The sequence below is a fragment of the Bos mutus genome, chromosome 28 (genome assembly GCF_027580195.1).
Source record: "Bos mutus isolate GX-2022 chromosome 28, NWIPB_WYAK_1.1, whole genome shotgun sequence".
In the NCBI taxonomy this organism is placed as follows: domain Eukaryota; kingdom Metazoa; phylum Chordata; class Mammalia; order Artiodactyla; family Bovidae; genus Bos; species Bos mutus.
Window position 1 is genome coordinate 25,697,982 of NC_091644.1, and position 72,089 is coordinate 25,770,070.

Sequence of the window (72,089 nt, forward strand, 5' to 3'; positions counted from 1 at the left end):
TTGGTGTTATCAAACATTTAGAAAGTTCATTTCAGCTGGTGGTTGGAGAACACACATACTCTCTAAAGGCAGTCACTGGAAGCAAAACAAACCCTCCTCCTAGAGAGCATCCAGCCACTCTAAGAAAGGACACTTCGTGAAGCAAATTCTGTAGCTGGAAACTCACATGGAGATCTTGAAGGTCACAGGGAAAATCCTAAAAAAGTTGTTAATCATCTTGCCTATCATATCAATCTACATCATTATCTTTCTGAATACTAATTTTTTTTTCAATCTCCTCAAAGACCCATTACTAAAAAGGCATCCATTGCCTTTTTTTTCCTTTTGACTGTGCCACATGGCTTGTGGGATCTTAGTTCCTGGACCAGGGAACAAACATATGCCCCCTGCAGTGGAAGTGCAGAATCCTAACCACTGAACCGCCAGGTAAGTTTCCATCTATGCCTTTACATTAGAGAAAGAGCAGTGGGAGAAGGTGGGCTGTGAGCTGGGACAGATATAACAGGTGGATATGGCTTTAGTGGTGATGGGGATCAAGTAACAATTCAAGGTCAGTATAGGCTATAGGTTATTATAGAGAGTGAGACAACTCTGCATGTCTGCACCTTAAGGGAGAAGCCAGAATTAGGAAGGTGAAGGCACTTCGGGTCTCATAATTGGTGAGTAGAGGTCTTGAAGTGCTTCCCATTCACAATGATGCCCTTGAATCACGTATGAAAGTGACGGTCAAAAAAGGGCCAGAGGCATAGAGGAAGTTCTTACTCCTTACTGAGACAAAATCTGCTGTTAAATCACATTAGTTATCTGTGATAGACAGAATGTATAATCTCCTCCCCTTCACTGTAGACATAAATATAATAGGACTTTACTCCCATGATTAAGCTACATTACATGGCAAATGTCTCCCACTCTAATGAAAATGTCTTACAAGATTTTCTGTTTCACTTTAATTCCTACAACTTCCGACCTCAAATCACAAGCCACTTTGGGGATTTCATCATTGACTAAACTACCTAAGAACTGATGAGTGTGTATTCTCTCAGCACCTTCCTCCAGGAAGCTGTCTCTCTTTTTCTCTGAGCTTGGGTCAAGCACTCAACTATACAAAATACACAGCATGTATTCATTTATTTCCCTTATGTGTGTGTTTGTGTGATCAGTCATATCCAACTCTGTGATCTAATGGATTATAGCCCACCAAGTTCCTCTGTCCATGGAATTTTCCAGGCAAGAATACTGGAGTGGGTTGCCATTTCCTTCTCCAGGGGATCTTCCTGACCCAGGGATCAAACCCACATCCCTTGTGTCTCTTGCACTGGTAAGCAGATTCTTTACCACTGCGCCACCAGGGAAGCCCTTACCTTGACTTCACCCTATTCTAAAAGTGCATAACATATCTTTCAAAAGTATTACAGGATTTTTTAATGAATAAGTGAGGAATCTAAAGGAGGGAAAAATAAATTAAGGAAAAGGAAACTCAGAGTACAGGTCAACAGACAAAGCACCTGCCACAAAATCTTTCTAGAAGTGAACCACAAAATCAGGCTCTCAGCTTGCCAGCTATCAGAGCAAAGAGAGAGACACTATCAACTAAGTATTAATAAATCATAGTGGCTATACGTCTGGTTGCTTGCTTTTAAAAACATCTATTCCTGGGAATTTCTTGGTGGTTTAGTGATTGGGACTCTGCTTCCACTGCAGAGGTCCCGGGTTAGATCCCTGGTGGGAAAACTAAGATCGCACATACCACAAGGCTTAGACCAAAGGAAAAAAGAAAAAGGCAGGAATAAAGAGAACTATTTAGAAAACACACACACCTATTCCTGATAATGTCATCTGAGGAATTTTTCCCTCTGGTCGTCACTGAAACAAGCCATGCAGGCTTTAATCGGTAGCTTAGAGGGAAGGATCTGGTTTAAACATTGGCAAAATGTTTACCTGTTTACTTCATTTACTAGCACAACAGGTTCATGGTTTAGGGTTGAAGAAACTGAGAGTGGAGACCAGAGAACATCAGATAGAAAAAGAATCACTCATACAGAAACGGTCAGTGAGGCCAAGTAATTGGAACCCACAAAGGTAGAAAGAAAGAGCAACAGCTGGCAGTAAAGTCCCTAACCTTGGAGAAAGAGAAGACTGTGGAAAGGGCAGAGAAGTTCTTCAAGCCATAGGCAGACATTAAGAAGAAAAAGATACAGTGCCAGGAAACAAAACACAGAAATATTCCCACTAGAGGAGGCCTCAGGGATGTCAAATTCCTCATGACACCAGCCTCCTGTAAAGATAAGGGAACTCAGATCCAGACAGCGTGTCTGCCCCTGAAGCCACCACACAGCTGATACAAAGCTGACACCCTATGACTCTGTTTAACATTTGGTAATGGGAAATGGACAGGCAGGAAGGCCTTCCTGAAACTATGAAACTACTTAATGGCTGACTTGAGTCTAGAGCCAGAAATACAAGGTGGATGAGGAAGAAAAGTTACTTAGATAAAGTCATGCTACTTCACCATTTATTTGGACCTCAACAAGTACTGTGACATATCTGACATATACCATATATAGGAGAGTTACTGGAAGTATGGGACTGCTTACTATGTACCAGACAGTCCACTAAACACCCTCCTTGCAAAATCCCATTGAATCCCTGCCAACAATCCTAGTGGGTAAAATCTGTTATTTACATTTCAGTCTAGAAAACAGGCTCAGCAAGGTTAAACAGTTTCCTCACTGTCACACAGCTAGTGATTGGTGGACACAAGATTTGAACACAATTTGACTCCAAATTGTGTGCTCATTCTCTAGCCTAGAAAAATATTTCACCTTGCATTGAGCAAAGAGGATGTGTGTGTGTATTCTAAGCACCAGAATTGAGTCATTTGGCTCAGGACCTCCCCGTGGAATGGAAAAGGCTTAACCAGCCTGCGTGAGACAAAGGATCCAAAAGCAAATACATTCAGGGTCATGCCTAATGATTCAAGTTCATGGTGCTCTATAATAGAGGAATATATCCATCTATGTACATACAGTAAAATAAAGAGGCATACTCATGAAATCTGACCCCTTCCTGGGATCCTGTCCATGGCACGAGGTCACTTTTGTGAAGCTGCCCAGACCTCTGAACCAGTGCTCTGTGTCCTGAGTGAAATCAGCTCGAGTGGTAAATGCCCTTGTCTTGGGCCAGTGTCTTGCTATAGTTTCTCTGCTGAATGCTTTGGCTCTGCCCTGAGGGCAGTTCTTATTGGACCCTGATGCAGTTTCTATCTCACAAATCAGAGTTTAAACCTTCACAACAGAGTATTGATTCGTGCTGTCAAAGCAGCGAGATTCCAGAGCTGGGAAGGTGAGGAAGTCTGCCCCCTTTAATCAATATTTTCGTATTCATTAAAGCAGATGTCTGATTCAAATTTTGATTTTAAGCCAAACTCAGAAACTGAGAATCAGTGTTCTGATGGTTCAGTCTTGGCTTGTCAACAAAAATGTGCCCCGTGTTTCAGCATCCCTGGATCTCTCTCTCCCTCTCCCTCTCTTCTTCTGTCTTTCCCAAACTTGATGTTTAGATTCAAGCCCAGCTGACACCTATTTTTGGCCACTGTTCCTTCAGAGAGATCCACAAGGCAACCTTCAACCCAGGGCCAGGGCTAGACAACTGCCAGCGTTCTACTGCTCTGGGAATGAATGCATCATCCCAGCAGATACTTTCTGCCTTAATAGTCTGCTCTGTTCATCCTATTCCAACTGGAGCCTCTTAAGATCTAAACATCTGAGCAGCTAAAGAACAGCAAAGAGGCTCAACAAACTTGTCAAAGAATAATTCATAAAAGTCACAGCCCAAAAGCTCTCCTGGAAATGATTTTAATCCAACACTCCTCTTAGACCTCCTACAGCCCTGCCTGGTGCAAAGGGCACAGGATTTACAGATTTTCAGACCTCATTTGGATATCCAGTTCAGCTCTCTCATTAGAAGGGAGACTTTGGTGAAAAACTGAGCTCTGGGCTCATTTTCCTCATTTGTAAAACACTGAATGTGACCACTATTTCATAAAGTTGATACAGAAATTAGACAGCATATAGTGCTTCTCAGAATCACATAATCATAATCTCATACTCACAATCTCATCATCATTGGCACATAATAGGTTCTCAATAAATGTTCATTTCTCCATCTTTCTCTCAAACCCATTTCTCTCTCCCAGCAACCCCACTCGGTCTTTTCCTTCCCATTTCTCCATTTTCTGCCTTCTTTCCATTGATCTACTTTATGCTCTTCTCCTTCTTGCCACGCCCTTTAATTGAACCCCAAACCATAAACTCTCAGCACCAGGAGGATCTAAAGGAGTGTTGTCAATCTGAGATGAGTCACAGCTACTCACCAGCATGGCCATGGGCAGCAATCAACACTTCTGTCCCCCACGGTCTCTCCTAGCCTCTCTCTCTCTTTCAGAGTTGATATTATTGAAAGTGGCAGATTCTTGGCAATTTCAGGAAATTTTCCAGAGAACGACTTGAAAGAACTGCAAAAAAAAGAAATTACAAGGATATGTCTGAAAAAAAAAACAAAAACTTGTTTCACTGGTAAAAGAAGAAAAATAACATGTTTCTCACTTACAGCTCTGATATAATGGCATACTCATTTCAGGTAAGCGGTTTCAAATCTGATGCATATTTTCGTAAATCTGAGCCATGGGGTGTCTCTCCCATCAACGGTTACTGGTGTGTGAAAGTCCATCCATGCTGCTCCTGGAAGCCAATTTTAGCCCCTCTTTCCAATTCTGCATTCAGTGATACCAAAAGGTAAGTTGAAATTGAAATGGTGGGAGTGCCAATACCACAGACATTGGCAACCACTACAAACAGTACCATGGTCGGTTCTAACTGTTGGTCAAGAAGCAACAGTTAGAATTGGACATGGAACAATGGGCTGGTTCCAAATTGGGAAAGTAGTACATCAAGGCTATATATTGTCACCCTGCTTATTTAACTTATATGCAGAGTATATCATGTAAAATGCCAGACTGTATGAAGCACAAGCTGGAATTAAGATTGCTGGGAGAAATATCAATAACCTCAGACATGCACATGACACCACCCTTATGGGAGAAAGTGAAGAAGAACTAAAGAGCCTCTTGATGATAGTGAAAGAGGAGAGTGAAAAAGTTGGCTTAAAGCTCAACATTCAGAAAACGAAGATCATGGCATCTGGTGCCATCACTTCATGGGAAATAGATGGGGAAACAATGGAAACACTGACACCGTGAAATTAAAAGATGCTTCCTCCTGGGAAGAAAAGCTATGACAAACCAAGACAGCATATTAAAAAGCAGAGACATTACTTTGCCAACAAAGGTCTGTCTAGTCAAGGCTATGGTTTTTCCAGTAGTCATGTATGGATGTGAGAGTTGGACTATAAAGCTGAGTGCCAAAGAATTGATGCTTTTGAATTGTGGTGTTCCAGAAGACTCTTAAGAGTCCCTTGGACTACAAGGAGATCCAACCAGTCCATCCTAAAGGAAATCAGTCCTGAATATTTCATTGGAAGGACTGATGCTGAAGCTGAAGCTCCAATACTTTGGCCACCTGATGTGAAGAACTGACTCAATGGAAAAGACCCTGATGTTGGGAAAGATTGAAGACAGGAGGAGAAGGGGACAACAGAGGATGAGATGGTTGGATGGCATCGCCAACTTGATGGACGTGACTTTGAGCAAGCTCGGGGTGTTGGTGATGGACAGGGAAGTCTGGCGTGCTGTAGTCCATGGAGTGGCAAAGAGTGGACACAACTGAGCAAGTGAACTGAACCAAAAATAGATTATTTTTTTCAGAGAAAAAATTGTTAAATATTTACCAGCACAAGATTGGATATGTTCTCATGACTTTGGCATTGATTCCTAGGCAGCCCCCTTCTGCTTGAAGGATCTTTTTAGTTTATTTTTGCAACAATGATTTCCTACAGGAATTCTACAAGCTTCCCTCATCATAATGAGTTTGCTACTGCTGCTGCTAAGTTGTTTAAGTCGTGTCCGATTCTGTGCAACCCCATAGATGGCAGCCCACCAGGCTCCCCCATACCTGGGATTCTCCAGGCAAGAACACTGGAGTGGGTTGTCATTTCCTTCTCTAATGTATTAAAGTGAAAAGTGAAAATGAACTCACTCAGTCGTGTCCGACTCTTAGCGACCCCATGGACTGAAGCCTACCAGGCTCTTCTGTCCATGGGAGTCTCCAGGCAAGAGTACTGGAGTGGGGTGCCATTGCCTTCTCCTATAATGAGTTTAGGCCTACAGAAACCTCTGTTTCTTTAAAACACAGATACTTCAGTTTATCTGTTGGTCATAACAGAGGCTCTGCTGCTGCTGCTAAGTCACTTCAGTCATGTCCGACTCTGTGCAACCCCAGAGACAGCAGCCCACGAGGCTCTGCCGTCCCTGGGATTCTCCAGGCAAGAACACTGGAGTGGGTTGCCATTTCCTTCTCCAATGCATGAAAGTGAAAAGTGAAAGTGAAGTCGCTCAGTCGTGTCCGACTCTTAGCAACCCCACGGACTGCAGCCTACCAGGCTCCTCCATCCATGGGATTTTCCAGGCAAGAGTACTGGAGTGAAGTGCCACTGCCTTCTCCGAACAGAGGCTCTACTAGTACTCAATCATGCAAATTCACTCTGCCTTAGCTCTGTAAGGATGAAGGTGCCTGCTGGGCCACTGGTACATCTGTGTTCATTTTGTCCTATGTATTTAAATAGAGAATGTGAGATCATGAGGATTTCACTCCTTGAAAACCTCTGTGAGCTGCTATTGGCATCATTGAGCATTTCATTGCTCATACCCATATTCAAATAGAGTTCATTTTCTCCAAATATTATCCTGTGCTACTAACCAAGAGGCTACACAATGGGCTCTGGAGCCAGACTGCCTGGGGTTGAATCCCAGCTCCCCGACTTTCCAGCAAGTTCCTTCACCTCAGTGGGCTTTAGTTGTAAAATGAGGGTAATAAGAGGACCCACCTCCATAAGTTGTTATGAGGATTGAGTGAGTAATACATAGCAAATGCTTAGAGCAGTAACTGGCATACAGTAAGTGCTAAAAAAAAATGCTAACAATTAGGAAAAAGTAGAAATAGAATGTTTAATGAAAGGCAGGAAGTTCGAGCACCAGGTTTTAGCTGGGGAACTGAGGATGAGACTGGGAAAGCCCTTAGAGGAAAGGTTTAGAATATTGCTGCTAGAAGCCTACATTAGTTATGGAAGACATCCCAGAAACTGTGTGCAGAGGCTCCCCTGTCCTCACTGTAAAAGTAAGAGACCTTCTAAACGGCAGCATCTGGAGAGAACAACTGAGTCTCATCTCCTTATTCAAGGCAAGAGTTCACCACCTCGGACCTCAGGGTGACACAAAGGGCGATGTTCATATACAGACGCCACAGTGGGCTGTGGGCTGTAGGGTAGGGACAATTCCTGACTGTAAGGCTCACCTCCCCACTCCTACGACCCTTACAGAATGCAAAGGAGGGAGATTCACGGTAGTAGGGATCAACCTCTATGATAACCATCGGCCTATTCCCCAAAAGTCTAATTCTTCTCCTTCTAAGCACATGGTGGGCTTATACTTCCCTTCTGTCTTCTAGTTAAGCAAGTCTATATGTTTTACTTGGAGCAATAAAACGTAAACAGAAGTAATATGTGTCTCCTCCAAACTTCAAGGGCCAGTGAGGGATTTGCCCACCTCCTTCCTGCCTGCCACACTGACTAGAACACTCCATATGATAAGTTTTCATCAGTTTTCATCCTTGAATGTGAATATTCTAGAGCAAAATGTAAAGATTACCCACAATAGACACACAGTAAAAACAAAAGGAAACTTCATTGTTTTAAGCAAATGAGACTTTGGGATTATTTGTTACTGCACAAAACCTATCCTGTACTGACCAATACAACCTTAATTCCACTCTAATGTATATTTTAAAATATGAATAAAGTCTTTTAAAACATCTTGTCTGTATTACTGGTAGCAAATTACTTGTCACAGCTGATCTCATAAAATAACTAATAAAGTTTAAAACCACAAATTTACAGAAATGTAATTTATTACATACAAAGTTCATGTTAAAGTTTTTCTATAAATTCCATTCATTTAGCAAGTTCATTTGTCTTTGTTTTCTTTATCCTTTATAGGACAAGGTGATCCATTTAATCTTAAAATTTCTATATTTTGATCCCATTAAAGATTTGTGCCTGAAAGAAATCAAACAAAAATCCTACAAAGGCTAAACAAAGTAGACTTCTAGAAAGGAAATTCAGTGGCAGAATTGTTGTCACCTTCTGCCTAAAATTTTCCCTCCCCTTGCATTACCCTAATTTCTTAAAGATTTTTTTATGTGGCCCATTTTTAAAATCTTTATTGAATTTGTTATAATATTGTTTCTGTTTTCCGTTTTTGTTTTTTGACTGCAAACCATGTGGGAGCTTAGCTCCCTGGTCATCACAGTCATGCTCAGTCGCTCAGTCATGTCCGACTCTTTGTGACCCCGTGGACTGCAGCCCACCAGGCTCCTCGGCCCATGGGATTCTCCAGGCAAGAATACTGGTGTAGGCTGTCATTTCCTTCAGGGGATCTTCTCGACCCAGGGATCAAACCGTGTCTTCTGAGACTCCTGCAATGGCAGGTGGATTCTTTACCACCAAACCACCTAGGAAGCCCTTAGCTTCCTGACCAGGGATCAAGCCCACACCCCTGCATTGGAAGGTGAAGCATTAACCACTCAACCACCAGGGAAATTCTGCAGTACCGTCATTTTTATCCCAATAAAAACACTCCAGTCCCTAAGGGATCTGCTGCTGCTGCTACTAAGTTGCTTCAGTTGTGTCCAACTCTGTGTGGCCCCATAGACGGCAGCCCACCAGGCTCCCCCATCCATGGGACTTTCCAGGCAAGAGTACTGGAGTGGGTTGCCATTTCCTTCTCCAATGCATGAAAGTGAAAAGTGAAAGTGAAGTCGCTCAGTCATGTCTGACTCTTAGCGACCCCATGGACTGCAGCCCACCAGGCTCCTGCATCCATGGGATTTTCCAGGCAAGAGTACTGGAGTCGGGTGCCATTGCCTTCTCCGCCCTAAGGGATCAATCCTTCCCAAATGGGTTCTTCTTTGGCCCAAACTTTCATTCTCACTGGAACTACTACAAATTGACATTTTCAAAAATAATTTTTATTCAAGGAAGACAGAAAAAGTAAGTGAAAATAAACAGTATAATATAAAAAGAATATAATTAACTCAGGTTTTTCAAAAGCTGATCAAAGGGGCATCATCATGATTAGCTTTGTCTCTAATTTGGCTGGTAGTGTTCACAGGCACCTTGCCTGAACTTCTTCACTTCTACATTCTGGTCTTCACATACTGGGACCACCTTGTCTCTTACCACATGCTGCTGCTGCTGCTAAGTCGCTTCAGTCGTGTCCGACTCTGTGCAACCCCATAGATGGCAGCCCATCAGGCTCCACGATCCCAGGGATTCTCCAGGCAAGAACACTGGAATGGGTTGCCACTTCCTTTTCCAATGCATGAAAGTGAAAAGTGAAAGTGAAGTCACTCAGTCGTGTCCGACTCTTCACGACCCCCTGGACTGCAGCCTACCAGGCTCCTCCATCCATGGGATTTTCCAGGCAAGAGTACTGGAGTGGGGTGCCATTGCCTTCTCCATCTTACCACATGACCAAAGTCTAACTAAATATCTTCCTACCATCAACAACAAATGCCAGAACCACTTTAGGTGAATCTGATGTTCCCCCCCCACCACAACAGTCTCCCCTTCAGACTTGATTTTTCTGATTCAGAGATATCACATTTATAATCCATTCTCATAATAGTAGGAAGAGGCATCCTTAGTCCCCACTGATGGGTCTTATCCTTCCCAACTCAGGTTAATAGCTTTGCATATTTCTATAACTTTGTCATCAGCACATTGTGATAAGAACACACATACCCATGCATACTATATAAACATATAATGTTAAGAAAAGTATCCAGTCTAATCAATATAATCTTACAGTATTGAATGAACATCCATATTTACAGTGACTATATTTATATGAAGTATACCAGTTAACAAAATGAGCTTTGAACAAGTATACATGGGTTTAAGTCTCACCTCCAGCACTTCATGGCTAGAGATCCTAAGGCAAATTATTTCATCACTCTAAGCATCTGCTCCCTTGAGTGTAAGCTAAGAATAATAGTGGTGTCTACTTCAGATGACTGATGTAAGCTAATTAACGTAAAGTAAGAGAATGCATATGAAGCTGTTAATACAGTGCCTAGAACCCAGGAAGTAAGAGTAACTGAGCAGGTAGTGGTACTGGCAGCAGTGGTGGTAATGGTAGCAATATTACTATCATAAGTAAAATGAGAATCACTGTCTTATATTCCATTATCCACACATTTCTATTGTAGCTTCCATAAATCTTCAGCCTTTTTCTAATTAATGCCCGAAAGTGATTTTAAGTTCTTAAGAAATTCAAAGCACTGTAGTAATTATCACTGATTCTGCCATATTACCCACATCATAGGCAAGACATTACCCATGCCCCAGTGCTCTGGAATTATTCAGATTTGCTGATCTGAAAATGATGCTATCCTCATATCTTCAAAGAGTAAACGCTTTCCTTATTTCCTGCCAAGCCACATCATCCACTTGCTTGAAACTCATCCAGATTCGGTCCTGCATTAGGAAACACATAAGTGTCCCCAAGAGAATTCAAACACTTAACAAAGCACTGAGCAATTAAACTTTGGTGCACTATTTTAAAAACAGCAAACAGAAAGGAGTCATAGAGAGGGAAAGAAAGAAAAGGGAGGCAAATTTCAGTGGCTCAGCTTTGAGAGAGAGAAGACTGTGTCAACTCATTATGTGCTTCCATTTGGAAGGAAGTCAAATGTTTTCACTGAAAAGCAAGCAGAAAACTTTCATGATTTAGTACCCAGGCAAACTCATAAATTAAGGCCAAGAAGTCCCCAATGTAAATAGGTGCCATCACTCCTTACATAGCTCAACTGTCAAAAATCTAGTCTGGTCTGATTGCAAGAGACAAGCAAGGTGACAACTTTGGGGGCTTTCTGGACTAAAAGTACTAATTAGTAGATCATGTCTCTTATCTGGCCCTGTTTCAATACTCTTACCTAACACAGAAGCCTTTGAACACTGGGTTAGACTGAGCTTTCTCTTTGATGACTGGTTCATCATTGAGGATTCCTACCTCTGGCTCAGAAGCAGCGGCCCTGAAACATAGCCCTGGTCTTCTCTGCTGCACCTGGCCGCAGGTCATAATCCAAACCAAACACAGTTTTCTGAGGCAACGCATACCTATTGAGCGAGCAGTCATACTGGCACTGTAGGAAATACATGGTCTGTAAAATTACAGCCTTTGCCTTCCAGAGGCTCACAGTCTAGCCACTCAAGGGGAGGAAATTCTCTACCTCATGTTCTCGGGGTTGTCCCAGGATGCTATCCAAGACCAGTCCATTCTAGCCTGCACTGATTCATGTCTCCTTCTCGGAAACCAGAAAAGAACCTTCCAATTTCATTAAACACTAGCAAATCCCATGGACGGAGGAGCCTGGTATGCTGTAGTCCATGGGGTCTCGAAGAGTTGGACACGACTGAGTGACTTCACTTTCACTTTTCACTTTCATGCATTGGAGAAGGAAATGGCAACCCACTCCAGTGTTCTTGCCTGGAGAATCCCAGGGACGGGGGAGCCTGGTGAGCTGCCGTCTATGAGGTCGCGAAGAGTCAGACACAACAGAAGCGACTTAGCAACAGCAGCAGCAGGGTGAAAGAGAACAAATCTAGTTCTATCCTGGAGATGAGCCAACCAATCAATCAAAGGCTTCAAAGGAGATAAGTTCAGTACCAAGATAGAACCCCAAGCTCAACAGGTCAAAACAGCAAAAACTGTTTGCTGAGAATAGTACCCATAATGGTAGTCCCTTTTCTCATCAAGGTACGGTGTGCTTAGCAGAATAATGAGCTTACTTAGGGACCTCCCTGGTGGTCCAGTGCTTAAGATTCTGTGTTTCCAATGCAGGGGCTGAAGGTTCAATCCCTGATCAGGGAAATAAGATCCCACATGCCATGTGGCACAGCCAAAAAAAAAATTGCTTTTTTTTTGTAAAGCCCAGCTTGAAGCTGGTAGGGTACAGATAAGATAGGTATGCTGCTAAGCCATGGGACTTCCATCACTACTCTTCAGAAAGATTCTTGCATGCCCCTGTGGGCTAAGCAAGAGGATGGCCAATGGAATTGAATCCCTTTAACTCAGATTTTTGAAAGACATCAAAGAGTCACTTTTTTTTTTAAACTTTTGACAAAGGTCAATTTCCATACTAATTCTTTTTTTTTTTTTTTTTTGACTGAAGTATTTAAAAAACGTATTTTTTTTAAAAAGTCATTTTTTAAAATCTGCCCCAAAAATTCACCCAAAGAGTCATCTACAACTCTCTATGTTTACATCTTACAGACCTGAGACTTTGGTGCCATTTGAAGATGGCTTTTATTATACTACAGAACACTTTTCCTTTTCTGCATTGGTATCCTTCTCATGTACAGAGAGGATCTTCAGAGTTCTGATGAAAACTGAGACTTCCAGGAAAATCCACAGATGAGGTTTGGAATTATCTTATGAATCAGCTGGATCTCTGCTTGTCAACCATTATCTATTATGAGCTTGACTAACTAGAAAACTAATCAGAAGTGACCCAAACAATGCATATCTAAAACAACATCTTAGTATTTGGGTTTGTGCTAAAATTCTTCACGATTACTAACAAGAAGAACTAATATTAATTGAATATTTACCATATGCCAGGAGTACAAAGAGGCAAAGTGAGATTAAGCAATTTATTATTAGAAACACAGCTAGTATGTTTGAACAAGGATTTAACCTGGCTGGAAAATGGACCAAGCAGAAAGATCCAGCCACCAAACTTCCACACTGCACCACATGCTCCAGTCTACACCCTTATGCACTGAATGACCAGCATTAAATGACATCTTGGGCTTCCCTGGTGGCACAGCGGTAAAGAATCTGCCTGCTATGCAGGAGCCACAGAAGACACAGGTTCAATCCCTCAATAGGTAAGATCCCCTGGAGGAGGGCATGGCAACCCACTCCAGTATTCTTGCCTGGAGAATCCCATGGACAGAGAAGTGGTGGCAGGCTACAGTCCATAGGGTCACAAAGAGTCAGACATGACTGAAATAACTTAGCATGCACACAAATGCCATGTTATACTTCTATCAACCATATTCTTCAATTCTGAGAGGATCCACTGCAATCCAGTTAAACATTAAATCTTACTTGTCAAGCCACATTGATGATGTTTTTTCCTTTTTAAATGTTTATGAAGATTTGGCAATAAACCATGAGAATCTAGTTCAGTTATTCCATTTCCATAGAGCATTGGTAACCAACCCTTTTTAAGCATCAAAGTCACTTAAAAGTGTTTAAAATAAATGATTTATTAAATTTTAAAAATTTTAAATTTAAATTAAATTTAAAAAATTTTTTAAAAAAAAGGTTTATTTCAGAAAATGAGCTCAGAGATTCTGACTAAATGAGTCTGGGCTGAGTCCTATGAATCAGGACTCAGCATTTTTAAGCATTCCATTTTTAAGCATTTTTACAGAGAAGAAAAATGTGCAGCCAGAATTGAGGACCACCTCACAGGACAGGATGGGAAAACCTATGTTGCTCTGAAGAGAGATTATCAATCCCTTTCCTTCTGATAATAACCTCTTAGATCTTCTCTTTCCAGTCAGTTCAACAGTCTGCTGCCAGATGGATCTGTTCACATTACATCATTCCTCTACTCCAAAATCATCCATAACATCCCTTTTGCATGAGGAATTATATTCTGAATCCTCAGCCAGGTAAAAGGCTCTCTACATAGTAGGCCAAGCCCACCAGTCAGCCTCATATCTGTCTTCCCTTGGGGGTCCTCCCACTCCAGCTAAATCCATCTGCCCACTCGCCAAAACCCCTGCCTCTTCTGATTTCCTGATGTAGAGCAATTCTGCTTTTATTTTCCCTCTTCTTCAATCTCACTATCAGGTCCACCTTTGTACATCAGGGGGCTTCGACTAGTCATTCCTTCTTCCTGTCTTTAACCAGGATCCCCTCTCCTCTAGGGCCCTTGATTTGCCCAGAAGCCTACTGTAGTCACTTTTTCTTTTGGCTCAGAAACTCCTCCAGATCTTGCCTTCCTTACAGACCCTTGGACCCCTCACTCACTGTCTAGCCTTTGGCCTGAATCCCTTGACTTTGCACCCCAGCATTCTCTTCTAGTTCAGTGCCTGTTTGGATTCAGAGGATGGACCTTGGACTAATCACTGTAGCTTTCAGCCATTCTTCCTGGGCTCCAAGCAGAGCTGTTTGGGGCAAGAGGGACTACAACCCTACCCTTCACCCATGAGGAATGGATCCATGTGGGCAGCGGTCTTTGTTCATTGTGTTTATTAGGGGACCCAAGAGCCTAAAAGAGTGCCTAGTATGTAGAAGGCACATAGTAAATATTTGTTGAATGAATGCGTGAACGAGTAAATCCATGGGCACATCATCATCACCTAACCTGGTGATGATGAATTATTTCTACTCTGTAAAGCAAATCCACTTGTGTTGAGGGGAAGATCCCTTATTCTCACTGAAAACTATCTATCATGTGATGGATTATTTAACACGGTCATAATAACCAGAACCCTGATAAATGCTACCCAGCATTTGTATTACCCTTTGTACTTTTCAATGCATTGTCCCATTTATTATCTCCGCCTATCCTGGTAAAAATCTCATTTCTCTACTACAGATGAGAAATGAGGCAGAAAGGTAGCAGGACTTGATTAAAGTCACACAGCTGGTTGAAATCAGAGTCAGGACTGAAATCAGGGCCTGGTCTGCTCATCCCAGGCTCTCCCCTTGCTGCTGCTACATCAGTGCTGGTACCCACTTCACCAAACGCCACTGTACACACATCACCATAAACCTCCTCACAATCCCACTGTGTAAGTCAGGGTCCTCCAGAGAAAAGAACCAATAAGACAGATAGAGAAACACAGGAAGAGATTTATTATTATGAGGAGTTGGTGCAGATGAGAAGTCCAATGATCTGCCTTTTGCAAGCTGGAGGCCCAGGAAAGCAAGGAATTTAGTTCCAGTCCAAATCCAAGACCCACGAGAGCAAGTAGGACAAGTCTCAGTTCAAATCTGAAGGCCTCAGAACCAAGAGAACTGGTATTTGAGAGCAGGTGATGGATGTCCTAGCTCAAGCACAGAAAACAAATTCCCTCTCTCTCTGCCTTTTTGTCTACTAAGGCCCTTGGTGGATTGGCTGATGCCCACACACATTGATGAGAACATCTCTATTCAGACCACCTCTTTAAATACTAATCTCACCCTCATTGACACACCCAGAAAAATGCTTTAATAGCTCTCTGGGAACCCTGTGACCCAGTCAAGTTTAGGCATAAAATTAACCATCACACCCACTTATTTTGTTAGAAGGAATGGTGCAAGATTTGATGAGTTTCAATCAGAGAACAAATGTGGAAACCCAGGTAAGAGGTGCTTTGTCTCCCCACATTTGGGGTGGTCACAAACAAATTTCTATTGAATCATGATAAGGGAAACAAGCTATTATTTAAAATCACAATGGTATGGACACCAAGAGGGAAAAGGAGGATTGAGATGAATTGGAAGATTGGGACTGACACTATACACTCAACAAACAAAAACAACATAAGATAGATGACTAATGAGAACCTACTGTATAGCTTAGGGAACTCTACAGAATGCTCTGTGGTGACTTAAATGGGAAAGAAATCCAAAACAGAGAGGATATATGTATATGTATAGCTGATTCATTTCATTGTATAGTAGAAACTATCACAACACTAGAAGGCAACTATTATCCAACAAAAATTAACATGTATGCCTATGACCAATTCATGTTGATGTATGGCAAAAACCATCACAATATTGTAAAGTAATCATCCTACAACTAAAATAAACAGATTATATTTTTTTATTTTAAAATCACAACGGCCCTTAAGACAAGGGGATCCTGGTGAAAGAAAGAAAGGAGAGGTTAATAGTCAAAGCCATTTCTTTACAAAGATGGACCCAGTGGTGATTTGAGAAGGGCTGTGGCGAGCTGAATTGTGAATTGCTTTGTCAGGAATGTAAAAGCTTAGCTGAGTGGTTCTGGCTCAAGGAATCTCATATGACTGTGGTCAAACTGTCAGAGGGGGCTTCAGTCATCTCTGGGCCCAACTGGAGCTGAGGAATCCACTTCCAAGCTCACTCTCTTCATTTTGCCAGGCCTCAGTTCCTCAGTGGCTACTAAGCTGAGGCCAATGCTTCCAGCTACACAGTCGTATTCACACATATGGTGACCAATTTCCCCCACAACCCAGAGATCTGAGACAGAAGAGCGGTGGGGGACAGGGACTAGAGTGAGGCAAAAGACAAGGCCAGGTGAGAACTGTAGGGGGCGCTCATGAGAACTTGCCTAGAGTGGGGCCTGAGTGAAAGTGCCTAAGATAGAAACTGTAGTCATCTTTTATAACCTCTTCTTAAAAAGGGTATATGTCCTAGTATGCTTGACCACCATCTCAAAATACTATCTTATTATTATTGCTTTTGTTCAGTTTCTCAGTTGTGTCCACCTCTTTGTGATCCTATGGACCGCAGCAGACCAGGCTTCCATGTGCTTCACTAACTCCCGGAGTTTGCTCAAACTCATGTCCATTGAGTCGGTGATGCCATACAACCATCTCATCCTCTGTTGCCCCCTTCTCCTCTTGTCCTCAATCTTTCCCAGCATCAGAGTCTTTTCCAATAAGTTGGCACTTCACATCAGATGGCCAATTATTGGAGCTTCATAATCAGTTCTTCCAATGAATATTCAGGACTGATTTCCTTTAGGATTGACTGGTCTGATCTCCTTGTTGTCCGAGGGATTCTCAAGAGTCTTCTCCAGCACCACAATTTGAAGCATCAATTCTTTAGCACTCAGCCTTCTTTATGGTCCAGCTCTCACATCCATACATGACTACTGGAAAAACCATAGCTTCAACTATATGGACCTTTGTCGGCAAAGTGATGTCTTCACTTTTTAATACACTGTCTAGATATGTCATCAGAGAAGGCAATGGCACCCCACTCCAGTACTCTTGCCTGGAAAATCCCATGGACGGAGGAGCCTGGTAGGCTGCAGTCCATGGGGTCGAGAAGAGTCGGACACGACTGAGCGACTTCACTTTCACTTTTCACTTTCATGCATTGGAGAGGGAAATGGCAACCCACTCCAGTGTTCTTGCCTGGAGAATCCCAGGGACGGGGGAGCCTGGTAGGCTGCTGTCTATGGGGTCACACAGAGTCGGACACGACTGAAGTGACTTAGCATAGCATAGATATGTCATTGCTTTTCTTCTAAGGACCAAGCATCTTTTAATTTCATGGCTGCTGTCATCTTATTATACTGCCATAGTATTGTCCATACAGACCTGGTACAGCTCGGGTGAGGGGACTACACAGAGTGGATGTGAATTCCAGGACACAGAGGTCTCTGGGGACATGTTGGAGGCTGGCTACCAAAGAAGTTATTCAGTCTTCAGACTGTGGGTAGGCAGATTTTCATGGATATTATATTCATTTCCAAAATACCATCACTACACCAGACAGGTGTAGGTGACCAGGAGTACAGGTAAGTGGGCTCTGTCTATATAACAGACTTATTTACTTAACACAATCCTCTTACATGTCTGTGATACATGCACCTCCTTAACTGTTATAAGAGGCAGATATATTAAGGAGTTACATTAAGGGGGTATTAAGAAGAGGCAGCAAGAATACACAGAAGAACTATACAAAAAAGATCTTAATAACCCAGATAACCAAGATGCTGTGACCACTCACCTAGAGCCAGACATCCTGGAGTGTGAAGTCAAGTGGGCCTTAGGAAGCACCACTATGAACAAAGCTAGTGAAGGTGATGGAATTCCAGCTGAGCTATTTCAAATCCTAAAAGATGATGCTGTGAAAGTGCTGCACTCAACATGCCAGTAAATTTGGAAAACTCAGCAGTAGCCACAGGACTGCAAAAGACCAGTTTTCATTCCAATCCCAGAGAAGGACAATACCAAAGAATGTTAAAACTACTGCACAATTATACTCATCTCGCAAAGTAATGCTCAAAATTCTCCAAGCCAAGCTTCAACAGTACATGAACCGAGACTTCCAGATGTTTGAGCTGGATTTAGAAAAGGCAGAGGAACCAGAGATCAAATTGCCAACATATACTGGATCATAGAAAAAGCAAGAGAATTCCAGAAAAATATCTACTTCTGCTTCATTGACCATGCTAAAGCTTTTGACTGTGTGGATCACAACAAACTGTAGAAAATTCTTAAAGAGATGGGGATACAAGACCACCTTACCTGCCTCCTAAGAAACCTGTATGCAGATCAAGAAGCAACAGTTAGAACCAGACATAGAACAACAGAATGGCTCAAAATTGGGAAAGGAGCACATCAAAGCTGTACACTGTCACCAAGCTTATTTAACTTACATGCATAGTACATCATGCGAAATGCCAGACTAGATGAAGCACAAGCTGGAATCAAGATTGCCAGGAGAAATATCAATAACTTCAGATATGAAGATGATGCCACTCTACTGGCAGAAAAAGAAAAGGAACTACAGGGCCTCTTGATAAGGGTGAAAGAGGAGCGTGAAAAAGTTGGCTTAAAACCCAACATTCAAAAAACTAAGATCATGGCATCCAGTCCCATTACTTCATGACAAATAGATGGGGATACAATGTTAACAGTGACAGACTTTATTTTCTTGGGCTCCAAAATCACTGCATAGTGACTGCAGTCACGAAATTAAAAGATTCTCCTTTGGAAGAAAAGCTATGACAAATCTAGACAGCATATTAGAAAGCAGAGACATTACTTTGCCAACAAAGGTCTATCTAGTCAAAGCTATGGTTTTCCCAGTAGTCATGTATGGATGTGAGAGCTGAACCATAAAGAAGGCTGAGCTATTTTTGAACTGTGGTGTTGGAGAAGACTCTTGAGAGTCGCTTGGACTGCAAGGAAATCAAACTAGTCAATCCTAAAGGAAATCAGTCCTGAATATTCATTAGAAGGACTGATGCTAAAGCTGAAGCTCCAATACCTTGGCTTTCTCAAGTAAAGAGCTGACTCACTAAAAAAGACCCTGATGCTGGGAAAGATTATAGTCAGGAGGAGAAGAGGACAACAGAGGATGAAATGGTTGGATGGCATCACCGACTCAATGGACATGAGCTTTTTTAGCAAGTTCCAGGAGATAATGAATGACAGGGAAGCCTGGCATGCTGCAGTCCATGGGGTTGCAAAGAGTCAGACACAATTGAGTGACTGAAGAACAATTAAGGTGATCCATTGGGTTATATTAAGGAGTCATATCAAAGAGTTATAGGCTTTGAAATCAACATTTGCATTTGAGTCCTGGTTTTGCTGATTCCTAGCCATGCTAGCTCGGGCAAGTCATTTTTCTTCTCCAAGCTTTGCTTTTCACATCGAGAAGAAAACAGTTACTGGCTCTTTAAGGTACCATTAGACTTGCATGACAGAGTTCATTCATCCTTTGACAAGCATTTTCAAGTACATGGTTTGTCATCAGTGCTGAATTAAATCCTTGTTAAGCCCCAGTCTTCCTTAAATCTCACAGGATATTAAGAATAAGAACTGCAAAAGTTTTGCATGCTCTATAAAATATTTTTTTCTAATTCTATCACTTCCTTTTAGTCAAATCACTTAACTGTCCAAGCATCAGTTTTCTCGCCCATAAACTGTAAATAATTAACTATAAATGAAGTTAAAAATGTAGCTCATTGAGGAACAAGTTAGGAGGATGTAGTGGAAGAGGGAATTTTAAAATGATAAATACTTCTAGGCATTTGCTGTTTTGTTGCTGCTCCTCTTTTGTTCTATACAGTTGTGATACTACAATTTGTTACAGTAACCACCCAAGATTGTGAATGAGCATGAACATTTAAGGAGCAAATACTCTCCTATCTCTGCCAGAATAGTGCATATGATCATAGGAAAATAAGAATAGAATAATTGCTTTTTGATTTATTATGAAAGACTTTCATTGTTGGTTCTCTTCCCACCAAAAACCAAGGGGACATATAAGACTCCTTCATCCTGTGACCTGTAGTCCTGCAGCTGTGGCCAAACTACCGACATATGATCAAGAAACACTTGGCAGACATACACTTCCAAGTCCCACCCCTTCCAGTTCCAGCACCTCCCTTTCTGCAGTGTACGGAATCCAGGAGGAAAAGATGTCTAGAGCAAGAAAAACACAAAGGATGGAGACATCGTTATTTTAACTTCTGATGTAGGGACAGTCGAAGACTGAATAAGCCATTACTGTCTACGGTCAGGATATGAATTCTGATACAAAAAAAGAAACCAGTTCAGTGTGTCCAGTGTGGACCAGCAAGTGACAGGAACTGACACAGCGTGATCATCGTGTTAGGTGACTTGTGGGTTGGGGCTGCCATGTGGTGAAAAAGGAGAAGGATGGAAAAAAAGAGAGGTTGGTAATGAGGCAGGGCACCCAGGACTGAAGACACAGGCAACCAGAGAGAGATTCCCAGCCAAAAGAATGCCCAAGGGATGTTAGAAATCAGTGATGTTAATATTCAGTTTAAAGCATTCTCTCATCTTCCTGGGGCCGTGCTTCTTTTCCATTATTTCCAAACCATCAAAAGAAAAAAAGCTACAATTCACAATGCAAATAGGATTGCATTAATTTTGCCTTTAAGAATTACAGAGTGGGGAGTAGTGTCCTGCCTGGAGAAAAGCAAACAGGGAAGTGACCCTGAGGTCTAGGAGCACTGACTGGAGACCGTGACCACAGAGAAGCAGGTCCCAGTGGGAACTGACTCGAGAAATAACAAGCTCTGCCGCAGGAATCCCCAGGGATATCAAGGAGAAGATCCCCACAGTACTTGAGATGAAGTATATTTAAGCTGCTTAAACCATTCTATCACAAGAAAGAGTATTTCCATAGGCCAGATGATTCCTGAATATTTTGTTTACATATATGTATGTGTATACATGGGCTTATATATATAAATATATGCATGTATGTATGATGTACAGAGTTAATATATGTGTGTATATGCTTGAATTACATCTTTATAACTGCATGGAGTACATAATATAATGTATATAAAATGCTTAGCACAGCGCCTGGCACACAAAGTCAATTGATAAATATTGCTTAAGCAGGAAGACGACAAAAGGTATCTTAGTACCTGGTCCTAGAATTCCTTTCAGGGGCAAGAAGAGGTTTTGTGTAGAACAAGGCATTGAGGTGTAATATGAAACTGGGGGGTATGGGCTATGGTTCTAGACGGGGTAGATTTCCTAGAGACATATTAAGGGGAAGGGGGTGGCAGGCAGTGTTACTGGCATCTGGTGAATAAAAGTCAGGAATACTACTAAACATCCAGCAAAGAATAGAGTTGTTCTCTGGAACAAAGAATTAGCATGGTCCCTCCTTATTCACAGTTTTACTTTCCACATTTCAATTACCTGCAATCAACCGTGGTTCAAAAATGTTAAATAGAAAATTTCAGAAATAAATAATCCCTAGGTTTTCAATTTCTCGCTATTCAGAGCAGCATGATGAAGTTCCATGCTATCCTTCTCCGTTCTGCCCTCGCTGTGACTCATCCATTTGCCCAGTGTATTCTGCCCACTACTCAGTTAGTAGCCCTCTGGGTTTTCAAATCCACTGTCTCCATCCATACCACAGTGCATGTGTTTGAGTAACTCTCATGTTACTTAACAACAGCCCCAAAGCACAAGAGCGGAAATAGTGGCAATTTGCCTGTGCCCAAAAGAAGTCGTAAAGCACTTCTTTTAAGTGAAAAGGTGAAAGTTCTCTACTCAAGAAGGATAAAAATCACATGTGGAGATTGCTACGATCTATAGTAAGAAAGGAAGTGTATCCATGAAATTGTGAGGAAGAGAAAGGAAATTGTTGCTAACTTTGCTATTACACCTTGAACTAGAAAAGTTACAGCCACAGTGCATGGTAAGTGCTTAGTTAAGATGGAAAATGCTTTAAATTTGTACAATAAGATATTAGAAGACAGAGAAAGATCACATTCACATAACTTTTATTACAGTATATTATAGTTGCTCTATTTGATTATGGTATTACTATTAATCTCCTACTACACTTAACTTATATCAGAAGTATGTATGCATAGGAAAAACAGTATATATAGGGTTCAGTACTGTCCATGATTTCAGGCATCCACTGGGGATCTTGGAACATATTCCCAGCAGATGTGGGGGAACTACTGTGTGTGTGTGTGTGTGTGTGGTGTACATGTATACATATGCATGCTCAGTCATGTCCAACTCTTTGTGACCCCATGGACTGTAGCACGCCAGGCTCCTCTGTCCAAAGGATTTCCCAGGCAAGAGTACTGGAAGCGGTTGCCATTTCCTCCTCCAGGGGAGCTGCCCGACCCAGGGATCAAACCCACATCTCTTATGTCTCCTGCACTGGCAGGCAGATTCTTTACCAACTACTCTATCCAGCCCCAAATTCCAATACTGCAGAGGTTAGCTGAGAAGATAAAGGAGCGAACATTACCAATAAGCTGTTCTGCACTAGAAGTCAACAGGAACCAGCAAAAAGAGAAGGAAAAAGAGAGATGGATAAGCAAGCTAGAAGAGAAGAATGACTCAATAACATGCCAAAGATGCTAGAGGACTTTTAAGAACTAAATGTTCTTTGCTTCCTCAGTGGTCCAGTGGCTAAGACTCCAGGTTCCCAAAGCAGGGGTCCTGGATTCGATTCCTGGTCAGGGAACTAGATCCCACATGCTGCAACTAAAAGATCCTCGTTGCCACAACCAATGCCTGGAGCAGTCAAACAAATTCAAAAAAATAGTAATAAGAGGAAACGGAGGAGTTGGATATACAAGAGTTTCCTTTTTAAGGTGCTAAATGTCTAAAAATGTCTAATTCACAGTTTGAATTTGTTTTCATTGTTATCATCCAAATCCACTCATCTCCCCAAACTTTCAGGAAAGGCTGCCACATGCAAAGACCCTAGGTGAGTGGATTGTACAGATGATGGTGTCTGTGTGTCTGTGTGTGTAAAGTAAGGAAATCACCTGAATTCCACATCGAGGTCAGAGGGAAAAGACTGCATCAGACCCAAAGAAGAGAACAGGAATTCTGAGGGGACAGAAAGCCAGAAACAAAGTGCCTGTGATAATAAAATAATCTAGGAATTGGAAAAAGGGTAAATAGTATTGAATCAAACTTTATCTGATTTTAAGGGACAAGAATTTCTTCACTCCCATATGGATTACAGCTTTTATTTTTTTAAATCAGTTAGTTCACTACATAAAGTCATTCTCTTTTAGTTTTTGTAAAAGTTCAAATCTGAAAGAACTCTTCACACGTTTTTAAAGAGAGGTACTCAACCTGAGAGATCCTAGCTTGCACGGTTAAGTGTCTGGGCCCAGAGAAAGATGACCAAATACAGCACCCCTTTCAGCACCTTATTGGGAATGTCACATTTTAGAACCATTTCATATAATGAAAATACATGAAGCACTCTTTGAAAAGATAACAGCATTATAGAAATGAGGAGTCCTCCTCACTAACAGGCAAAGAGATGAAGCAACATTTCCTTTTGCACAGTGCTATAAATTCAAATATGGTCTATGAAAAAAATAGGTGATAAGCATTGCTATACATAAAAATAACCAAAAAAGTAAAGTAAAAGCACTTTTAAAGCCACATTGGAGGAATTCCCTGGCTGTCCAGTGGTTAGGACTCTGTATTTCCACTGCAGGGGACATCGATCCCTGGTTGGAGAACTAAGTTACCACAAGCCATAGGGCCAAAAAAAAAAAAAAAAAAAAGGTTGCATTGGACAGTTACAGAACCTCTCCTAGGGAAAGAAAAACACTAACTTATGAGGAACAAGAAGGTTTGGGGCCAAAGATCAGTTGGCTAACAACTAGGAGAGCACAATAAAACCTTGAAATGCTATGCCCTGAGAATTATAACCAATGTGAGATGGAATCTAGCAATAAGCAATAGATAAAACAATAAGAGCCTTCCATTTTCTGCAGTATGAAATTCCTGGCAGCTCATCTAACCCCTTGGTGTCCAGATCTCTGAAGTTACTTAATGAAACAGCAGTTGTCCAAGACCAGAAACACTCTGTAATAACAGTTTCCCTGTGAACCATGAATCAAAAGAAATAGATCCAACCTGACACCCAGCCTCTTCTCCAAAAAAGTCTTTTAAAAACACCATGAAAGCCAATTCTTCCTCCACAGGGGTCATGCCCATTATCTGGACAGGAATCACAAGCCATATTCTGGTTTTTGAGCAAACTGAGATCCAATCAACAGAAGTCTCATTTGAGCTCCTGACAGTTTAATTTAGCTTAACAATTATATTTGCAATTTGATAACCTCTGTATCTTGATGGCCAGTAAAATAATGCTTCCTTGAGAGATAGAAACTTAACATGATTAAGAGAAACGGAAAAAAAAAGAATTTAAGTTCTTTGAATCAACCCAACTCTGCCTTCAACATTTATATTAGTTATCCATTCCAGTCTTTATCATTCCTCTTTGCTGCAACAGGCTGACTGCTATTGGTTATCATTGACAATACACAGAGAAAGCAGCTGAGTTCTCTCTGAACTCATCCACAGGGCAGTGGAAGAAGGGTCTCCAACGTGTTCCTGTTTTGTGGGGTCACCATAGCAATCCACACCAGTCAGGACAGCCAACAGTGGCAGCTTCCAGATTCCACTTCTATAAGGACTCCACGGACCAACCCCTCCCTTTGGAAAAATGACTAGGCAACTAGAAGGAGCCATAAAGAAAAAGATAACAAAAACAGCTTTCCCTGGAGCACCATCTGAGTGCTGTATTTTTTCTCTGCTCCTTATTGTAACAAATTACCACAAATGAAGTGGCTGAAAAAAAAAAAAAAAACACTCAGTTATTTCATAGAAATTCCAGCACAGGGTGGCTCAGCTGATTCTCTGCTTTCACTACACCAAAATCATGGTATCTGCAGGGCTGAGTTCCTTCTGGAGGTCCTAGGGATGAATCCACTTCCAAGCTTATTGAAGTTGCTGCCTGATTGTCCTTAAGGTTGTAGGACTGAGGTCTCTGTTTCTTGCTGGAGGTCATTCTCAGGTTCTAAAGGCTGCTCATGTTCCTAATTCACAGCCACTCACCTCCCTCCTCAAAGCCAGCAACAATGGGTCAAGTCTGGCTCATACTTAACAATCCTTCTGATGATTCCATCTGCCTCATCTTCCCAACCACCTTCATCTTCTGCCACATTTATTTGGCTCTAGCCAAGGACATTTCTCTACCTTTAAGAGTTCATTTGATCAGACTAAGCTCACCTGGATAAATGAAACTATTCTCCCTATCATAATCTTAACACATTTGCAAAATCCCTTCCCAGAAATTTTTAGATTAGCATTTGATTGAATAATCAAGGACAGGAATCTGGGGAGATGTGTTTAGAATTCTGACTACAACAGTTGCCCAACATCACAACCACTGGAACCTCCTTCCTCAGACCCAAGAAGGGCTTCCTTTTGGTATCTCTTTTTATTTTTGGCCACACTGCACAGCATGTTGGATCTTGGCTCCCTGACCAGGGATTGAACCCGCATCTCTTGCAGTGGAAGTGCATAGTCTTAGCCACCAGACTGCCAAGGCAGTCCCAAGAATCTCTTATTTTACAGTTAAGCACTTGTACAATAAAAGCTCATCTATAAAGTCCAAAACTGGGCCAAACTCACACTGCATAAATCACTCTATTGAAAGAGTTCTGTCACTGATCAACCACATGGAAAACAGACCCATCCCTCCATTTTGCCAGCTCACATTTTCTCTGTCACCATCACATCTCTTACTCTTCTTAGCAAACACTCATTTCTCAACTAAGTGAATCTCCCTTAATTCTTGCCCCAAAGACAGACAATAAAATTGCTATTGCAGGAGCACCATTTTTCAGCATACATATGTTGGATACCCATTAATAAATATATAACATAAATATGAAATGAATGCACTCATCTTTAGGCTATTGTCTTGGCTCCAAATTTGTCTTTATTTGTTCTGCCTTTTGCTGTTGAGGTTGGGACTCTGAAAACTACATTTCTCCTTTGGCAGCTGGTACCATGTTAGTTTCTGCTCACATGGGCCCTAAAAGGAGCCTTAAAGGATGAACAAAAAGGAATGTCTGCCATTATGAGCACTGTCACCCCATCAGTGACCCTTCACTTCCTTCTACCAGCACAGCAGTTAGTACAAGCCTCCACCTACTTTTGGCACTTCCAGAACAGACTCATCATTCCCCCTCAGAGGTGCTAGGGCCCCTCCTCAGAAGTCTAAGTCCCAGATCTGTGAGCCCCCTCCTCTGGGCCCAAAGGTAACAGGCAAACAGAATGCCTTCTTTAGATACCTGAGCCCCAGGACTGAGGGGCTCCTCTTCCCCACTTCCAGGTTCTGGCAACCCCAACACCTTTCCTTTGTTAGCACATTTGTGGCAGCTGCTTCCCACAGTTATCAACGCTGGATTACCTAAGGGTTCTCTGCTTACTATCTCAGACCACCAGCAACAGTGTGCCCGATTCCCGTATTAAACTCCCTCTGTTGAAATACCTAGTACAGTTTCTGTTTCCTGACTAGATCCTAAATGATATATCCTAAGTTAGACATATAGAAGTCAGATGAGTAAGAATGGGATCCAAAAGTATAGGATATCCAGACACAGAAGGGCCTTGGAGATCACCTAGTTCAACTCTAACATTTTATCAGTGGGGAAACTGAAATGCAAGAGAGGCTGACTCACTCGAGGTCAAGTTGGTAGTAACTGGCCCAGCACTGGAGTCTGAGCTTCCTGACCCCCAGTCCAGCACTCTTTGTGACACATCTATTGTACAAAGTGCACATGCTTGCTCCTGAGCTCAGAGGCATCAGAAGGCTATATTCTGAACAAATTCTCAGTTCCGTGTCATTGATCTGTTCTGTCCAACATGTCTTTCTTACCAAGCAATTTATCTGTCTACAAAGAAAGAATGCTTAGGTAATAAGAAACCCAAAATGCTATCCTTTGTCATCCTTACTGGAGGATTCAAGAGAGTTAACCAATAAAGCAAAAGTTGGCCAAAGGAGAATCTATTAGGTCTAGTAGCCTGTCCTTGAGAAAAAGAATCTATCTAGCATTTATTCTTAATATCTTTTATCCACTATTAGGAAAGTGATCTAGCCCTGAAAAATGGAGAGGGAGAGAAACAGAGATCAGGAAAGAAAGGAGAAAGATAACATTCTCCCAGACATTTCAAAATATCTAATTTGCCTAGATTCATTTTATTCACTCATCTGCCATGTATTTAACACCATGCGAGGTACTGCGGTAAATTCTAAAGAAAGAGACATTGCTTTATACTCAATAACTGTCTCTTGACTGAAAAAATAAATAAATAAAGCACAACCTAAAAGGTAAGAATTGTGTTTTTGATTTGGTGGGCAAAACTGAGGACTTAAGTCCAGGACACAGCCATCTCAGCTAACTTTGTGATATTGCTGTGAACAAACAAGAGGGAGAGCTAGAATATATAGGAGCTTTTGCAACAAAGACCACGTGGTCAGAACATCAGAAGATTACTGTTAATCAAAATACACATAGTAATGTGCTAAATTGTGTAACTTGCAAAACAGGATATTGCAAGTTACACAATTGAGCGCATTACTATGTGTATCCGGAGATGCAAGAGTCTGGGCTCTTTGAAATCATTCCTTTGATATGCACCTCAGCTATCCAGGGCCGGAATCCTATGCTTTCTCATCCTGAGTCTCTTCAGGGTGCAGCATAGGAGGTGGCTGCAGTTGCTGCTCATTAGATGGTGGGCATCCTGTTTCCATTCTGAGTCCCCTCAAGGTTCATCACTGGGGAGGCCCCAGTGTGATGGCTTGATGGCTGCAACATCCTCCACTTACTGATAGGGCAGACTTTTCATTCACAGTCTCTTTCTAGAGATATCACTATATATAAATATAATCAGAAATACTAAAAGACAGCAGATAAGCACATTAGGAAATTGGGTGGCATCAGTGGAAAGCACTTTAGAGCAACAATCCCCAATCTTTTTGACACCAGGGACCAGTTTCATGGAAGACAATTTTTCCATGGATGGGGGTGGGGGGAGGGTTGGAGATGGTTTTGGGATGATTCAAGTGCATTACATTTATTGTGCACTTTATTTCTATTATTATTACATCAGCTTCACCTCAGATCATCAGACATTAGATCCTGGAGGTTGAAGACCCCTGCTTTCAAGGAGCACGTAGGGTAAGAACCAAGTGTGGAGTTTGAGTTCAGGGTGAAGGATGTCTCCAATTCATCCAGGTTAAAGGCCTCCTGAACCAAGAGAACAAAGACCTGAAGGAGCCTTTGAGAGGCGAGAAGGGGAGGATGAGTCAATAAAGAACTCAAGCTTCTGAATGAAAAATTGATCTTTGATACACAAATCAACAGAGGGGATAGTATAAAGAATGCTGTCCTGAAAGCAGTTTCAGAAAATGTAACCTTTCATTGGGTACTAACTTCTAAGCACTGCCGTAAATTTGGTAGCATTGAAAAACAGAAGTGCATTCTTATTCAGTGTGGAGACCGGAAGTCCTAAATCAAGCTGTCAGCATGGCCACACTTCCTCTGAAGGCTCGAGGGGAGAATCCTTCCTTGTCTCATCTTACTTATGGAAGCTCCAGGCTTTCCCTTTGTTTGAGGCTGCATAACTCCAATCTCTGTCTCACTTTAGATGGCTTTCCCCTCTGTATGTCTAATCTCCTGCTACTTTTCTCTTATAAGGACACCTGACATTAGATTTCAGGCTGACCAGGATTGTTCAAGATGATCTCATCTCAAGAACCTTAACTTAATTACATATGCAAAACCCATTTTTCAAAAAAAAAAAAAAAAACAGGTCACATTTACAAGTTAGGGGTGGGGATAGGACGTGGATATATCTTTTGAAGAACTCTATTCAAACTACTACAACTAGTATTATCTGAAGCTGTTTGGATACATTTTCTCTTCCCCAGGTCAGGAAGAACCCCTGGAGAAGGGAATGGCTACAGACTCCAGTATTCTTGCCTGGAGAATTCCATGGACAGAGGAGCCTGGCAGGCTATAGTCCATGGGGTCACAAAGAGTTGGACACAACTGAGTGACTAACACTTTTACTATCAAGCCAGAATTAAATATTAGAAAAACAAACCTCAGGAACTTGCCTGGTGGTCCAGCATCTAAAACACTGTACTTCCAATGCAGGGGGCCCAGTTTCCATCCCCAGTTAAGGAACTAGATCCCATATGCCCACAACTAAGAGTTCACATGCTGCAACTAGACATCCTGTCTGCCACAGCTAAGACCTAGCACCACCAAATAAATAAGTATAAACACCAGTGGATTCTTTTCCCCTCTCCTCAACCGTTAGAGAAAATTCTTCCCCTGTAACAAGTGACAGTAATTAGCATTTATTGCCTTTTTACCACGTGTAGGGCACACTGTAAGCATTTTGATATATTCTATGTGATGATTAAATTAAATCTTCATTAAAAAACCCCATGAGGCAGGTACCATCTTATCCTCATTTTACAGATGAAGAAATAAGCAGAGAAATGTTAAGAAAATTTGCCCCAGGTCCCACAGCTGAAGCAAATTGAACCAGAATTTGAACCCAGTCAGCCTAGACCTTTTCTTGACAGATTTATTGAAATATAATTCATATAATACACAATTCATCCATTTAAAATATATAAAAGCCTATGGTTTTAGTATATTCAGAGTCATGCAACCATCACCACAATCAATTTTAGGATGTTTTCATCACTCCAGCAAGAAACCTCACATGCCCTTAGCTGTCACCTCCCAATCTCCCCATCTCCAGCCCCAGGCAACTACTAATCTACTTTGTGTCCCAGTAGATTTACCTATTCTGGACATTCCATTTACATAAATAGAATCATACACTGTGGTCTTTTGTGACTGGCGTCTTTCACTTAAGTGAAAAAAGTGCAAGTGTTAGTAACTCAGTCATGTCCGACCCTTTGCAACCCTATGAACTAGAGCCTGCCAGGCTTCTCTATCCATGGAATTCTCCAGGCAAGACATACTCGAGTGGGTAGCCATTCCCTTCTCCAGGGGATCTCCCCAGGCCATAGATCGAATCCATGTCTCCTGCACTGCAGGCAGATTCTCTACCATCTGAGCCACCAGGGAAGACTTCTTTCACTTAACCCAACTAGTATTAACCAAGTATTAACCCACTTAACCCAATGTTTTCTAGGTTTTATCCATGTTTTAGCATGTATTGGTACCTCACTCCTTTTATAGCCAAATAATATTCCATCATATTTCACATTTTATATACAGTTCATCAGCTGATGGACATTTGGGTCATGTCCACTTTTGCCTGCCTGCACTTTTAACTTGCACGCTGTAACTACTTGCATAATCATAAATAATACTCTCTGCAGAAGGACCCATCATCATGAGCCAAGAAGCTAAAATTACTCCAAAGAAAACTTTCTGGCATATAGTCTCTCAGAGGTTTTTATCTAGAATAAACGAAAATTAGTAGTGAAGGGTAACTCTCTTGTCTCGCAATCCTTCTTCAACATGTTTCCACAGTCTCACCTGTACTAACCTGTACTCACCTGTCCTAACTCATCCTTGCTCTCACCAGTAGTCATGAATGCCACAAAATTTGTGTACCTGCTATTTCTTAGGAGTGATGACAAGCAGAGAACCTAAGTGACTTCCTCAAGTCCCACAGCTCATGAGGAACAGAATTGGTCCAGGACTTCTCATCCTTGTGACCACCGCCACTTTTCTTTGCACCAGGGGCTCTTCATTTTATCTGACTCTGCAATCCTGCCACCTTCATATCTTCAAAAGAATGCTTGAGCTGGCACATTTCTTTAAATTTTTAAGTATACACAGTTTTAATATACATAAGAGTAGAGGGATGTCACAAGCCCATAATTCCTTTCTCTCCACTTCAAGGCAATCATTAACTCGTGAAGGATCTTGTTTCATTCAAACATGTCCCACTTCTCCAGTGGTGTGGTGGTGGATGCTTAACAACCATCTCTCCCATGACTTGTATGTTTGGGGATTTCTCTGACTTATTTCAATTTATCAGCATAATGGTTCTGAGTGTGAGTTAGGAAGAGACGAGCAGAGACGCAAGGTTATATAGTATCCCCACCATATAGATACAAAAAATGGAATAATTTCAAGAGCATAGCTAATAGTAACCATAATAAAATATAACTAGGAAGAAGTAAGTTTTGAGTGCTTATTATCTCTATAACAATATATTTTATTTAACCACAGGTTTATAGAATTAAATTTTCAATAATGACTATGGGCTTCCCTGGTGGCTCAGATGGTAAAGTATCTGCCTGCAATGTAGGAGACATGGGTTCAATCTCTGGGTCAGGAAGATCCACTGATGAAGAAAACGACAACCCACTCAAGTATTCTTGCCTAGGAAATCCATGGACAGAGGAGTCTGACTGACTACAGTCTATGGGATTGCAAAGAGTCAGACACAACTGAGCAACTAACACACACAACCAACTAGTTCAAAAAATTCCTGAATTCTAACAGCCTGCTCTTGCCAGTGAGCTAGAGCGAGCCCACCACTACACTCTTCCTTTCCCAGACTACATTTTTTAAATCCCAGACATTATATCACATTTTCCATAATCATTTCAACATGCATCTCTAAAAAATAAAAATGCTTAGAAAACAAATCCACAATATCATCATCACATACAGCATTTAATAATAATTCCTCAATAGTCTCTAAAAGTTCTTATATTTCATGGATTGATATGTGTTGCAAGACTCTTTCCATACAATGGAATAATACTCAGCCATAAAATGGAACAAAATGGGGTCACGTGTGAAGATGTGGATGAACCTAGAGTCTGTCCTATAGAGTGAACTCAGTAAGAAAGATTAAAAACAAATAACATCTTAACACATAAATATGGAATCCTGAAAAATGGTACCGATGAACCAGGACAGGAATAGAGACACAGATGTAGAGTGGATTCATGGGCACAGAGCGGGAAGGAGAGTGGGATGAAATGAGACAGTAGCACTTACACATATTCACTACCATGTATAAGTTAGCTAGTGGGAAGCTGCTGTATAGCACAGGGAGCTCAGCTCAACGCTCTGTGATGACGCAGAAGGATGGGAGGCAGGTGCTGGGAGGCTTAAGAGGGAGAGGATGCATATACACAGACAGCTGATTCACATGATTGTGCAGCAGAAATTAACACAACATTTTAAAGCAACTGTATTTCAATTTTTTTAATTAAAAAAGAAGACACTTTTCATCTATAATCTGCCCCCCTATACAACTTATTTGGTTATTGATTGAAGAAATGAAGAGTGTATTGCCCTTTCAGTTCCCTTCACTAGAAAAAGATCTCACCAGGCAAGAGCACAGGACATCTATGAAGTACAAGACACCAGCTCTGGGAACTCCTTTTCAATGGGCTCTTTGGACTTAGCTCCTCAGAATGGGCCTCTGCTGTTCACAACCAATAAAACCTATGAGAATTCTAGTCCTATAATAACAAGATGGGGAATATTTTTTTAATACTGAAATAAAATAAACCAAAAAAAAAAAAAAAACTGTTTGGATGGTTCAGATAAAGGTGGCAGCATCCACATCCCCACTACCTGATGTGGAAGAGAAAACCCACCACCAAGACCTTGTCACCTTTGTCACATCCCACGAACAGGCAGTGGAAGCAGGGTTGTGAGTTAAAAGAGGGGGTGACAAGTTTGAGGGATAGTCGGCAGGTGATGATAGAAAGCTCAGTCTCGGAGAGCTCATTGGAAAACATCCACCTTGAAACTTCAGCTTTCTCCTTTCCCAAGGATTCTGTGTGGGCTGCTGGGGTTTCAGCTCCAGTTGTCACTGCAAATGCTGCTTGGCAGGAGCAAGAAGCTCAAGAGTCCCTGATGTGTTTCTGAAGGCTTTCAAAGATGAACTAGCTCTTCTGCATTTTTCTTTCTTTTTTTTCTTCCTAAATATAGTGCCGGGAATGAAAACCTTGCTCAACCTATTTCCCAAACCTGGCAGTTCTGACAGTTTTATTGCAGTGCCTTATTAAAGCATAGCCATGGATTTACATAATTAAATCCAGGTCTGCTTTCCTCTCCCCTGCATCCACATCTGTCACTCACTGTAGTATAGCATGGTATTTCCATCACTCTGTGTTAAGTGAGAACCTGGAGGCTTGGGTAGCATCGTCCCCTGATATCAATGAATATTCTCTAATGGAAATGAAGATGATAAGTTTCGATGATGAGTGGAGATAAACGGCTCCCTGCCTTTCAGCAGGAAGTCACTGGCCTTTCTATCATCACCTGCATCCTACAGCTGGAAGGGACCTTTAAAAAATCATCTGATACAGGGGTGGCAAACTGCAGCTTAGGCCTGATTTGGCCCCCAATTTTTTTTTTTTTTTTTTTTGGCCACGCCATGTAGCATGCAGAATCTTTGTTCTCCAATCAGGGACTGAACCCATGCCCCCTGTATTGGGAGTGTAGAGTCTTAAATATTGGACCACCAGGGAAGTCCCTGGCCCACATATTTTTAATATGATCCTTGTAATTCTTTTAATTATGTATGTATGTATATTCTTTTAATATGATCCTTGTTTGCTTTTAATCTGAATTAGTTATCAATACTTAAAATTGGGAGATTCATGTAAAAAGCCAAAATGAGGGCTTTTCTCAAAAAAATAAAATTATAAGTACTGACCACTTTGGACCTCTCCCACCTACCAATTTTATCAGCTAGACATGAAAGGCTGCTGCCCTTCTCAGGTGGGGTGTGGATCTGCAGCTACTCTCCACTCCCCTTTCTCATTCAGTTGCTGCTGCTGTTCAGTCACTAAGTCATGTCCAAACTCTCTACAACCCCATGGACGGTAGTATGCCTGGCTCCTCTGTCCTCCATTATCTCCCAGAGTTTGTTCAAATTCATGTCCACTGAGTTGATGTTATCTAACCATCTCATACTCTGCCTCCCCTTTCTCCTTTTGCCTTCATTCTTTCCCAGCATCAGGGTCCTTTCCAATGAGTCAGCTTTTTGCATCAGGTGGCCAAAATATTGGAGCTTCAGCATCAGTTCTATCAATGAATAGGCAGGGTTGATTTCCTTTAGGATTGACTGGTTTGATCTTGCTGTCCAAGGGACTCTCAAGAGTCTTCTCTGGGACCACAATTCAAAAGCATCAATTCTTTGGCACTCAGCGTTCTTTATGGTCTCTCAGATATGTACATGACTACAGGAAAAACCATGGCTTTGACTATATGGACCTTTGTTGGCAAAGTGATATCTGTGCTTTTTAATACACTGTCTAGGTTTGTCATAGCTTTCTTTCCAAGGAGCAAACGTCTTTTAATTTCAGGGCTGCAGTCACCATCAGCAGTGGTTTTGGAGCCCAAGAAAATAAAATCTGTCATTGCTTTCACCTTTTCCCCTTCTATTTGCCATGAAGTGATGGAACCTGATGCCACGATCTTAGTTTTCTGAAGGTTGAGCTTCAAGCCAGCTTTTTCACTCTCCTCTTTCACTCTCATCAAGAAGCTCTTTAGTTCCTCTTCACTTTCTGCCATTAGAGTGGTATCATCTCCATATCTGAGGTTGTCATTTCTACTGTAAATCTTGATTCCAGCTTGTGAGTCACCCAGCCCAGCATTTCACATGATGTACTCTGCATATAAGTTAAATAAGCAGGGTGACAATGTATAGCCTTGATGTAGTCCTTTCTCAATTTGGAATCAGAAAGCTGTTCCATGTCTGGTTCTAACTGTTGCTTCTTGACCCACAGACAGGTTTCTCAGGAGACAGGTAAGGTGGTCTGGTATTCCCATCTGTTGAAGAATTTTCCACAGTTTGATGTGATCCACACAGTCAAAGGCTTAAGCATAGTCAATAAAGCAGATGTTTCTCCAGAATTCCCTTGCTTTCCCCATGATTCAACGAATGTTGGCAATTAAATCTCTGGTTCCTCTACCTTTTCTAAATCCAGCTTATACATCTGGAATTTCTGAAGTCACATACTGCTGAAGCTTGGCTTGAAGGATTTTGAGCTTAACCTTGCTAACGTGAAATAAGCGCAAATGTACGGTAGTTTGAACATTCCTTGGCATTGCCCTTCTTTAAGATTGGAATGAAAAGAGATCTTTTCCAGTCCTGTGGCCACCACTGAGTTTTCCAAATTTGCTCACATATTAGGTGCAGCACTTTAACAGCATTGTCTTTTAGGCTCTGAAATAGCTCAGCTGGAATCCCATCACCTCGACTAGCTTTGTTTGTAGCAATACTTCTTATGTCCCACTTGACCTCACATTCCAGGATGTCCAATTCTAGTTGAGTAACCACACCATCATGGTTATCTGGGTCATTAAGACCTTTTCTATATGGTTCTTCTGTGTATTCTTACCACCTCTACTTAATCTTTTTGGTTTCTGTTAGGTCCTTACCATTTCTGTCCTTATCATGCCTATCCTTGCATGAAGTGTTCCCTTGATATCTCCAATTTTCTTGAAGAGATCTCTAGTCTTTCCCATTCTATTGTTTTCCCTCCATTTCATTGCATTGTTCATTTAAGAAGGCCTTCTTCTCAGGAAACACGGTACCTACCTAGAGGGGTGGGATGAGGAGGGAGATAGGAGGGAGGTTCAGAAGTGGGGGGATATATGTATACCTATGGCTGATTCATGTTGAGGTTTGACAGAAAACAACAAAATTCTTTAAAGCAATTAAAGAATTTATTCTTTATCTCTCCTTGCTATTTTCTGGAACTCGGCATTCAGATGGGTGTATCTCTCCCTTTCTCCCTTGCCTTTAGCTTCTCTTTTTTCACCAGCTATTTGAAAAGCCTCCTCAGACAATCACTGTACCTTCTTGCATTTCTTTTTCTTTAGGATGATTTTGGTCACTGTCTCCTATACAGTGTTATGAACCTCTGTCCATAGTTCTTTAAGCACTCTGTCTACCAGATTTAATCCTTACTCAGCCTGCTGCACAAATGCATGTGACCTTCTCAGACCCTGGTTAAGTTTGAGTTTATAACACCCTTCACATTACAGGTGAGAAATTCCAAGAAACCTTAAGAGTGAGTTAATCACTGATCTCTGGTTTCCTAACCCAAAAGCAGTTGAAAAACAACTTATTTGTTGGAGGTATCCAAAGACCTGAATTCTTTTTATTTTATTGAAGTATAGTTGATTTATAATGCTGTGTTAATTTCTGCTGTACAGCAAAATTCTTCAGTATTCTTCTCCATTACGCTTTATCACAGGATACTGAATATTGTTCCCTGGGCTATGTACTAGGACCTTGCTGTTTATCCATCCCAGACATAAAAGTTTGCATCTGCTAAGCCCAAACTCCCACTCGATCAGTCCTTCACCTGCCTTCCTCTTTGGCAAACACAGAGTCTCGTTGTGTCCTATATCCAAAGGCCTGAATGCTGACTTGAGCACCATCACTCATATAAGACGCACCAGACTGGACCTCTAAGGCACACGTTTCCTCCTCTGTAAAACTGTACAATTGTACAACTGCTTATTCTAACATGCTGTCCACCTCACAGAGTTTATGGGGACTGACGTGCTGAGACAGGTCAAAAAGTCTATACAATTTTATGCTTATTAATATTATTATTGATATTTTCATGATAACATTTTGCTTGAAATTTTAAGTTCACTAATTTATTATCACAAAATATTAAGCACACTCATCAATTCATCTCATTGAGTATTTCTTGACCCCCTACCATGAACATGTTCATTGTGATGCAAAGTAACATACATGGGGAGATGAGAGGTTAAGAACAAAATAAACATGTGTCAAAGGAAATATATGGCATATAGTACATAGTACAAAGGATGATCGATATGCTGCTCAGATAGCATAAGATGGCTTCCACAATTACATTCCCACTTTCAAAATGCTGCCAATCCCCTTAGAAGCCTGAGATAAGAATCTCTGAACTCTCTGTACTAGCATCTCAAAGCAGCTGCCAAAGCAATACCAATGCTTATACACCCAGAATGCACCAAGCACTGACTCCAGCATTTTACATGAACTATACCATTTAATCTCTCAAAAGTCCCATGGGGTAGGTACTCTGCATTCCTGCTTTTCCAGATAAGGAGTTGAGACACACCAAGGTCAGGTGACTTGTCTGAGGTCACACAGCAAGTAAGCGACAGAGCGGGAAATCCAACTCAAGCGTGCACCCTCTTCCTGTGCCAGTGTCATGCCTCCCACACTCCTTGCTCTGAGCCAAATTCACATCACAACGTCTTTCAGTTCTGCACATACACTCCCACCCACATCCAACTCCATGTGTCTTACACTCATTTGTTTGATACTTCTTGACCCCACAAGCCCTTTCATTCCCTCTGCCAGCTTCTGCCTTTCCATATCCTGTCACAGTCAAGCAAGCCCAGTCAGGAATATTTTCCCTCCTGCCTGGATCAAATTGTTATCATTATGAAGATGACTGTTTACTCATTGACATCATCACACTAATGCTTATTAAACTCATATTACTGCTGAAAGGCAAGTGTGACTTGATCTTCACAGTGAGTCATTAAGTGCAACCAACACTCAAAGAAATGGTAAATTGATGGTTGTGATAAGCCTCCTAATCATCAGATTCTTTTTGATGACCTCCTTGTTATCAGCAAGTATGCTGATAGGACCTTAATAGTCCCTTTACCGGCAAGTCACCACGAGCCTCCTTGAGAATCCAAAATGCACCATGTATGTGAATGTGTATACGCAAGTGGGTTTACATGTATACACATAATTATTTACGTTATTGACATCCTGCCTTGTTTCCGATTATGGTCACGTAAATTACAAGATGCCACAAAATAAAAGCAGGTAAAAAAATAGAAAAACAAAGAGGATCATAAAGTGGGGACATGAGTAAAGCTAAAAATGCATAGCACTCATCCTCCCCAGTGACCACAGATTTGGCCCTGAAACCTTCAAGGAACCTGAAGTGAAAAGAAAATCTTGATCCATTTCTTTGTCACAGAGCACTTATCCTCCCCAATGACCATAGATTTGGCCCTGAAACCTTCAAGGAACCTAAAGTGAAAAGAAAATCTTGATCCATTTCTTTGTCACAGAGTCTATGAAAAATCAAAATGACTGCTATAGGAATTACAACTAATATCAATAAGCCCACAAGAGAATTTTAGCTGAGGAATCCTCAAAGTAGGGATTTTATAGAATATAAATAAGCAATAGTGTCAACAGTATCCTTACAACACTCATAAGTTTCAACTATTTTCACCTACCTTCATTGTGATTGATAGTAACATAGCCAAGCACAACTCAGAAAAGGTAATTCTTGGAGGCAGGTGGGTAGGAAGTAAGATGCACAAAGGATCAAATGTATATTAATATATGTACATCATCATATATATATATATAGTATGTGTGTTAATATATTATTCTTAAATTTCTTACCAAAATATGCTGATCAAAAAAAAAAAAAAACTATATTCAGTATCTGCAAATGTAGTGAAAATCCTAGTCAGCAACCAGGAGTCCTGCAACTGGTATATACATCACAACTGAGAAGTCTGTTTTCTGACTCTGTTAAAATTATGGTTAATGTAAAATCACTACTAGTAATAACCTAAAATCATTATTAGCTGCAGTGTGTATGCACTGACTCTTATCTCCCTAGAGCTCACAATTTTCACTGTGAATAGACAGTGTGGGATTACATGCCTCGGCTCTGCAGCCTGACGGCTTAGTTTTGAGTCTTTACTACCTTTATGGCTTTGAATGAGATGTTTAACCTTTTTATGCCAATTTTCCTCACCTGTGAAATGGAGGCTCCTAATCACCCCTACTTCAAAGGATTGTTGTGAATATTAAAATGTTAACACTTGTGAGGCCCATAGGACATGGTGTGGGCACACAGTATCTGGCACACAGTCAGTACTCAATGAAAGTTAGTCATTGTTGCTGTTGTTGCTATTATTATTATTCCATGAAACCATCTTCAATGATTTCTCTGTATTTTCTTCTCACTAAACAATAGCCATTAATTAGGAAGACCATGGGGGGCTCTCATCCATATAGCACCTGAGAATACAATCATTAACCTCTGTTTATTCATGGTTTGTCTCCCAGTTAGACTGCAAATCTTACTACATCATAGTCACCACCTCGTTTTATATTTGCTGCGAAAACAATTTCAATACAGTTAAGTCAGGTCTCCAAGGTTAAACAGCTGGTGAGTCACAAAACAATTCAAGAAGGGAGGTTATTTGACTTCTAATCTAGTCCTTGTGCCATCAGAGCCTCTTGTCTCCCCACCAAACCCACAGCCTTTGACTAGCAATTACTGCCTTGTAAAATGATGACTCTCAAATGCTCCCCTCCTTGGACTTCTCTGGTGATCCTGTGGCAAAGATTCCATGCTGCCAATCCAGGGGACCTGGAATTTGATATCTGGTCAGGAAACTATATCCCACATTCCACAACTTAAGATCCCATATGCTGCATTGAAGATTGAAGATCCTTCATGCTGCAACTAAGACCCGGTGCAGCCAAATAAAGAAACTTAAAAAAAAATCCTCCTCTTCTGCCTGCACACTTCTCCAGTGTCTCTCAGCCAATGTTCTACATTACACTGTCAACTGGTTATCCCATAGGCACATATGACTGAAGTAAACCAGGGCTAATAGTGGGGATATTGACAAGTAAGAGCATAATACCCTCTGTATGCACTACTATGTATAAAACAGATAACTAATTAGAACCCGCTCTATAGCACAGGAGGAAAAAAGGGACAAACTGTTTGTAGGACATACATTAAGTTAACCTTAAAAATGCATTTCAATATACATTAGATCGGAGAAGGCAATGGCAACCCACTCCAGTACTCTTGCCTGGAAAATCCCATGGACGGAGGGGCCTGGTAGGCTGCAGTCCATGGGGTCGCTAGGAGTCGGACACGACTGAGCGACTTCACTTTCACTTTTCACTTTCATGCATTGGAGAAGGAAATGGCAACCCACTCCAGTGTTCTTGCCTGGAGAATCCCAGGGACGGTGGGGCCTGGTGGGCTGCAGTCCATGGGGTCGCACAGAGTCGGACACGACTGAAGCGACAGCAGCAGCAGCAGCAGCATACATTAGATAGACAAATGTACTATTTGATTTCATCTATGAGATACCTAGAATAGTCAAATTCATAGAGTCAGAAAGTACACTGGTAGATGCTGAGAGCCAGGGGATGGCAGGGGATGGGAAGGGGGAGTGGGGAGCTAGTGTTTAATGGGGACAGTTTCAGTTTAGGAAAGTGAAAAATTCAGGAGATGGATGATGGTGAGAGTTCCACAATGAAGTGACTGTACTTAGTGTCATTGAATTATGCAGTTCAGTTCAGTTGCTCAATCATGTCCAACTCTTTGCAACTCCATGGACTGCAGCACACCAGGCTTTCCTGTCCATCACCAACTCCCGGAGCTTGCTCAAACTCACGTCCATCACATCGGTGATGCCATCCAAGCATCTCATCCTCTGTCATCCCCTTCTCCCATCTTCAATCTTTCCCAGCATCAGGGTCTTTTCCAGTGAGTCAGTTCTTCACATCAGGTGGCCAAATTATTGGAGCTTCAGCTTCAGCATCAGTCCTGCCAATGAATATTCAGGACTGATTTCCTTTAGGATGGGCTGGTTGGATCTCCTTGCAGTCCAAGGAACTCTCAAGAGTCTTTTCCAACACCACAGTTTAAAAGCATCAATTCTTCAGTGTTCAGCTTTCTTTATAGTCCAACTCTCACATCCATACATGACTACTGGAAAAACCACAGCTTTGACTAGACGAATCTTTGTTGGCAAAGTAATATTTCTGCTTTTTAATATGCTGTCTAGGTTGGTCGTATCTTTTCTTCCAAGGAGCAAGCATCTTGTAATTTCATGGCTGCAGCCACCATCTGCAGTGATTTTGGAGCCCAAGAAAATACAGTCTGTGACTGTTTCCATTGTTTCCCCATTGATTTGCCATGAAGTGATGGGACCAGATGCCATGATCTTAGTTTTCTGAACGTTGAGTTTTAAGCCAGCTTTTTCACTCTCCTCTTTCACTTTCATCAAGAGGCTTTTTAGCTCTTCACTTTCTGCCATAAGGGTGGTGACATCTGCATATCTGAGGTTATTGATATTTCTCCCAGCAATCTTGATTCCAGCTTCTGCTTCATCCAGCCCAGCATTTTGCATGATGTACTCTGCATGTAAGTTAAATAAGCAGGGCGACAATATACAGCCTTGATGTACTCCTTTCCCAATTTGGAACCAGTCTGTTGTTCCAAGTCCAAGTTGTTCTAACTGTTGCTTCCTGACCTGCATACAGATTTCTCAGGAGGCAGGTTAGGTAGTCTGGTATTTACATCTCTTTAAGAATTTTCCACAGTTTGTTGTGATCCACGCATTCAAAGGCTTTGGTGTAGTCAATAAAGCAAAAGTAGATGTTTTTCTGGAACTCTCTTACATATGGTTAAAATAATATGTCATATATTATACGTTTCACTATGATTAAAAAAATTAAAAAACAAATGAGTGTGTGGAAAGAAGGGAAACCGCCTATACTGTTGGTGGAAATGTAAATTGGTACAGCCATTATGGAGAACAGTATGGAATTCCTTAAAAAACTGAAAATAGAACTAACATATGACCCTTCCATCCCAGTCCTGGGCATATATCCAGAGGAAAACATGATACGAAAGGATACATTCACCCCAGCACTGCAGCACTGTTCACTGCAGCACTGTTTACAATAGCCAAGACATGGAAGCAACCTAAATGTCCACTAACAGAGGAATGGATAAAGAAGACATGGTACATATATACAATAGAATATTGCTTGGCCATTAAAGACAATGAAATGCCATTTGCAGCAACATGGATGGACCTAGAGATTTTCACATTGAGTGAAGTCAGACAGAGAAGGAGAAATATCATTAAAAAGGTGATACAAATGACCTTACAAAACTAGAAAGATACTCACAGACTTAGAGTTTATGGTTGCCCAGGGGAAGGATGAGGGGAGGGCATAGTTGGGGAGTTTGGGATCATCATGTACAAATTGCTATATTTAAAATGGATAACCAACAAGTTCTATATAGCACATGGAACTCTGCTCAATGTTATGTGGCAGCCTGGATGGGAAGGGAGTTTGGGGGAGAATGTATACATGTATAAGTATGACTGAATCCCTCAGCTATTCATCTGAAACTATTACAACATCGTTAATCAGCTGCACTCCAATATGAAATAAAAAGTTTAAAGAAAAAAACGAGCATAATGCCCTCTCTAAAAGGACCTTCAATGTCTAAAACCAAAAAAGGCACTGCAGTTAATGTAGAAGTATATGACTGATGACTTGAGACAGTCTTACTGTGGTCACTCAATCATGAAATGAAGACATTTGTATCTAAGAAAGAAGGTATCCCTGTCCTCCAGGGCAGATGAGCAGTCAACTGCCTTTATCTATTAAGGGAAACAGCAGTGGAGCTTAGGGATTTAAAAGTTTCCATCACAAAGTGCCAGATGAAATACATGTGCAATCCTTGTCCTGCCAGCACTCACAGGAAGCACAGGTATCCCTCACTTTTTTTTAATATAAATTTATTTATTTTAATTGGAGGCTAACTACTTTACAATATTGTATTGGTTTTGCCATACATCAATATGAATCTGCTATGGGTGTACATGTGTTCCCCATTCTGAACCCCCCTCCCACCTCCCTCCCCATCCCATCCCTCTGGGTCATCCCAGTGCACCAGCCCTGAGCATCCTGTATCATGCATCGAACCTGGATTGGCAATTCATTTCACATATGATAATATACATGTTTCAATGCGATTCTCCCAAATCATCCCACCTCACCCTCTTCCACAGAGTCCAAAAGACTGTTCTATACATCTGTGTCTCTTTTGCTGTCTCACATACAGGGTAATCATTACCATCTTTCTAAATTCCATATATATGTGTTATTATACTGTATTGGTGTTTTTCTTTCTGGCTTACTTCACTCTGTCTAACAGGCTCCAGTTTCATCCACCTCATTAGAACTGACTCAAATATATTCTTTTTAATGGCTGAGTAATACTCCATTGTGTATATGTACCACAGCTTTCTTATCCATTCGTCTGCTGATGGACATCTAGGTTGCTTCCATGTCCTGGCTATTATAAACAGTGCAGAGATGAACATTGGGGTACATGTGTCTCTTTCAGTTCTGGTTTCCTCGGTGTGTATGCCCAGCAGTGGGATTGCTGGGTCATATGGCAGTTCTATTTCCACTCTTTTAAGTAATCTCCACACTGTTCTCTATAGTGGCTGAACTAGTTTGCATTCCCACCAACAGCATAAGAGGGTTCCCTTTTCTCCACACCCTCTCCAGTATTTATTGCTTGTAGACTTTTGGATAGCAGCCATTCTGACTGGCGTGAAATGATACCTCATAGTGGTTTTGATTTGCATTTCTCTGATAATGAGTGATGTTGAGCATCTTTTCATGTGTTTGTTAGCCATCTGAATGTCTTCTTTGGAGAAATGTCTGTTTAGTTCTTTGGCCCATTTTTTGATTGGGTTGTTTAGTTTTCTGGAATTGAGCTGCAGGAGTTGCTTATATATTTTTGAGATTAATTCTTTGTGAGTTGCTTCATTTTCTATTATTTTCTCCCATTCTGAAGGCTGTCTTTTCACCTTGCTTATAGTTTCCTTTGTTGTGCAGAAGCTTTTAATTTTAATTAGGTCCCATTTGTTTATTTTTGCTTTTATTTCCAATATTCTGGGAGATGGGTCATAGAGGATCCTGCTGTGATTTATGTCAGAGAGTGTTTTGCCTATCGTCTCCTTTAGGAGTTTTATAGTTTCTGGTCTTACGTTTAGATCTTTAATCCATTTTGAGTTTATTTTTGTGTATGGTGTTAAAAAGTGTTCTAGTTTCATTATTTTACAAGAGGTTGACCAGTTTTCCCAGCACCACTTGTTAAAGAGATTGTCTTTGGGATACAAAAACAAGACCCCTATATATGTTGTCTACAAGAGACCCACCTCGAAACAAGGGACACATAGAGACTGAAAGTGAAGGGCTAGAAAAAGGTATTCCATGCAAATACAGACCAAAAGAAAGCAGGAGTAGAAATACTCATATCAGACAAAATAGACTTTAAAACAAAGGCTGTGAAAAGAGACAAAGAAGGGCACTACATAATGATCAAAGGATCAATCCAAGAAGAAGATATAACAATTATAAGTATATATGTACCCAACATAGGAGCACTGCAATATGTAAGACAAATGCTAACAAGTATGAAAGGGGAAATTAACAATAACACAATAATAGTGGGAGACTTTAATACCCCACTCACACCTATGGATAGATCAACTAAACAGAAAATAAACAAGGAAACGCAAACTTTAAACAATACAATAGACCAGTTAGACCTAATTGATATTTATAGGACATTTCACCCCAAAACAATGAATTTCACCTTTTTCTCCAGCACATGTGGAACCTTCTCCAGGATAGATCACATCCTGGGTCATAAATCTACCTTTGGTAAATTCAAAAAAATTGAAATCATTTCAAGCATGTTTTCTGACCACAATGCAGTAAGATTAGATCTCAATTACAGGAGAAAAACTATTAAAAATTCCAACATATGGAGGCTGAACAACACTCTGCTGAATAACTAACAAATCACAGAAGAAATTAAAAAAGAAATCAAAATATGCATAGAAATGAATGAAAATGAAAACACAACAACCCAAAACCTGTGGGACGCTGTAAAATCAGTGCTAAGGGGAAGGTTCATAGCAATACAGGTATACCTCAAGAAACAAGAAAAAAGTCAAACAAATAACCTAACTCTACACCTAAAGCAACTAGAAAAGGAAGAAATGAATAACTCTAGGGTTAGAAGGAAATAATCTTAAAAATTAGGACAGAAATAAATGCAAAAGAAAGAAAAGAGGCCATAGCAAAAATCAACAAAACCAAAAGCTGGTTCTTTGAAAGGATAAATAAAATTGACAAACCATTAGCCAGACTCATCAAGAAACAAAGGGAGAAAAATCAAATCAATAAAATTAGAAAGGAAAATGGAGAGATCACAACAGACAACACAGAAATACAAAGGATCATAAGAGACTACTATCAGCAACTATATGCCAATAAAATGGACAACGTGGAAGAAATGGACAAATTCTTAGAAAAGTACAACTTTCCAAAACTGAACCAGGAAGAAATAGAAAATCTTAACAGACCCATCACAAGCACAGAAATTGAAACTGTAATCAGAAATCTTCCAGAAAACAAAAGCCCAGGTCCAGACGGCTTCACAGCTGAACTCTACCAAAAATTCAAAGAAGAGCTAACACCTATCCTACTCAAACTCTTCCAGAAAATTTCAGAGGAAGGTAAACTTCCAAACTCATTCTATGAGGCCACCATCACCCTAATACCAAAACCTGACAAAGATGCCACACAAAAAAAGAAAATTACAGGCCAATATCACTGATGAACATAGATGCAAAAATCCTTAACAAAATTCTAGCAAACAGAATCCACCAACACATTAAAAAGATCATACATCATGACCAAGTGGGCTTTATCCCAGGGATGCAAGGATTCTTCAATATCTGCAAATCAATCAATGTAATACACCACACTAAAAATTGAAAAATAAAAACCATATGATTATCTCAATAGATGCAGAGAAAGCCTTTGACAAAATTCAACATCTTTATGATAAAAAACCCTCCAGAAAGCAGGCATAGAAGGAACATACCTCAACATAATAAAAGCTATATATGACAAAACCACAGCAAACATTATCTTCAATAGTGAAAAATTGAAAGCATTTCCCCTAAAGTCAGGAACAAGACAAGGGTGCCCACTCTCACCAATACTATTCAACATAGTTTTGGAAGTTTTACCCACAGCAATCAGAGCAGAAAAAGAAATAAAAGGAATACAAATTGGAAAAGAAGAAGTAAAACTCTCCCTGTTTGCAGATGACATGATCCTCTACATAGAAAACCCTAAAGACTCCACCAGAAAATTACTAGAGCTAATCAATGAATATAGTAAAGTGGCAGGATATAAAATCAACACACAGAAATCCCTTGCATTCCTATACACTAATAATGAGAAAATAGAAAGAGAAATTAAGGAAACAATCCCATTCACTATTGCAACGAAAAGAATAAAATACTTAGGAATATATCTACCTAAAGAAACAAAAGACCTATATATAGAAAACTATAAAACATTGGTGAAAGAAATCGAAGAGGACACTATTAGATGGAGAAATATACTGTGTTCTTGGATGGGAAGAATCAATATAGTGAAAATGAGTATATTACCCAAAGCAATCTATGGATTCAATGCAATCCCTATCAAGCTACCAACGGTATTTTTCACAGAGCTAGAACAAATAATTTCACAATTTGTATGGAAATACAAAAAACCTCGAATAGCAAAGCAATTTTGAGAAAGAAGAATGGAACTGGAGGAATCGACCTGCCTGACTTCAGGCCCTACTACAAAGCCACAGTCATCAAGACAGTATCCCCCACTTTTGAAAAGTTCCCTTTACACCATTTGGCTTTCTACAAGAGACCTACCTATTTTCACTAACCAAAAGAAACCCAGTGGACTTCAACATTTACAATGTAAGAAGGTAAAAGCAAAACAGTGCTCAGTGCTTGTTTTGCAAACAAAGTGGTGCACCCAGCAGTGAGAGTGGTACCACCAAACTCCTTCCCTGGGAACTACATTCAGCGTCTCAGCATCCAGCCGCCATAGCATTGAACTGTGTCTGTGAGAACCTATGCTTCATCTGCGCATCCGTGAGCAAGTCATGTTCCAAGGTAACTGCTTCTTCCTGTGACGCCATTTTTGATTACAAAAGATTTCATACTAATGCTCTACTTTCGGATAGTGGAGGAAAATGTCTATACTAATTCTAGAAGGGCGAAGTGATAGAGTGGAATGAGCCTAGATTCTGGTAACCCTACAGTCCTGACGAGGATATATCCACTGGGTAATCTTGGATAAATTAGCCTTTGGGCTTCAGTTTACTTATAATACCTACCTTACAAGACAATGGTGAGGATTAAATGAGATTGTGCTTGAAAATGTTAGCAAAATGCCTAACTTTTATAGCCAAGTTCTTGGCCTTCTGGCTAAGATTGAGTGTAGTACAAGGGCTTCCCAAGTGGCACACAAAGAACAAGTCTGCCAATGTATGAGACGCAAGAGACATGTGTTCAATCCCTGGGCTGGGAAAATCCCCTGGAGGAGGAGACGGCAGCCCAGCTTGCCTGAGAAATGCCATGGATGGAGGAGCCTGGCAGGCTACAGTCCGTAGGGTCACAGAGAGTCTGACACAACTGACTGTCATGTCACAGAGAGTCTGACACAACAGAGCAGCTGAGCACAAGGTTATTGTCCGTTCTGAGTACATGGTAGGTAGGAATAGCTTCTCTTAGCCTAAGCCCAGGGACTGCTAAGCCAAGCTTTTTCACAAACAGCTCAGAGAAAGGACCCTGGATACACCCTGCAGGTCTTATCCTATGAATCTAATCAGGCCATCTCTAATCAGAGGTCCACTAAGAGTAGAGGATAAAATTATGAGGGAGGTGGTAAGACATGAAAGTAAGTCTTGAATATACTTGTGCTGTCCTGTTTGGAATTTATTCAGGGTCTTAAATGTTGAAAAGGCTTTGCACCCTGGGTTTTCATCTCAGAAATTATAAAAAGTTTCATTTTGAGGTTGACAACCCCCCTTGTCCATTCCAGCACCAACAACCTGGAAATCAGGGGCCTATACCCAGGAATCTATTGTTCTCAGCTTCCCAATAAAAGTCAGACTTGAAGGGACTTTATTTTCTGACTGTCCAATACTCATCTCACACGCCATCACCTACTTGCTCCCCACATTCATTTTTACTACATAATAATCATTACAGACATCCCTTCCATACCATTTTAAACTGCTTAAGAATGGGGAGGACCACAGCTTGTCCTTCTGTGACATCACACATCTTGATGCAGTGGCGTAGGTAAAACAGAAAGCATGAATGCTCAGCTAAAGAGTATGACTATTACCATAGAAAGAAGAGAAAAGCCAGTGATGGTTTTGGAGTAGAAAGTAACGGCATGATAGAAGCAGTATTTTAGGAAATTTTCTCTGGCAGCACATACTTGAAACATCGGAAAGAAGCAAAATAAGAGAATAAAGAAATTTAGAAGATCAGTAAAGAGATAATTATAATCAATAGACTCTGAGATAGAAAGGACTTAAATTACAGTTGTAGCAAAAGACAGAAAGAGGAAAGGATATTCCTAGAACACATTCTGAAGACAGTGAATGCCAGTGTCCTCTGGGATACGAACCATGGCTGAGTCATATTTGCGACCACATATACCCAGGGCTGATACGCATCAGCATCCACTAGTGCAGCTGGATCAGCTATTAATACACTGAGGCACTTTCATACTTGGGAGTAAAAAATAGATCCTTACTGAAACCACCACGCATTTATCCCCGTGCCTACCCACCATCCCAGCCTGGAATTTTCCAAAACTACACCCCTCCCCAGTCGGCAATCAAACAGCTTATGCCTGACACAGGAGAAGGCTTTGAGAACCTTGTTCCTATGTCAAAGCTGATATTCTTTCTGACTGGCCAGTCCTCTTGCCAATTGTTACATTTATTTAATATCATGCCTTCAAATGCACAGTCAGTTCCTGGCACATAGTAAGTGATGGAAGAAAGAAGAAAGTCGGGAGGAAGGAGAGAAGAAAAGGAGAAAGAGAACTGATTGGAGAATAAACAAAGGAGTCTTACACAGCTACAGTCATACAGACTGATGTGCCTATACAATTATAGTTTTCTTTCAGAAAAAGAGAAGCAGAAAGAATTACTTTGGGAGCAAGATGAATACGCTCTCTTAAAAATAAACTGCATTTGAACAAAAGCTCAGCTGAGAGAAATACAATTTACGAAGGACTGGTTGAGAGCTGTTCAGTCTATTCAATCCATTCTGTACTTGAAAATCTACCCCTTGGAGAGTCCAGCCAGCAGAGGGTTATGAATTTCATGGACAGCCTTCAAGAAACTCCTTTAGACTCTTAGGAGCCAGTGTTCGTGCTCCTCCAGAGAAGCTGACTTGCTTTTATCATATGAACTGTGTAACCAGTAGGGTTTCCTATTTAGTCTTGTAAAGCCAAATCTGTGGTCTGCCTACAGCATGTGTGGCTCATAGGGCCTCCATACTATGACCCTACCCTTGTTTTTCTTATTTTGTCCTGCATGCGTGTGTGCTCAGTTGCTTCAATCGTGTCTGACTCTTTTGCAACCTCATGGACTGAGCCCACCAGGCTCCTCTGTCCATGGGATTCTCCAGGTAAGAATACTGGAGGGGGTTGCCATTTCTTCCTCCAGAGGATCTTCCCGACCCAGCAATCAAATCCACATCTCCTGCATTGCAGGTGGATTCTTTACCACTGAGCCACTAGAGAAGCCCTTATATTGTCATATCTTTCTCTAATTTGTTTTCTTGCCATGTAACATCCACATAAGGAGACTTAAATCCTTTTGAGAACAAAGAGGGGACTAAATTAACTCACAATGATCTTAAACTAAATGTGGAATATTCCTGGAGAAATATCCAATGGATAAAATTATTTTAAATCAACTGTTCATTGGGCTCCAGTCCATGAAAGACACTGTGAAAGTTGTACAGACACAGAAGACATGAACTCATGAGGCTTACAGTCTTCAGGAGCAGACAGACAGGCAAATATCAGAAGACATACACAACTCCTCCTCGCATGGATTTGATCAATTTCAGGGTGAATGGTATCACTTAAAGGAGAGAGAAAAATCCACATTAGTCACTCCCAATGTTTCACACACTTAAAATGCCCCTTGGTGCTGCTATGGAGAGAAAGATGGGCCTTCCGAGCCTTGGAATTCAGAGTTATTCAGTATGTTAGCACCTTGTAGTGGGATTCTCTCAAAACCTGTCACCCTTATTTGTTTTGGGTTTTCGTTTTGTTTATACAGATACCTCGCTGATATGACTCCCTGGCTATTCATTCTCAAAGGAAGACAACAGGATGGGAAGGCAAAGGAAATCTAAACAGTGAGCCCAAAGAAAAGATAAGAACGGATTTATTATCAAAACACACCAATTATTTGAAGCAGCCACATGTCATCAGCACAAATTATCAGCAAACTAATTAGAGATGGATAACATGATTAAAAAGATTTTAAAAGCCTCTGTGTGTGTTAGTTGCTCAGCTGTGTCACTCTCTGCGACTCCATGGACTGTAGCCTGCCAGGCTCCTTTGTCCATGAAATTCACCAGGTAAGAATACTGGAGTGGGTTGCCATTTCCTTCTCCAAAGAAAATCTCTATCTGTCTTTAAACAGTGATCACCTGTCTAGTCCTCATTGCTTTATTTGTGAAAAGGAAGAGCAAATCCTTGCCACATACTCACTGAAGTTAGATGGAATTAGTATCTGCCAAATAGGCAGCATCATGTCAGAAGTCAGGATTATAGAAGGAAAAGACATGGTCCCAGTCCCCTGGGGCTGTGTGGGTCCCCTGAAAGAATTCTCTAAAAACACTTGGAAAAAGTACCAAAAGCAACACATGTCCAAGGATTTACTATTCAGATGGAAACAAACAGGTCCTTTACCTTCAATAATCTGAGGCAACTTCAGATCAGGAGAGGAAAATAATTTTGAAGCCCACGCCTTTTCTGAATGCTCAGAACTAGAAATCATCTTAGAAGCCTACACAAATGTCTAGCTCCCCAAGAATAGATGAAGAGACACCATTCAACTAAAAAAACCATTTAGTTCACCAGGTCATGCCTGAATTCCAGGATTGCCCCTCTCTCTAAGCAAAAATGTGCCAAGGCCTCTAGTCTATTCTAGACTCATACATACTTTGTTTCCCACACCCAGAGAGCTCTTGTACCTCATGTACCTATGTCCTCAACAAGCCCTAAAGGGATGCCAACAAGTGGTCCACTCAAAAACAGTCACCTAGAGAGGGGTATAGTGCTGTGCTTGGCACTGTGAACACAGAGCTGAAACAAAGCTTGATTGTCCAGACCTTGAACATCATTGAGGCCTCAGCTAGCAAACAAGAAGACTCAAAACTGGAGGTGGGCACTCTGAGAGGGTATATAAGGGTGAGAACTACAGCCTCAACTAGCCATTCATTTATCCTCCAACCACCATTACTCAAGGCAAAACCCAGAGTCATCCTTACCTCCTTTCCTTCACACCTTGCATCCAATCCATGGTTAAAATCTGCCACCTCTCCCTTTAGAATATACCCAGAATTCAGCCATTTCTTATAACTTTCAGGGCAACAACCTTAGTCCAAGCCACCATCCTGTCTCCCCAAATTACCTCAAAAGCCTCCTAACTGGTCACCTTCACTCTACCCTCACCCACCCCAGAGCTTTTTCTACACAGCAGCCAGAGAGTGCCTTTCAAATAAGAGTCTGATCATGTTGCTCCTCTGCTCCAAACCCTCCAGGATCTCCCCCCATTGTAAGGCCTCAGGAGCACTGAGGGCGACAGAGTGGCCTAGAAGCGGGGGCAGCCTTGGCCATGACAGTCAGAAACCAACCCGTCAGAGGGCTCAGTCCAGTTGTGTGGCCTCTGTCACTTGTATGTGAGGGACTGTACCACCTTGAAAACCACACTGAGCACACAAAGCCCTGAGGTCCTCAAGGAAGATCTGATCATTTCCTGTGGGAAAAAAAAGACTGAGCAGATGCCGCAGAGAAGGCTCATCTGTGTCACCAACAGCAAAGCTGTCCTCAGCAAGGTCCAAGGAGTCTCCCCTTTGACTGCAGCCCACATTGTGTGATGGTTATGACTCACCTACCCCAGTGTGTCAATGAATCAATATCCCTGTTTTAGGTGCTCCCCTGCCTGCAGAGCTCAAAAATAAAAAATAAAAGGAAAGACACAAAAAGATCATTTAACATTATAAATATAAAGGAAAAAAGTCTAATTTTCCGAATCTTCTAGGTGCCTCCTTCTGATTCACCAGGAATGACCAGGACAGACCAATCAGATCCACCTCTAACAAAAAAGAACCCATGGAAACTAGAGAGAAACTAAAGAGAAAAATATGGGGAATTTTAGGTCAAATTGAAACTGAAATTCTTTTCGAGTCTGGTATAAAAATTCATTGTTGGGACTTCCCTGGTGGTCCAGTGGCTAAGATTCCATGCTCCCACAGGGGAGCAAGAGGCCCAAGTTTGATCCCTGGTCAGAGAACTAGATCCCACCTGCCACAACTAAGAGTTTGTATGCCACAGCTAAAGATCTTGTATGCTGCAACAAAGACCGGGCACAGGTAGGTAGGTGGATAGGTAGGTAGATAGATAGATACTCATTGTTTTTAAATGCCATCCAGCAGTTAATTAAGAAGTAGAACTAGTTGTAAACTTCGTATTACTAGGTGTTGGGGATAGAAAGACAAATAAGACATGGCCCTTGCTTTCACAGAGATGACAGGTAAGATAATTAGAAAATCATCACAGTAGAGTGTGACAAGTACTAATAATGGGAAAATATACAAGATGCTATGAGAATGGAAAGCATAATTAACTTGGGCAGAGATAAAGGGCAAAGAGGGAAGTGGGCAAATCATAGCAAATGCCTAGAGCAGTTGGCTATTTCACTTGATAAACTAAATATAGGCAAATGGCCTATACATGAATGTTTATAGCAGTATTACTCATATTTCAAAAACTGGAAACAACCCAAATGCCCATTGACTAATGAATGGATAAATAAAACCTGATACATCCATACAATGAAATACTATTCAGCCATAAAAAATAATACATGGTATGGCAGGAATGAACCTTGAAAATGTTATTGATATACTAACTAAAAGAAGCCAGACACAAAATATTACATATTGCATGACACTGTTTACATGAAATCTTCCAAAAAAGGCAAATTTACAGAGAAAATAGATTAATAGTTGCCTACGGCTGAAGTTTTGAGGGAAATAAGCATGCTTTGTTTTGAGGGTTCTGTTGTATTTGTTTTTTTTTAGAGTAATGAAAATGTTCTAAAATTCATTGTGACGATCAGTGCGCAACTCTGTGAATATACAGACCATTGAATTGTACCTTTTAAGAGGGTGACTGATACTGTATATAAATTCAGTTCAGTTCAGTTCAGTCACTCAGTCGTGTCCGACTCTTTGCGACCCCATGAATCACAGCACGCCAGGCCTCCCTGTCCATTACCAACTCCCGGAGTTCACTCAGACTCATGTCCATCGAGTCAGTGATGCCATCCAGCCATCTCATCCTCTGTCGTCCCCCTTCTCCTCCTGCCCCAATCCCTCCCAGCATCAGAGTCTTTTCCAATGAGTCAACTCTTCACATGAGGTGGCCAGAGTACTGGAGTTTCAGCTTTAGCATCATTCCTTCCAAAGAAATCCCAGGACTGATCTCCTTTAGGATGGACTGGTTGGATCTCCTTGCAGTCCAAGGGACTCTCAAGAGTCTTCTCCAACACCACAGTTCAAAAGCATCAATTCAAAAAATTTAAGGGCAAATGCCCTTTCATGCCTGAATTATTAGATGATATATGCCTCAGTACAGGGACTTTCAAAGCCTTACCTCAAAGGTCTCAGAAATATAGGTACTTGCAATGGGCAGGTGAAGCAAATAAAACATTTTGGTCACCAGGGTCTCCTGCTTTGCCCATGCCAGGAGTCTGCCAGCACAGCCCTGGGCCTGATCAGGCTACCTTTATCCTCACCATCATCCTTCTGTTCCTATGACAGTTTTTATTAACATTATTTTGAGGCCCTCAGAGACATCCTTTTGTGAGAAATGCATTAGTCATGTGGAACAGCAGGCTGGAAATATTAAACTTCTCATTACTGCATGGAAAAATGATCTCAGACTAATTCATAACTGAACATTTGATTCAATATGAGCCTGATATAATCTTTCCTCTTTTTGACAATGATTCCAATATGCTGCCATCTGCAGAATACCTCCTTCTCTCTAAAAACAAGTTCCTGCCTAGATAATACAGTGAATGAAAAACCAGGAGAGCCATATGTCACAATAAATGCATACTGCATTCCATGCTCCCTCCCCACTGTTATTTTTCATGCCAGTCACTAGCTATGAGTGCTTGTTGCTCCAGATTATTTCCTCTGAAGATAATACTGGATTCAAATTCAATCAGAAGGGGAGAGGAAGAACACAGAAAATAGCTTTCTCCTTTGCATCCAGCTCAGTGGAGATCTAGATTCCAAACATGGCCCAGGAGGTCCTTAACCTAGATCCATAACCATAGTTCCCCTCTCCTGCTACTTGAAAGGAATGGACTAAAATTGCAGAACCCTGGAGAATTCTGTTTGGCCCCTAGGAGTCAAAGCTTTAGGTTGAATCCTCCAAGTTCATACAATAGACAGTCCAGTTAATTTTCCTATCTAACCCTCACTCTTTCCCAGAATATCTTAACACTCACTCTTCCCCAGAATATCTTTCCTATAGTCTTTCTTAAGTGACCAGGAACCCACACAAGACCACCTTTTGACACACATTATTGGAACAGAGGAAATGCCTGAACCAATGAAAATCTCTCTCCCAGCAATACGAAATTGGGAAAAAGAGATAGTGTATACTGAGTTGAATTTGGATGTGAAAGCTTGAAGGTCACATTTGATAGGAAGGAGGCGGAAGAGTTGGGCCAATCATTTCCTAACTTGTCCAAGAAGCAGCAAAGAAATCCATTTGCAGAGGAGAGAACAAAGCCAAGAGAATAAAGAGGCTGAGAAAAGAAAAAAGCAGTGATCTTCCTAACTCTAGGTTTCTCAGCCGCAGAACCAATGACATTGGGGCCAGGTAATTCTTTGTTGTGGGCAGATGTCCTATGCATTGTAAGGGGTTCAGCAGCATCCCTGGGTTTTGCCTAATAGATTTCTTTAACACATACTCCTCACCCCAGATGTGACAAAACTATGTCTGTACATTGCCATGTCCTGTGGGAAGTAAAATTGCCTGGGTTGAGAACTACTGCCCTAACTAGACAGATGTTTATTTATACTTCAAACACCACTCATCAGGCCAAAACCCAGAGCCATTCTTAATTCCTTTCTTTCATACCTTGAATCCAATCCATGATTAAGATCTGCCATCTCTGCCTTCAAAATATTCAGAGAATCCAACCGTCTCTCATGACCTCCCCTGCAATAACTCTAATCCAAACCACCCTCATCTCTACCTGAATCACAACAAAAGCCTCCTAACTGGCCACCTTCACTCTACCCTCACCCCCTTCAGAACTTTTTCTCTGCAGCAGCAGAAGAGAGTCTCTTAAAGTCTGATCATGTCACTCTTCCACTCCAAACCCTTCAAGGCCCCCCGTCATCATAAGGATCAGTCAGAACCTTCTTTCCAATGGCAAGAGGACACTTCAAGCCTTTCCCCAGTCCCCACTCAGACTTCAGCTCTTACTCATCCCTCACTCATTCCTCTCCAGTCTCATTAACTTCCACGCTGTCCCTCAAGCACGCCAAGCACAGTCTTCCTCCAGGCTAGTGCACATTCTGTTCCCTCTGCCAGAAATGCCCTCCCCCAGATATGTGTCCAGCTCGCTCCCTTGTATCATTTAGATCTCAGCTCAAATGTCACTGTGTCAGAAAGTCTTCCTGTGACTGCCCTATCTCTATAGGCAACCTATTCTCTCTCTCTCTTTTCAGTTCAGTTCAGTTCAGTCACTCAGTCGTGTCCAACTCTTTGAGACCCCATGAATCACAGCACGCCAGGACTCCCTGTCCATCACCAACTCCCAGAGTTCACTGAGACTCACGTCCATTGAGTCAGTGATGCCATCCAGCCATCTCATCCTCTGTCGTCCCCTTCTCCTCCCGCCCCAATCCCTCCCAGTATCAGAGTCTTTTCCAATGAGTCAACTCTCCCCATGAGGTGGCCAAAGTATTGGAGTTTCAGCCTCAGCATCAGTCCTTCCAATGAACACCCAGGACTGATCTCCTTTAGGATGGACTGGTTGGATCTCCTTGCAGTCCAAGGGACTCTCAAGAGTCTTCTCCAACACCACAGTTCAAAAGCATCAATTCTTTGGCGCTCAGCTTTCTTCACAGTCCAACTCTCACATCCATACATGACCACTGGAAAAACCATAGCCTTGACTAGACGAACATTTGTTGGCAAAGTAATGTCTGCTTTTGAATATGCTATGTAGGTTGGTCATAACTTTCCTTCCAAGGAGTAAGTGTCTTTTAATTTCATGGCCGCAGTCACCATCTGCAGTGATTTTGGAGCCCAAAAAAATAAAGTCTGACACTGTTTCCCCATCTATTTCCCATGAAGTCATGGGACCAGATGCCATGATCTTTGTTTTCTGAATGTTGAGCTTTAAGCCAACTTTTCACTCTCCTCTTTCACTTTCATCAAGAGGCTTTTTAGTTCCTCTTCACTTTCTGCCCTAAGGGTGGTGTCATCTGCATATCTGAGGTTATTGATATTTCTCCCAGCAATCTTGATTCCAGCTTGTGTTTCTTCCAGCCCAGCGTTTCTCATGATGTACTCTGCATATAAGTTAAATAAGCAGGGCTCTTTTACCTTACTTTAAACTTAGGCTTTTGACGTTTTTTAAGTTAATATGAAATCTTTCAGTGACCCTAATATATTATCTAACTTTCAAATAAATACTTATGGAAACAAGATTGAAATGAAAACAATGAAACTCTGAAAACTGGGCTATATACCAACCTGTTAGCAGATTCTGGAAATTTTTCTCATTAACAACAAAGACAATTAAACTGGGCAGTCTTGTATCTCCCAGAAACATAGTGAGTCTGTACAGTTAAAAGTGTTAGGTAGTTAGAATAGGAAACAGGAGTCCAGAATGGCGGTGGCTAAAAGATGAGGAAGGGAAAAGCCCGCGAAAATAGAACAAAGGAAGGTCCAAGGACCGGAGTAAGGGCCTCAGGTGGAACAAACAACACTCCTGGCTAACCCAATTTACATAGGGCAGGCCCAAGGGGAGAAAAAAACTTATAAAAAGAGGAGCCAAAGGGCTGGGGGTCTCTCTGTCTCCCATGCGCTGGGGCACTCTTCTCTTTGTGTCTTTGGGTCGATATGCTCTCACGCCACGCCGAGGGCTTTAATGTCCGTCACTCCAAATCTTTGTTGTGACGAGACACAGGAGTTGAACCAAGGAGAATACACTCGCCTGACAAAAGTAAGTAGATGGTCCTGCTATCTTTCCCCACATTCTGCTCCCTGATTTAATTAAGAGTTTACTGTGTAAATATCAAATACTGAAAACTGTCCAAAATGCCTTAGAACTAGGAATATATCTCAGACTTCAGGAATAGTCACCATAGCACCGTAGATGGCACCCTGAAATTGAATGTTTCTAATTCTGAAGCACATTCCCACACAGGATCTCACATCACCCTCTCAGTTACACTAAGACAAGTGAAGGAAGATCTGCTTCCCCATTTAGGCGGAGACTAAAATAAAAACAGAGATTTCCTCCAGGTATTCAACTTGAAAAGACTTTCCTAAAGGGATTATTTACTGAGATGCACAGAGATCAAGCTAGATTTGATTACAGAGCTTCCACAGGACTGGAGAAACAGACTCTCAGAGAACACAAACAAAACTTTGTGCACACCAGAATCCAGGAGAAAGGAGCAGTGATCCCAAGAAGAGCTGACCCAGACTTGCCTGTGAGTGTCCAGGAGTCTCCAGTGGAGGCATGGGTCAGCGGTGGCCTGATGCAGGGTAAGGGGCACTATGTGCAGCAGTGTGTGCACAGGACTTTTGGAAGGAGGTCAACATTACCTCCACCATAGTTTGGTCTCAGGCCAAACAACAGGAAGGGAACACAGCCCCACCCATCAACAGAAAATTGGATTAAAGATTTACTGAGCTATGGCCCCGCCCAACAGAACAAGACCCAATTTCCCCCACAGTCAGTTTCTCCCATCAGGAAGCTTCCATAAGCCTCTTATCCTTATCCTTCAGAGTGCAGACAGAATGAAAACCACAATCACAGAAAACTAATCAGACTGAAGATCAATCCTGGGTGTTCATTGGAAGGACTGATGTTGAAGCTGAAACTCCAATACTTTGGCCACCTGATGCAAAGAGCTGACTCATTGGAAAAGACCCTGATGCTGGGAAAGATTGAGGACAAGAGGAGAAAGGGACGACAGAGGATGAGACAGTTGCATGGCATCACTGACTTAATGGACATGGGTTTGGGTGGACTCCGGGAGTTGGTGATGGACAGGGAGGCCTGACGTGCTGCGGTTCATGGGGTTGCAAAGAGTCAGACATGACTGAGCGACTGAACTGAACTGAATCAAACTGATTACATGGATCACAGCCTTGTCTAACTCAATGAAACTATGAGCCATGCCATGTAGGGCCACCCAAGACTGATGGGTCATGGTGGAGAGTTCTGATAAAACATGGTCCACTGAAGGAGGGAATGGCAAACCACTTCAGTACTGTTGCCTTGAGGACCCCATGAACAGTATGAAAAAGCAAAAAGATAGGACACTGAAAGATGAACTCCCCAGGTCGGTAGATACCCAACATGCTACTGGAGAAGAGTGGAGAAAAAACTCCAGAAAGAATGAAGAGATGGAGTCAAAGCAAAAACAATACCCAGTTGTGGATGTAACTAGTGATAGAAGTAAAGTCTGGTGCTATAAAGAGCAAATTCATAGGAACCTGTGAATGTTAGACTGATGTTAGAATGTTAGGTCTATGAATCAAGGTAAAATAGACATGGTCAAGCAAGAGATGGCAAGAGTAAACACAGACATTTTAGGAATCAGTGAACTAAAATGGACTGGAATGGGCAAATTTAATTCAGATGACCATTATATCTTCTACTGTGGGCTAAAATCCCATAGAAGAAAAGCAGTAACCCTGACAGTCAACAAGAAAGTCTGAAATGCAGTACTTGGTGCAATCTCAAAAATGACAGAATGATCTCTGCTCATTTCCAAGGCAAACCATTCAATACCAAAGTAATCCAAGTCTATACCCCAACCAGTAATGCTGAAGAAGCTGAAGTTGAACAGTTCTATAAAGACCTACAAGACCTTCTAGAACTAACACCCCAAAAAGATATCCTTTTAATTATAGGGGACTGGAATGCAAAAGTAGGAAGTCAAGAGATACCTGGAGTAACAGGCAAATCTGGCCTTGGAGTACAAAATGAAGCAGGGCAAAGTCTGACAGAGTTTTGCCAAGAGAACACACTGCTCATAGCAAACATCCTCTTCCAACAACACAAGAGAAGACTCTACACATGGACATCACCAGATGGTCAATACAGAAATCAGATTGATTATATTCTTTGCAGCCAAAGATAGAGAAGTGCTATAAAGTCAGCAAAAACAAGATGAGGAGCTGACTGTGACTCAGATAATGAACTGTTTATTGCCAAATTCAGACTTAAATTGAAGAAAGTAGAGGAAACCACTAGACCGTTCAGATATGCCCTAAATTAAATCCCTTACAATTATACAGTGGAAGTGACAAATAGATTCAAGGGATTAGATCTGATAGACAGAGTGCCTGAAGAACTATGGACGGAGGTTAATGACACAGTACAGAAGGCAGTGATCAAGACCATCCCCAAGAAAAAGAAATGCAAAAAGGCAAAATGATTGTCTGAGGATGCCTTACAAATAGCTGAGAAAAGAAGAGAAGTGAGAGGCAAAGGAAAAAAAGAAAGATATACCCATCTGAATGCAGAGTTCCAAAGAATAGCAAGGAGAGATAGGAAGGCCTTCCTCAGTGATCAACGCAAAAAAAAATAGAGGAAAACAATAGAATGGGAAAGACTAGAGATCTCTCCAAGAAAATTAGAGATACCAAGGGACCATTTCATGCAAAGATGGGCCCAATAAGGACAGAAATGATATGGACCTAACCGAAGCAGAAGATATTAAGAAGAGGTGGCAAGAACACATAGAAGAACTATACAAAAAACATCTTCATGACCCAGATAACCAAGATGCTGTGATCACTCACCTAGAGCCAGACATGCTGGAATGTGAAGTCAAGTGGGCCTTAGGAAGCATCACTATGAACAAAGCTACTGGAGGTGATGGAATTCTAGCTAAGCTATTTCAAATCCTAAAAGATGATGCTGTAAAAGTGCTACATTCAATATGCCAGCAAATTTGGAAAGTTCAGCAGTGGCCACAGGACTGGAAAAGGTCTGTTTTCATTCCAATTCCAAAGAAGGGCAATGCCAAAAGAGCATTTAAACTACCACACACTTGTACTCATCTCACATGCTGGCAAAATAATGTTCAAAATTCTCCAAGCCAGGTTTCAGCAGTACATGAACTGTGAACTTTCAGATTTTCAAGCTGGATTTAAAAGGCAGAGGAACCAGAGATCAAATTTCCAACATCTGCTGGATCACTGAAAAAGCAAGAGAGTTCCAGGAAAACACCTACTTCTGCTCTATTGATTACACCAAAGCCTTCCCTTGTGCTTTCCCTTGTGGCTCAGCTGGTCTTGTGGCTCAATCAGTAAAAAATCTGCCTGCAATGTGGGAGAACTGGGTTTGACTCCTGGGTTGGGAAGATCCCCTGGAGAAGGGAACAGCTAATCACCCCAGTATTCTGGCCTGGAGAATTTCATGGACTCTATAGTCCATGGGGTCACAAAGAGTTGGACACAACTGAGTAACTTTCACTTTCAAAGCCTTTGACTGTGTCGATCACAACAAACTGTAGAAAATCCTTAAAGAGATAGGAATACCAGACCATCTTACCTGCCTCCTGAGAAATCTGTATGCAGGTCAGGAAGCAACAGTTAGAACTGGACATGGAACAACAGACTGGTTCCAAATTGGGAAAGGAGTACATCAAGGCTGTATATTGTCACCCTGTTTTTTAACTTATATGCAGAGTAAATCATGCAAAATGCCAGGCTGGATGAAGCACAAATTGGAATCAAGATTGCTGGGAGAAATATCAATAATCTCAGATACACAGATGATACCACCCTTATGGCAAAAACTGAAGAGTAACTAAAGAGCCTCTTAATGAAAATGAAAGAGGAGAGTGAAAAAGCTGGCTTAAAAGTCAACATTCAAAAAACTAAGATCATGGCATATAACCCCATCACTTCATGAGAAATAAATGGGGAAACAATGGAAACAGTCACAGATTTTATTTTCTTGGGCTCAAATATCACTGCAGATGATGATTGCAGCCATGAAGTTAAAAGACGCTTGCTCCATGGAAGAAAAGCTTTGACCAAACTAGACAGCATATTAAAATGCAGAGATATTACTTTGCCAATAAAGGTCCGTCTAGTCAAAGCTATGGTTTTTCCAGTAGTCATGTATGGATATGAGAATTGGATTACATAAAGAAAGCTAAGCGCCGAAGAATTGATGCGTTTGAACTGTGGTGTTGGAGAAGATTCTTGAGAGTCCCTTGGACTCAAGGAGATCAAACCAGTCAATCTTAAAGGAAATCAGTCCTGAATATTCTTTGGAAGGATTGATGCTGAAGCTGAAACTCCAATACTTTGGCCACCTGATGTGAAGAACTGACTCACTGGAAAAGACCCTGATATTGGGAAAGAATAAAGGCAGGAGGAGAAGGGGATGACAGAGGATGAGATGGTTGGATGGCATTACCAACTCGATGGACATGAGATTAAGCAAGCCCCGTGAGTTGGTGATGGACTGGGAAGCCTGGCGTGCTGCAGTCCCTGGGGTCACAAAGAGTCGGACACGACTGAGCCACTGAAGTGAACAGAGATCAAGGAAACACCAGGAGTGAATGAAGTATCCAGCAACTACCATCAGGGGCAGCCTGTCGGGGTCCAGCCCCGGCTGATCCAGGGTATTCGAAGGGGAGACAGCGTCGGCGACCTATTCAAATGGTAATTAGAGATATAAAGAGTAATAGAATGAGGATAGCTCAGTAGGAAAATTCAGTGGAGAAAAGAGGCTGAGTAGCTTGGTTTACGCGGAAAATCAATATAACCCGTGACACCAGGTTAGCTCTGACCACGGAGGCCGCAGGTGCCCTCTCGAATAGCGGAAGGTGCCCCACCTTAGACACCTTCTCGAGTGGGTCTTAGAAGCCCAGGCAAATAAGTGGTCGCAGAGGATATCCACGCTCCAGATGGAGACTTCAGCCGGAAGTTAAAGGAAAGAATGACATGGGGAGACCAAGCGTTAGTGAGCAAGGCCCGTAGCTTTATTTTTAACAGGGGCTTATATACCCTAAGTTACACATAGAGGATAATAGGGGATGCAAAGTCAGCACTCTTTGATTCTTATCAAAAACCAGGGTTTCTTTCCTGCAAATTTATCGTATACAAATGGTTTAGGTGATTTACATCATCTTCTGGCCAGAAGGCCTATTAACATTTTATGACTCTTGACAAGGACTTATCAACAAAGACTTATTTTCTCTAAGAGTAATTATTTTAAGATTTGGCGCCATATTCCGAAGATAAAATTGCATTCCTATAGGGTGGATGTGTAATGGGTTTACAACAAAGGAAAGAATTTATTACCTTAAGGGTCTAAAGTTACTAACACCAAGGCCACTACTTATTTTTTCTACATACCAACTATTAATTAATACATATTCAAGGATACAATTCAGGGGACGTGAAAACTTGGCAACAATCATTGGCTCATCAATGAAATCCTTTACTAGTTTATTCTGACAGTTTCTAACTCTCTGAGAGGTTCTAAGCTATTTGAATATCTTAAGCTTCCTATGCCTCTTGAGGCTGGAAGACTGTAAACAATCATATGCATAGCTGTAGGAGTCCGGGTAAACTTGTCAGGAGAGTTAGAGAGCCATCTAAGGGGTTTGGATTTAAACACTCCTAATTGCCCAGGAACTTTATTAATTGGAGCTGTAAGTTAACTCTTTGACAGAGAGAGCAAGATGGTGGTAGGGGACAGCCCCTAGTAAAGTCAGAGGTGAGAGCACAAAGCAATAAAGTAGGCAGACTCTGGTTTTTGGGGGGCAGATGCTCGAGAATATCCGGGGAGACTCCCGAGGCTCGATCCCGCCTTTGCGTATGCCGAGCCTCCTTCCTCATGACCTTTGTCACGAGCGGAATGTCTCTCACCGGCTCCCGGCAGCGGCCATCACTGGCTCTTGGCTGGAAGATGCAAAGGGAGCTATGTGAGAGCCTCAGATGTGCAGAAGTGGCTGCACAGAGAAGTCAAGGAAGATGGAAGCCATCCATGTAGCCATGGCAACCAACCAGGCAGGGAAGGGACTGACACAGGCTGAACTGGCAGGCAGTCAATTAGCGAGGAAACCCAAGTGACGCAGTTTACTGAACTCAGCCTCCTAAGGCCCAGAGCGGGATGGAAAAATGGATCCAGAAGAGCAAAAGGCCAAAACAGAAGAGTTGCAGACTTACCTAAGCTTCTAAAGCTAGCCAGCCTCATGCCATTACCAAGAAAAGATCTCAAATGCACAACCCTAGCAAAGGACTGAGCAATTCTGGAGGACTTAGCACCATCACAAGGCAGGATGGTATACTCCAGGCACTGAGGGAAGAATAGACAACAGTCCTGTTTGATCATGTACCCATTCAGAGCAAAACATGTGAATTCACAATTGAAACGGTTTTCCCAGAAATACAGGCAAAAATTGAAAACTGAGAGTCTTGCTAGGAAAGATTCATGTCTAAGAAGAGTTGATCAATATCTTTTCTCAGAACACCACTCCAGGCTTGTAGTGTAAGCCCTAACGTTTGGCTTTTTTTTTTTTTTTCTTTTTTGAATGCAACTGACTGACAAGCTTTAATTGCCAAGGCATCCCGTTCAACGAGGCATCTGCTTCAAAGTAGGCTATCTCAAATAAACACTTTGCTAGCCACAGGATGTAAGAGCCAGGCCCAGCTCCCTGCATGGAAGTTCTTTTTTTTAGAGACCTTGGTTGATTCAATACCTGACCATTTGGGCTACTTGGTTTATTTCTCTTTCTGTACTTTAAATTTCTGCTGTTAGGTTTTAAATTCACCAATAAAAAGTGAGCACTTCAAACTCTACCCTTGACCCCAATAAAAACAGGATCCCAGGCCCATTCTCCTTGTGTGCACATGATGCTGAAGTGAAACTCCAATACTTTAGCCACCTGATGCAAAGAATTGACTCATTAGAAAAGATCCTGTTGCTGGGAAAGATGGAAGGCAGGAGGAAAGGGGGATGACACAGGATGAGATGGTTGGATGGCATCACTGACCCAGTGGACATGAGTTTAAGCAAGCTCTAGGAACTGGTGATGGACAGGGAAGCCTGGCATGCTGCAGTTCATGGGGTCTCAAAGAGTCGGACACAACTGAGTGACTGAACTGAGGCCCATTCTCTCTCTTTCTCTCTCTCCATGTCTCCCTGTCTCTCCCTCTCTTCATGACCTCATAGTGTGGCCCTGGGTGTGCTCTGTAATTTTCAGATCTTCAAAGTAATAAACTTTTATTTTTTCAAAGTTCCATGATGGTTATTAAGAAGGGTATCTTTCAATCATAATAAAAACCACAAAGGCCAATCCAAGCATATCACTGATTATTGAGAGCCTCAGATAGCATATTAAAAAGCAGAGATATTACTTTGCCAACAAAGGTCCATCTAGTCAAGGCTATGGTTTTTCCAGTGGTCATGTATGGATGTGAGAGTTGGACTGTGAAAAAAGCTGAGCGCCAAAGAATTGATGCTTTTGAACTGTGGTGTTGGAGAAGACTCTTGAGAGTCCCTTGGACTGCAAGGAGATCCAACCAGTCCATCCTAAAGGAGATCAGTCCTGGGTGTTCATTGGAAGGACTGATGCTGAGGCTGAAACTCCAGTACTTTGGCCACCTCATGGGAAGAGTTGACTCAATGGAAAAGACTCTGATGCTGGGAGGGATTAGGGGCAGGAGGAGAAGGGGACGACAGAGGATGAGATGGCTGGATGGCATCACCGACTTGACGGACATGAGTTTGGGTGAACTCTGGGAGTTGGTGATGGACAGGGAGGCCTGGTGAGCTGCGATTCATGAGGTCACAAAGAATTGGACGTGACTGAGTGACTGAACTGAACTCAACTGAGACTAGTACAAAACAATTGGTGTAGTTGGCAGGACTGCATGATTGCCCTTGCAATTAACAGAAGGGAAGGTGCTTTGCCTGCAACTTGTGTACCTACCACCTAACTCCGGTACCAACACCACCTACCTGTTGAGGATCTGTTGGACTGTTATACACTATCTCAGATTGTCTCTGTTGTGTGTTGCCTATGGCATCCAACCCAAAATGTCACAGCTGCTGTAATAATCCAGTGATCTATCCAGAGAAGCATAATCAAGAACATATGATCTAAGGAGATGATAAGACCACTAAGTATAAAGACCTTAATTGACCATTAATGTACATAAAAGTCCTCCATGCCTCAAGGCAAAAGAGAACTAAGGAGGGTGAACTGGATCACAAGGCTACTGTCACCATCCAAGTAGAATTGTTATTGTCATTGAGTTGCTAAGTCCTGCCCAATTTTTTGCAACCCCATGGACTGTAGCCCACCAGGAGCCTCTGTCCATGGGATTTCCCAGGCAAGAATACTGGAATGGGTTGCCATTTCCTTCTCCAGGGGATCTTCCTGACCCAGGGATCAAATCTGCATCTTTCATTCTGCAGGTGGATTCTTTACCACTGAGCCACCAGGGAAGATGCAAGGAGAAGCTCTGGGCTAAAAGGAATGAGAAAAATGTTCCAATAGGTGAGAAGGATGGGAGACCTCTACCTACAATTACAGAGACAGTGGGCCATGCACAGACAACATGTCCTAACCCAGAATAGTGAAGTAGCCTTGCAACCAGAAGCCCATGACACCAGACGAGGGAAAATATAACACAGGCCTATAGTCTCTGTGTTACCACTTCACTCACTACTGTTGCTCTTCATCTCCTGACCCAATGGGATATTATGGGTCTAATCCTGACATGATGTTACTTTCTTTAAAAAGTGATGAGTAAATATAAATGTCTTGATTATGTGTTACCAGCACCTCCTAGAAAACTCTAGGGAAGTACCCAGATCCTTGGTTAAGGCAAAACCCCATAGATATCTCCTGGGTGTTATTCAATGTCATATATATCAAGATTCTAAGACTCTGGTATTATTCTTCAGAGGCCAAGGGGCTTCTGTCAAAGACATATTCGATAATGGAGACAGAACCCAATTCCAGGGAGGTCTCCTGGGACACCCTGGGAAGTTGCCATCTATGAAGGGGCTCACAGTGACATCATCCACATTTTTCTGATAAAAACACATAAGACTAAGGTAACATGGAAAACAAAAACAAGCAGCAACTGAGATCAAAAAATCATACCGTAACTGAAATTCAAACATTTCTTAAACATTGTATGCAGCAGGAAGGAGGGAGGTGAACTAATTGGCTATTGTTTGTTTGTTTGTAATATTTTCTGAATTGTTAGAGCGGCCAAAATGCATCAACTGACTGGTGTCTCTAAAGATTTTAAAATCCTTAAAGATGCATCCGGACAATATGCTTGTTTCACTAAGGTACCACAGATCCTGAGCTCCCGCAGTTTTCCCCTGAACGAGACAGAACTAGCAAACACACCTCGTGAGTCCTCCCTGTCACCAAGTGAAAAGCTGGCAGGGTTTTTAAGGCCTCTGGTGAGAAGAGAGAAAGAAATGGGCAAGCAAAGGCCTCAGGTTATTGTTGAGTCAATCAGTTGTGTCCGACTCTTTGCAACCCCATGATGCAGCATGCCAGGCTTCCTGTCCTTCACCATCTCCTGGAGTTTGCTCAAACTCATGTCCATTAAGTCAGTGATGCCATCCAACCATCTTGTCCTCTATCATCCCTTTCTCCTCCTGCCTTTAATCTTTCCCAGCATCAGGGTCTTTTCTAATGAGTTGGCTCTTCGCATCAAGTGGCCAAAGTATTGGAGCTTCAGCTTCGGCATCAGTCCTTCCAATGAATATTCAGGGTTGATTTCCTTTAGGATTGATTGGTCTGATCTCCTGTAGTCCAAAGGACTCTCAAGAGTCTTCTCCAACACCACAGTTCAAAAGCATCAATTCTTTGGGGCTCAGCTTTATTTATAGTCCAACTCTCACAGCCATATATGACTACTGGAAAAATCATAGCTTTGACTAGATGGATCTTTGTCTGCAAAGTAATGTCTCTGCTTTTTAATACACTGTCTAGTTTGTTATAGCTTTTCTTCCAAGGAGCAAGTATCTTGTAATTTCATGGCTGCAGTCACCACCTGCACCATATACAGTGATTTCAGAGCCCAAGAAAATTAAGTCTGCCACTGCTTCCAATGTTTCCCCATCGATTTGCCATGAAGTGATAGGACTAGATGCCATGATCTTAGCTTTTTAAATGTTGAGTTTTAAGCCAACTTTTTCACTCTCCTCTTTCACCTTCATCAAGAGGCTCTTTAGTTTCTCTTCACTTTCTGCCATTAGGGTGGCATCATCTGCGTATCTACAGTTGTTGATATTGCTCTGGCATCATCTGCATATCTGCAGTTATTGATATTGCTCCTGGGAATCTTGATTCCAACTTGTGCTTCATCCAACCCAGCATTTCACATGATGTACTCTGCATATATGTTAAATATATAGCTGTGACATACTCCTTTCCCCATTTTGAACCAGTCAGTTGTTCCGTGTCCGGTTCTAACTGTTGCTTCTCGACCTGCATACAGGTTTCACAGGAGTCAGGTAAGATGGTCTGGTATTCCTATCTCTTTAAGAATTTTCCACAGTTTATTGTGATCCACAGTCAAAGGTTTTAGTGTAGTCAATGAAGCAGAAGTACATGGTTTTCTGGAAATCTCTTGCTTTTTCTATAAGCCAATGGATGTCAGCAATTTGATGTCTGCCTTTTCTAAATCCAGCTTGAACATCTGGGAATTCTTGGTTTATATACTGTTGAAGTCTCACTTGGAGAATTTTGAGCATTATTTTGCTAGTGTGTGAAATAAGCACAATTGTGCAGTATTTTGAGCATCCTTTGGCATTGCCCTTCTTTGGGACGGGAATGAAAACTGATCTTTCCAGTCCTGTGGTCACTGCTGAGTTTTCCAAATTTGCTGGCATATTGAGTACAGCACTTTCACAGCATCATCTTTTAGGATTTGAAATAGCTCAACTGGAATTCCATCACCTCCACTAGCTTTGTTTGTAGTGATGCTTCCTAAGGCCCACTTGATTTTGTACTCCAAGATGTCTGGCTCTAGGTAAGTGATCACAGCATCTTGGTTATCTGGGTCATGAAGATCTCTTTCGTATAGTTCTTCTGTGTATTCTTGCCACCTCTTCTTAATATCTTCTGCTTCTTTTAGGTAAGAAAATGAAAAAAAAAAAAAAAGGGCCTTTAGAGCCCCTGACGTTTGTAACACCGTCTCCTCATTTGGGTATTTATTGCCTGACATTATGCTCATTCTTCCATCACAGGGATCACTGCCAAGGCTCACACTGAAAAGAAAACATTGGGATAAAGCCCATCTCCTTGCTGTGCAAAACTAGGTAAACTAGGTTTATCACTTCCATGACCATGGTGACCCAAATGACCTCTCCTTCATTTCCAATAGTGAAGAGGCCCCATTTGACCCTAGGTCCAGAAAATTATTTTTCACAGGGTATTCCCCCTACTTAGGCTTCCCAGGTGGCCCTAGCAGTAAAGAACCGGTCTGCCAATGCTGGAGACATAAGAGACATGGGTTCAATACCTAGGTCAGGAAGGCCCCCTGGAGGAGGACATGGAAAGCCATTCCAGTCTTCCTGCCTGGAGAATCCAATGGACGGAGGAGCGTGGCAGAATACCGTTCATAGGGGCACACAGAGTTTGACACAACTAAGTGACTTAGCACCACGCACACCCCCTACTTACAGGTTGGTTCTACTACATTTTAATTGGGACTGCCAAAACCATCCAAAAAGCACAGAAAGCCCCAGGAGAAAACTTACATTTTCTTTCTCTGCCGCATAAAATACGTAAATCTTACTATGTCTTTGAAATGTAAACACCGGAGGAGGTAACTAAAACTCTTGAGACTAAAGGGAAAAAAGTGGAAAGAACCCTTTTTAAATGCAAACTGCTAAAAGAGCTCTTTGCCCAAACTCTTAATAACCTCCTTAAGACTGCTTCTCAAGAACAAACTCAAATCTTAAGAGTCTTACTCACAAATAGTAAATTAGCCATCTGAGCTAAAAAAACTCACTCCAACTATTATGCATAAAGCAGTGAATTTTATATTATAATAACTGATTCACAACTAAAATTTTTTTAAATAAAGAAATCTCACTGGCAAATAAATAATAAAGGCAGTGGATCAACCACTTTAAAAGCTAGTATGAAGGTTAGAAAACAAAAGACAAAAAATCAATTATAGCTACAATAGAGAGTTAAAGGATACACATAAAGATGTAAAATATGGAACAAAAACATAAAACATAGGGGAAGAAATAAAAATGTAGAGATTTTAGAATGAGTTCAAATTAAATGACTATTTTAAATGACTAAATTAAATGACTATTTTAAATGACAAATTTAAATTTGTTTAAAACAAATATATATAGGTTAATATATATGAACCTCATGGTAAACAAAAGCCAAAAGCCTACAATAGATATACAAACAACAAAAGGAAAGAAACTCTTTAGTGTTTCATAACACTAGAGAAAAAACATTAAACTACAAGGGAAGAGACTAAAAGAAGAAGAGAGAAGATCCTCAAAACAACCAGAAAACAAGAAACAAAATGGCACTAAATACATGCCTATCAATAATTCTTTTAAATATAAGTGGACTAAATGTTACAAACAAAAGACACAGATTGGCTGAAAGGATTTTTTTTTAAAGACTGACCTATATACCGCCTACCAAAGACTCACTTCATAGCTAAAGACACACAGAGACTGAAAGAGAGGGGATGGAAAAAGATATTGCATGCAAATGGAACTCAAAAGGAAGCTGGGGCAGCAGTAGTCATATCAGACAAAATAGACTTTAAAACAAAATCTTTGACAAAAGACAAAGAAGAGCAACCCATGGATGTATGGCAAAACCAATACAATATTGTAAAGTAATTAGCCTCCAATTAAAATAAATACATTTACATTTTTTAAAAAAAAATTTTTAATGATAAAGGAAAATTCAAAAAGAGGATATAACAGTTGTAAACTTGCCAACATCTAACACAGGAACACCTAACTACAGCAAATATTAATATTAATAGACATAAAGGAAGAAATTGACAGCAATACAATAATAGTAGTAGACATTAAGACTCCAACTCACTGATCTAGACAGATGATATAGAGAATCAGTGATCATAAATGAAAAGAGAGAAAGAAAAAAAAGGAAATCTTGTGTGGTCAACTTGGCTAAAAGTTGAATTTTTATTAGAAGAGATTTTTTTAATTGAGCTTTAATACCAATAGTCTGAGGCTTCCCAGGTGGCACTAGTGGGAAAGAACTCACCTGCCAATGCAGGAGACATAAGAGACGTGACTTCTATCCCTGAGTTGAGACGATCTCCTGGAGTAGGAAGTGGCAACCCACTCCAGTATTCTTGCCTGGAGAATCCCATGGACAGAGGAGCCTGAAGGGCTACAGTCCACAGGGTTGCACAGAGTCAGACATGACTGAATGACTTAGCACGTACACACACCAACAGTCTCCTTATGTAAAACTAAACATTTTCTTCATCTGCTGAAAGAAAAAAGTTTTATTGGATTACTGGTCTGCTCTTGATAAGCAATTATGAAAGTTTTATTTTCCCCTTTCTTTCTCTTGGGTAATCGATTTGAAAAGCAAAGATTTTTTGTATCTGTTAAAAATAACTTACTGTGCTTCATGTTCTGTTTATCATCAGGTCTTTACTGAAATCAACCTGGCCTTCTCAAGACTAAAAGCTAAATTTTGTCCAGAACTATGTAATCTTCTGTAGTTGCCTTTAAGATCTTGGTCAAAATGGTTAAATGGATAACTAAATATTGTTTCAGAGTAACCTATAATCCTATTTGACTGGTAATTTTAAAAACCTCTTTGATGTTTTTGACAAACTTTACAATATCAAAATCTAAAATGAAGTCCTTTTTTTTTTTTTACCTCAAACTAACTGAAATTTTTCAGAGGCCCTTGGAACACTTCAAAAGATTTGTTCTCTCTCCTTATAAAAAAGAGAGAGATTATACTAATTGGTGCTGCTGCTGCTGCTAAGTCGCTTTAGTCGTGTCCGACTCTGTGCTACCCCATAGATGGCAGCCCACCAGGCTCCGCCATCCCTGGGATTCTCCAGGCAACAACACCGGAGTGGGTTGCCATTTCCTTGTCCAATGCATGAAAGTGAAAGGTGAAAGTGAAGTTGCTCAGTCGTGTCCGACTGTTAGTGACCCCATGGACTGCAGCCTACCAGGCTTCTCCGTCCACGGGATTTTCCAAGCAAGAGTACTGGAGTAGGGTGCCATTGCCTCTAATTAGTCTTGTTTAAATCACTGCAGATGGTGATTGCAGCCATGAAATTAAAAGACGCTTACTCCTTGGAAGGAAAGTTATGACCAACCTAGACAGCATATTAAAAAGCAGAGACATTACTTTGCCAACAAAGGTCCATCTAGTCAAGGCTATGGTTTTTCCAGTGGTCATGTATGGATGTGAGAGTTGGACTGTGAAGAAAGCTGAGTGCCAAAGAATTAATGCTTTTGA